The following is a 69,040-nucleotide window of genomic DNA, read 5'->3' as shown; positions in this document are numbered from 1 at the left end:
CCCCCCCCCCCCCCCCGCCAAATCTTAACACAATTCAACCTCATGCAATAAATATGGTCATCACAATATTCAATTTGTTAATATATATGTTTTGATTTAAATTTTATTGAGCGTTCTCCACTTTAATTAAGTCTTTTATTTCTTCTTCTTTCTTATGTTTTTTTTCTACAACAAAGAGCTACCCCCCCCCCCCCCCCGGTGACATGATATTTTTACTAATAGAATGACCGGTAGAGTTATTTACAAAATAATTTTATTGGTAATATTATTGGTGATATTTAATTTATGACTTGGTACTCAACCCTTATCTCCATTTATTGAGCGTTCTCCACTTTAATTAAGTGAGCAAATTTACCATTTTTTTATTTGAAATCAATTTTAAAATGTTGATTTTTTTCATATTTTTTATAGTATATGTATTTTGTTTGGGTGTCTATTTGTTCTATAGTTTTTTCTCATATAAATTTGTTGTACAGATTTATAATTTGTACACATTAGGGTTTGTTTATTTTTTGTATAATATTAGGGTTTATTTTAGATTTTATAAAACTATATTTATTTGTAAATTAATGAAACTTATGTTCATATTTTTTATAGTATATGTATTTTGTTTGGGTGTCTATTTGTTCTATAGTTTTTTCTCATATAAATTTGTTGTACATATTTATAATTTGTACACATTAGGATTTGTTTATTTTTTGTATAATATTAGGGTTTATTTTAGATTTTATAAAACTATATTTATTTGTAAATTAATGAAACTTATGTTGAGTGCGATGTCACAATATCGAGGGGGGTCCCTTCATAACAGGATCCAAATACGAGGCTTAGTAGAACAACGACCTTTTAATATAAGTTTGTTTTGCTTTTACAATGACATGTGTAATAATTTTTGAAAAAATAATATCATTTAACACATGTAATTTTATGTTTACAAATATTGAGGCTGTAAAAACAATAATATCGACTTTTAAATTATCAATAGAAATTATATTATTTTAATATTGCCAGCTAGTTTTCAAACATCCTAAATGGAAATCACATATTAATGCATGGTTTTAAAGGTTCAATGTTAATATTAACTTAAATATTTTTTATGGTAATTTAGACCGTTTATTGAAATTAATGAATTTTTCTTTTATAAATTTTTAATTCAAGGAAAAATTTGAATGGGAGAGAATTGATAATAATGTTGTGAGAAGAGTTTGGGAAAATCATACCACAATTAGGTAAGATCAAATTCAAGATAATTTTTTTATTCCAAATATTAAAATTTTATTTCTCGTTTACTAACAGATAATTAATTTATACCATATAGGTTGCGTGATTTTTGGTAAAGGGGCAAAAAAATCAAAAAAATATGTGAAAGAAAAGGAGCTTCCAAGTTGGAATGACATGGTAGTTTGGAAGAATTTCATATTGTTGTATGTCTTAGAGACTCTTTAGATAGAATACATTTAGCAAGTAATATTTACACGTTTCACTTGACAGTCACAGTCTGGTATGTATAATTGGAACCGATTTGTTCACGGTTTTGTTACCACACACATCGATAATTTTATTTTGTTTGTTTCACATTCAAAACGAATGGTATGATTTTTTTTATTACATGTATTTTTTTATTAGTTGTTTTTTATAAAGATATTTAACTAACAATAATTTTTTGCTAGAAGTTATGGTTCTTAGATGCGAGCCAAACCCGATTAACCTTTTTATTGAAATGGATGTGCGGAGTGATGATCGTTAAAAAAAAGTGCATCAGTTCATTAATAGTTAAGCTTAGTATTTTGTGGTATGTTGATTTTCAATCATTTTTTTTAAGTTATTATTTCCTTGAATTTGATGATTTTTTTTTCTAGATATATATAAATGCTAGTTGAAGAAGAGATAGAGAAACAATTTTTCTACCCATCCAAACATGTGGTTGGAGGCAAGATCGTCTGATGGACCCAATAGAAATTAGGTGTACAAATTCTCTAACACTACAATAGAGAACTTGTAGATGGTCTATAGTACTTCGATCGTTAGATGCTCGCAATTGATTTTGAGCATTGCTACTATTAATGCATCAAAAAAATTATAAATAATATTTTATTGATGATATGTTATATTTACCGATAATATACTGAAATTTACAAATAACCTCACTAACAATTTACAAATTATTGACTAAAGGTTTTTTTTGACGAAGTTATTATTCGTGAATCTATCAATAACATATATATCTACAAACTATTAGTTTAGGTTAAATACTGACATAAATTTCCACCAATAAAACTTTCAATCTGATCATTCCTACCTCAAATTTCCATAATTGCTTACCCAACCCTCTTTTTACATGAGAAATTAGTTGGGAAAGGCCCTTTAATTACAACGCACAATGCACGCATCTTGGCATGATCTCCTCGATCGGCTCCGACGAACGCTGTAAATATTAGAATTATATACATTCACACCGGGAGGATTCAAATGTCTTGTCGATAATATTCTCTAGAGACCAGCCAAGAAGCACGCAGGCAAGACTGTCAGATGCACTGTTCAAATCAGACAACCAATTAAATTAACTATCGCTGTGGCAGGTCAGGGATGTGCTCGAAAAATTACGTAAAAATCAGATATTTCTTACCGTCACCATATATATATATATTGTTTGCTTACAGTAAACTAATACTATAATATTACTTACGGTAACGATTTGAACCTGGCATAATAGATTAAAAGGGTGGACGTAAAGAAAATATATTGGATATTCATATTTAATACGCTTGCAGCACTTATATTTGACCATATCAGAAAACAGAGGTAATTAATAATTTCTGATTCAGAAAAACAATATGAATCTTGAATTAGAAAGGACCAAAGGCTTGATAATTTCTACTGAAGAACAGCACCATCGGCCCAGCAGGGGGAGGGGGGCGGCTTCAGTACAAAAATCCATCAATAACACCTCCATTTTGAGTATTATTAATACATGGGCCACACAAACTTCTGCATCCACCAGCTACTCCAAGGAGAAAGCTAGAAGTGCTCAGGGCCACAAGCACCTTTGTATTCGTCGCCCATGTGTCCTCCTAGGGGATAATGTTGGCTCGTATCAATTAACCCGCGAATAATCGTTATCACCAGCTATCTGTTGCCAGCACTTCAACGCGAGCTGGATTTTAAAATGTACAGGTGTTTGCAATATACACTAAGAAAAAATATTAATAGCAAAATGAAAATCTTATGTGTATTTTTAATTAAATAAATTAAAAATTATATATGCTAATAAATTTCAATTTTCTTAGCAATTGTATTTATTATATCTTCATTATATTTTACAAACATACAATACACAATTTTTAAGACTACATACATTGTATAATTTAACAAACTCAACCATTGAAGGGTGTTTTAAGTCCAAAATTGGACTTTTTTTTTTTGTAGGTATCCATCTTTCATTACATGTTCTAATTTATATTTTAATTCAAATTTTATTGAGAATTCTCCAATGTAAGTAAGTAGATTTATCATTTTTTATTTGAAATTAATTTTAAAATGTTGATTTTTTTGTATTTTTTTGTAGTATATGTATTTTATTTGGATATTTACTTGTTTTATAGTTTTTTTCATACAAATTTGTTGTATAGATTTATAATTTATGCTTACTAGGGTTTGTTTATTTTTTTATATAATATTATGATTTATTTTAGATTTTATAAAATTATATTTGTTTATAAATTGATGAAACTTATGTTGAGTGCGATGCCGTAATATCAAAGGAGGTCCCTTCATAATGGGATCCAATTACGAGGCTTGGTGAAAAAATGACATTTCAATGTAAGTTTGTTTTGCTTTTACAATGACATGTTTAATAATTTTTGAAAAAATAATATCATTTAACATATGTAATTTCATATTTACAAATATTAGGGCTACAAGAGTAATAACATTGAATTTTAAATCATCAATAGAAATTTTATTATTTTAATAGAGTCAGGTTTTCAAACATCCTGAATGAAAATTATATGTCAATGCATGATTTTCAAGGTTCAAGGTTAGTATTAATTTAAATATATTTTTATGATAATTTTGATTGTTTATTGAAATTAACGAACTTTTTCTTTATAAATTTTTACTTCAAGGAAAAATTTAAATGGGAGAGAACTAATAATAATATTATGAGGAGGTTTTGGGAGAATTATGCCACAATTAGATAAGTTCAAATTCAGATAATTTTTTATTCCAAATATTAAAATTTTATTTCTCATTTACTAACAGATAATTAATTTGTACCATATAGGTTGCATGATTTTTGATATGGAACGCAAAAAAAAAAACATGTGAAAAAAAAAAAAGATTTTCCAGACTGGAATGACATGGTAGTTTGAAAGAATTTTAGATCATTACATGTCTCAGAGGCTGTAAGGACATAATACATTTAATAAGTAATATTTACGCGTTTTATTCGACAGTCATATTTGAGTTTTGTTTGTGGTTTCATTACCACGTACACTGGTATCTCTATTCTGTTTGTTTCACATTCGAAACGAATGGTAGGATTCTTTTTTACTATATCTATTTTTTTATTAGTTGGTTTTTTATAAGTAGATTTAACTGGCAATTTTTTTTTATTACAAACTATGATTCTTGGATACGAGTCAAACCCGATAAAGTTTTTTGATGAAACACATGTACGGAGTGATGACCCTTAAAAAATGGTGCCACAGTTTATTGATAATTAAGCTTAACACTTTATGGTATGTTGATTTTCAATCATTTTTTTCTTAAGCTATTATTTTCTTGAATTTGATGATTTTTCTTTTCAGGATACATGTAACAGCCAGTTGAAGGAGAGATATATAGATGATCTTTCGACTCAACCAAATTTGTGGTTGGAGGCAGGATCGTTCGGTGGACCCAATAGGAATCGAGTGTACGAACTCTTTAACGCTATAACTGAGAACTTGCAAATGACCTGTAGCGCTTCGACCGTTAGATGCTCGCAATTAATTTCAAGCATTCAAATTCCAGAGCTCACAACGATGTTAGAGCAACGAGCATATAATTAGATGTACCATCTTAATGATAAATATGAACGACTCACTGCTGATTATGAAGAACATCACCAATTGATAATAGAGATATGATCACATATGAATACTTCATATGCACCCCCCCTAATTGGCTCCATGATCATAGCAATGACTAGCTTCCTAGTCTTTTTTTAGTGTCATCTCTATTTTAGATTTATTATATTTGGACATACAAGTATTTAAATTTGTAATAAATATTTGATTTTTATACTGATTTATTTTATTTGAATTATTTTTTAACTTTTTGTTTAATATATTTTTTTAAATATATTTTTAAAATATTATTGACAGGGCTCCGATGACACGAATTCATCATTTTATTTAAGAGAGTTAAAAAAAAATATTATAAATATCACTATTAATAATAGAGTTACCATTAAAATTGTACTCTCAACATATTTCAAAGAGTTGAAAAAAAATTTTATAAATATTAGTGCCACTGTTAATACACCAATAAAATTATAAACGATGATTTTATAAATAATATATTATATTTATCAATAATATATCAGTATAATAAAACGGGTAAATTTACAGACAGTCTCCACTACCGTTTTATTATATTGTCACACACACACACTACTTTAAATACTGACAGAGATTTCCACCTGTAAAACTTTCAAATCTCATATAATTGCTTGGCCTAACCTCTATTTACATGACAGTTTGCAAGAGAAATTAGTGGGGAAAGGGGCCTTTCATCAGAATGCACAACGCACGCATCTTGGCATGATCTCCTCGATCGGCTCCGACGAACGCTGTAAATATTAGAATTATATACATTCACACCGGGAGGATTCAAATGTCTTGCCGATAATATTCTCTAGAGACCAGCCAAGAAGCACGCAGGCAAGACTGTCAGATGCACTGTTCAAATCAGACAACCAATTAAATTAACTATCGCTGTGGCAGGTCAGGGATGTGCTCGAAAAATTACATAAAAATCAGACATTTCTTACCGTCATCATATATATATATATATATATATATATATATATTCTATTGTTTGGACAGCCAATTAATTAACTATCGCTGTGGCAGGGTAGGGATGTGCTCGAAAAATTACATAAAAATCAGATATTTCTTACCGTCACCGTATATATATATATATATATATATTGTTTGCTTACAGTAAATTAATACTGTAATATTACTGACGGTAACGATTTGAACCTGGCATAAATGATCAAAAACAGAGGGTAATTGATAAAATTTCTGATTCAGAAAAACAATATGAATCTTGAATTAGAAAGGACCGAAGGCTTGATAATTTCTATTCAAGAACAGCACCATCGGCCCAGCAGGGGGGAGGGGGGCTTCGGTACAAATATCCAGTATTATTAATACATGGGCTACACAAACTTCTGCATCCACCAACTACTCCAAGGAGAAAGCTAGTAGCGCTCTGGGCCACAAGCACCTTTGTATTCGTCGCCCATGTGTCCTCCTAGGGGATAATGTTGGCTCGTATCAATTAACCCGCGAATAATCGTTATCACCAGCTATATGATGCCAGCGCTTCAACGCGAGCTGGATTTTTAAATGTACAGGTATTTGCAATATGTTTTTTTTTTTACTCTAAGAAAAAATCTTAATAGCAAAATGAAAATCTTATGTGTATTTTTAATTAAATAAATTAAAAATTATATATGCTAATAAATTATTAAAAAATAATAACTAAAGATTAAATTAAAAATAAAATAAAGACTAAATTATAAAAAACAACAATGAAAATAAAGTTATGAACCAATATTAAATTTTTGAAATGATAAGGAGCCAAAAGTTTATCATTTGAAAACTATGAGAACCATGGTAAATTTTTTTACCCGATCTTAAAATAGCCACTTTTTTTTTTGTCATTTTGATCCTCTTGAATTCAATCTTGCTCGCCTTCGGTAAATTTAAAAATTTAAAGTAATGTATCTTTAATTTGGCCACAAAAAAAATCATTCAAAATAAAAATTGAATGATCAAAATAAAAATAAAATTTATATAATGGGTCAACGATAAATATGAGGGGCAACACAATGTTTAACTACCATATTTTTTCTATGCTATTTAGATTTTTTTATAACTATAATTATTATCATCGCAACTAGAACAATATGCGAAAACAATTTAATCTTGTCACCACACATGCTCATATTTTACTATTCATTGTATATTTTTATCATTTTTATACTTTGATCCTTATAGTTTGCAGAATTATAAGAAAGTTAGGCTAAGAATGACTGTTGGTCCCTATACTTTGTCGATTTAATCAGATTAAAAACCTTCACTAATGATTTGGTCACACTTTGTCTTGTACTTCCATTATTTCATCATTTGGGACCTTCCATTTGTTTTTCTTGTTTGTTGACCCAGAACCGTCAATTGAAAATCTTGGGAAGTTTAATGGCATGCTGACATGTGTTTTTTTATGCAATTTGTTTTTTCATGGAAGAGAGATTCTTTGTTTCTCTAATTTGATTGGAAGGTGGAGTTATGCAAGTGGCGAGCACATTGTTTTGCTTCTGGGATTTGGGATGTTTTATTTGAAAAGTTAATGTTGAAATAAGGTATGATTTCTTTGTTCTTTAATGGTTTGGTATGTGATTTGTTTATCTAACTTTTGGCAAATGAAATACTGAATTAAGGTATTTTTTTTAAAGTATTTTTATGTTTTTTTCTATTTTTCTATTTTTAATTTATTTTCTTGAATTTCGAAGTTTTAGGTTGCTTTGGTGTCCCCTATATCAACATGTAAATGAATGGTTTTAAATGGCAACAAAAAGGAAATACAAGGTCCTATGTGATTTAATTTATAAAGTATAGGGACCAATAGTTGTTTTTAGCCTTAAATTGATCCATTCAGCATTGGTGAACACTAGCCACGTGTCTGCACGTTCCATCTTCTTTTATTTGAAAGAAGAACGACCCTCCCCACTCTCTCCTACAGAAAACAAAAAAAATCTAATCGTCCTCTCTTCTTCCCGTTTCATCTTCTTATTTCACTTGGAAATACAACAATCCTCTCCATTCACAGTCTATTCTATATTATCTATTTTAGATTATATTATTTTTATAATTTTATTTTTAGTAATATAAGCTCACTTTTAAATTTAATATTGAAAAACATGTATAATAAATCAGCGATCAACACCATTTATAAAACTACATTTATTTTAAATATGAGATATCTCAATCTTGAGATATTCTAGGCTTTGATATTAAATATAATAGCCTATCTCAATTTATTATATATTATCATATATAATAATATATAACAAGTTATGAATTTTAATTTTTAAAATATATTTATTTTTAATTGTAGTATATTAAAAAATATATATTTATAAATTAATTTTAAACAAAAAAAAATTGAATAAATTTTGATCGATCGCTGCAAAACAACGGGCAGGGATGACGGATGGGCAGTGGAAAGGCAGGAACAATTAGGCAGGAACATGTTGTGAGCAACCTTACTCCGCTGTCAGGAAGAATATGAAAACAAAAGGATAATGTTATTAATAATGAGAAACACACACCCAAACAATGCAGAGATATACATAGTTGTAAAACAGGACAAGGTTAGGAAATTAGTTTTTAAAAAAATGATGTATAAAATCAATCGACCTGGTTTTGATTTGTGTTCATGTTCAAGATCTTTTTAAAGGCCTGGTTTAATTAGAAGAGGATGTCGGAAATAAACTAAGTGGTGAGTTTAGTTGATAGAACATGGCCTCTACTAAAAATCAAGTCTCGATGGGATTTGATTTTTTGGTTTATTTGATTGTCCTTTACAATTCTGGACTTTATTCGTTTGTTTACAATTATTAATTTAAATATAGGACGTAAGTACTCTATTTCCTTTTTATGGGTGTATGTTTAACAAAAATTCTAAAACACTTGGGGAAAATATATTTTACTATTTATTTTTATACTATAATTGTTTTTTTTTTTCACTTGGAAGAAGAAAATAAAAAGGCTTTTGAGTCAGGCTTTTATGTGCCTTTTCTTTATTTTTAGAAACAATAAAATGGTTTTATTACCATCAAGTAAAAAAATAATTAATGTTGTTGACCACATGTATTTAAGTCTTTTTCAGTTTTTTTAATTACAATAAAAAAATCTTTACCCTTCAAATTAAGAAAAACATAAGTGTTTGCACCGAGTGGCAAGTCTAGCGGTGGAAGGGGCTTGTCTCTTTCCATTGCACATGAGTTCGAGTCCTGGCGTGCACGCCTGTCACCCTCGCGGTGCCTTACATGCCTACTGGATTTGCAGGGTATTCAGTGGGTCGTGGGAATTAGTCGTGGTGCGCGCAAGCTGGCCCGGACACCCCACGTAAATAAATAAAAAAAAAACATAAGTGTTTGGTCCATAGGCTTTTTAGTTTTTTCATCCAAGTTTTCTTTATTATTTCCATAATCATTTAATTTTTTTAGATTGATTAACCAATATTTAAATTCAAAAAAATGTTAAAGCATTTGTTATAATCACAAATGCATGAAAGACACCTACACCTTTTGTGCAGTAGGTATTGCACCTCCCAATTGTAAAAAATACATTTACGCCGTGTTGTTAGAAGAGTCGTCGTATTCTTCTTCTCTTTATATGACACATGATGATGGAGGTTAGTGGGTTTATTATGACTAGACCTTTCTTCTTTTGTTTTTCTCCTTTAAAATTATAAATTGGTTCTATTTTTCTTGATCTTTCAATTATAGTTTTTATTTTTTTTATTTTTAATTAGTTTTTTTGTAAAAATTCTATTTATTCTTAGTTTAGTTCTTTAATTTCAATTTATCATATATATTTTTTTAATTTGATTCTTATTATTTTGAGTTCTAATTTTCTCTTTTTTTATAAAAATTTTATTAGTTTTTAATTATATCCTTCAATTCAAGTTTATGGTGTATTATTTTTTTAGTTTGATCCTTATTTCTTTTATTTTTTTTAAAAAAAATTATTTTTCTTTTCAATTTAACTCTTTAATATAAAATTTGTGGTTACCCTCTAATTTATTGTTTATTTCAATTTTCACCCTTATTCTTTTAATTATTTATTTTTAGATCCTTTTGTGTAATCAATTATTTTTCTTCAATTTTATTCTTTAATGATTGATTTGTTAGGGAATGAGGTTCGTAATCTTTACATGCATGGTGCTTCTAGTCTCGTGATTTGGATCACAAGTTTAAAAGGTTAACATAAATTGATATTTTTTTAATTTTTTTAATTCATTGTTCAATATTAATTTATTTAAAAAAAATAAAAATAAAAATTTCATTGTTCGGCGTTACTTTTTTTTCTTTATTTTTTGTTTGTTTTTTTATCTTCTTTTGATTTCATGATTGAAGAATTAAATTATAAGTGTTTATTATATTTAATAAAACTTGTATTTTTTTTGTTTGTTATTTATTCATAGTATTTTAATCTTTTTTTTTAAATTTTTTTGACAATTTAAAAACTTAAATTTTGAGGTGGATGATTTTTTTTAATTTAATACATTTTATGTTTTATTTATTTATTTGAATTAGATTTTAAACACAAGCGATTGTGCGTGGATTATTCAAATTCTATTAAACATTATTATAGTAATGGCTCTATATTCAAAATATTAAATATACATTCCCGATTATATAACATCCACAATTTAAAATATCTTAAAAAATTAAATATTCAAACTATTTTATTTCTAATATCTAAATAATATTATAAAAAAAGATAAAAGTCTTTTTTTAGTCATAGAAGGATTCTCGAGCAATGTAGTCGTGTTTTTGTTTTTTGTTGATCAATGAATTGCCTATAAAAAATAAAAGTAAAAGGAAAAGTTCTTGCTGTCTAAAAAAATTATATTGAATTTATTATATAGGATATAGGAGACTGAAACAAATTAAAAAAAGGTGAAAATAAAAAAGCTAAATAGGAAACAGGTATTCAAAACGTAAACATTTGCACCCCCATAGTTTTTCATGAAGTCATTGGCCTTAACATGTAAACGGAATTGTTTTTGATAATATTATTAAAGTAAATTAACCTTGAGATAATATGATGAAGCATTAACTTGTTCTCTAAATTGAGCAAGATTTCTAAGTAAACTAGATGAGATTTAATCTAGAGTTATTTAGTTGATTTGGTGAACTTATTTGATTGAAACTTGGTTCGATATTTTTTCAAAAAAATCAATATTAATTATATTTTTTTATAGAAAATTACAATAATAATATTTTTGACTCATCTTGATTAAACAGTTTAATTTGTTATCTAGGTTATCACCCTAAAAGAGTTTAATAATCTTGTTTTTTAAAATTTATTTTTACTTAATTATAAAATTATAAAAATAAAGTATGCAATAAAGACTAAAAAATAAAATTATCAAGAAGAAATATTTTTTTTTATTAATGCAACTCTTTATTGTTTGAACAAAAGCATATTTTATTTATTGTAAGCAATGTTTTTTCAATAAAAATCTAACATGATCTAAGAAATAAGTTCTTTTAAAAAAATATTAAGAATAAGATAATATCTCAATATTTTGTATGCAATTTATTAAACAAATATTTTAAACTCATCTTAATTAAATAGCTTAATTTATTATCTAGGTTATGACGTTAAAAGAGTTTAATAATCTTGTTTTTTAAAATTTATTTTTATTTAATTACAAAATTATAAAAATAAAGTTTGCAATAAAGACAAAAAATAAAATTATCAAGAAGAAATATTTTTTTTTATTAATGCAACTCTTTATTGTTTGAACAAAAGCATATTTTATTTATTGTAAGCAATGTTTTTTAAATAAAAATCTAACATGATCTAAGAAATAAGTTTTTTTTAAAAAAATATTAAGAATAAGATAATATGTCAATATTTTGTATGCAATTAATTAAATAAAAAAATATGATAAAAAAATCTAAAAAATCCATAAAAATTAGATAAAATAAATTTTATTTTCTTGAATATATATTCATGAGCAATCTTTTATTTCTTAATTTTGCATATCAGTACATAGCAATGGAAGAAAAATTGATCACATTTCTATTTTAAAAAATATAATATTATTTAATAATCATGGAAAATTGAATAGTAATTTAAATAATATGTTAAGCTTTTTTTATAATACATTTCAATGAAAAAAGGGTTAAGGGTGGACTAAAAAATGGGGCTCATGTGCTTGGCCAAAAAAAAAAAATCAATACGTTCGGGTCTATAAGTTAGACTGGTATTCTTCACCTTCAAATTTATTTATTTTTTCTCAAAGGAGAATGACATGTTGTACGCTATTTTATTTGTTTCTAAATAAAATATATAATGCGTCATTTAATTATTTAGATTCTTTGGAAAAAAAATCATTTTTTATTTTAGATTTATTTTAAAAAATTTAATAAACACTCATAGAACATTTGTAAACTAATTTATCAACATGAAATACCTCTAAATTAGTTTAAAATTAAAAAATTAAATTGAAAAAAAATTCTTAACTTTGATCTATTTTTTTAATAATACAAAAGTTTAAACATTCCTCAATAATACTCATAAAATTTAGCTTCCTTTTCTTTTCATTTTATTTCACTCCTTTATCATTTTTAAAAGACTCCTTTTTTTAAATTTAAAAATTAAAATGTAAATAAAATAAAATTTCAAACCCATAATATAAAGTTTTAAACTAAATGCACCAGAAATAAAATCTAAAAAATTCTTCGGGTTTCATTGTAATTGTAATCGTAATGTAATGTTTGTACATGTTATTTGACATAATTCTTGCCAGATTAATGTATTAATGTTATTTAAACTTTTTTTTTCGAACATTTAAATTTTAGGTGAATGGTTCTCAAATGAGTCTCTCTCTGTGATGTGCTCTTGAATGCCTCCCATGCCACCATGGCCATAAAGAGGCCGACATGATTTGATCCTCTTACTAGAAAGAGAACATGGACAGCTTAATCATGTATGATGTTTCTTGAGATCCGAGCAAGGGTTGTTTCTAGCAAGACATTAATGGAGGCATGTCATGTCTAGTGGAAATCAGCATTATGATTAACTTCTTAGCTTGCAACAATATCATTAATTACTAGTCTTATAATTAGACTCTTAATACATTACAGCACGTTTTCTCGGACATCTCAAAGCTAAGGATGGCAATGGGTAGAGTTGAATTTCTTAATATTTATATATTATTTCTTGTTTATCAATAAAAGAATTTAAAATTATTTATCATATTTTAAGTATTTACATGAGTATCTATTATCTATCATTATTTATTATTTAATAAAAAATAAAATAATTACTATATATATGTATATGTATGTATTTAAAGTGTGTGTATCAAATGATGAAATGACAAATACTATACGTATACATTGTTCTGTCAATATTGAGATAGGTATATATTAAGTGTGAGTTTCAAATCAATTTTAATAATATTTATAATTCTATTCATAATTTATTATTGAATAAAATAAATATTTAAAAAAACACTAATTTATCTGGATCAGGTAGAATTGGATGAAATTATCATCCTTAATCAAAGCCATGAGATGCCACTCAGCTAGAGTCAAATCAGATACAGCCTGTTAATGCTCCAATTATTTTTCAGATCAACGTCTATAAAAATCTCCCCGTTTGTTGCGGAGTGAAGGAGGAAAAAGAACAAGCATGCAGCTGCATCAGCTTGAAGACAAGTTACTCCGCTTTTCAATCTGTAATTGACACTTGGCAATAACCCATGTAAATAGATGGCACATTTAGTGTTTCCAGACATGCCATGTCTTGCTGCCTAGAATCAGCTTCTGCCATAGTGAAGCCAGCTTTGGAGTTGGACCTCGGGGGAGGGGATCCTTTGGTTTGTTCTTGCATTCCTTAAATTTATTGGTTGCATTGCTTTTTATTACATTCTTGTGCTAATCTTGACATTACTGTCTATGCATAATAAAAAATACTTAATGATGATAATGTTTGAAAATACAATATATTCAGAAATAAGAATTATTTAAGTGTTCGAATAGATAACAGTTACTTGTTCATGTTAATGTTTTGGTATCTAAAGTTCAAAAAGATGATGGTTGATGATAAAAGACTCAATATTTGTAAAAAAATTTATTTTTTATGGGATTTAAGAATTTTTTAATAATAAAATCAATAATTTGATATAAGAAATTGTTTTTAAGAACAAGAATTTTTGTTCTTAATTATAAATGATAAATGCTATACAAAATAAAAGTACAAATAAAGAATAGAAAAAATATGAACCCTTTATTTGAATATTTCAAATGATATTTATAGTTTTCGAATTTTATTATGTTGTTTGAATGAAATTTCTCTTAATAAAAACAATAAAGAATAGATATTCATCATACAAAATTAATAAAGAATAAATATTTGTATTTTAATTTAATACATAACTGAACTTAAAGCATTTGAGTTTGTCGTATTGTTAAATTTATATACATTTAAATTCAGTATTCAACTAAACCCAAGACAATTGAATCTAATATTTTATTAAACTCATATATATTTAAGCTTAACATATAATTAAATCTAATAATTTCAAACCTAAAAATAATATTAGGTGCATGTCTCTAAGGTTAGGCATCTTATCAAGGATATAACTAAACTTAAAGCATTTGAGTTTGTCGTTTTGTCAGATTTATATACATTTAAATTCAGCATTTAACTAAATTCAAAACAATTAAATCTAATATTTTATTAAACGCATGTATATTTAAGTTTAACACGTAATTAAATCTAATAATTTTAAACCTAAAAATAATATTAGGTGCGTGTCTCTAAGGTTAGGCATCTTATCAAGGTTAGTTAAGTTATTATCCCACCTTCAATCTTTTTGACCATGTACCTTTAAAAAAAATATATCAAACACACATGTACCCATCACTTAGCATTAAGTGTTTGGCTAGTAGTGAGACTCCTCTGTGTGTAATTTATCTGCATATAATTGAACCTTTCCACCCCTTATTAATGACCATATTTCATGGTTTTACCTTGTGGTTAATAGTCAATTGAAAATCAGATCACAATAATACAACTGTAAAAAATAGTATCGTGCAATACATAAACCATGTGTTTTCCAAGGTATTAAGTTTTAAATGCATGGTGTTTGGTAAAATTCCCCTGAGAGACTGGAGTGGTTGCGGGTAGGTTGATTTGTTCACCCTTTTTCTTTGACCTCTTGAGCCTCATAATTCGATGGCCTATACCATAAGGTCCCTTTAATGCCACTTGCTTGACTTACATCTCGACTCACATCACCTGGCAGGCATTAATGCACAGCAAGTAGTGATGGTTCAACAATGATTAGGGCTTGGGGTATGATAACTGTAGCGCCATTTCTTTTGTGGACAGGATGAGTTCCATTGCCATCACCGCATAAAAGGTTGCATGAATGTTCCCAGAAGAGCTTGTTGTTAAATATTTGGTTTTACGCAAGCAAGGATTTCATTTCAGCATAGTCATGGGGTCAATTCTTTCTAGAAGCTTTCCCTTTAACTTGCAGGTCACTACTACTAGAGGTCGTCTTAGAAACTCTTTTAAAAAACCAGAACTTGTCTGGTTGGCATCGTCTGATCCTGACATCTTAATACCTTAACCAGAAGCCTTCGGCATGAAAATCCTTGTCTATCTAGAAACATAGAATTAGAAATCAGATATTATATAGCATCCCGTTATTTATTTTTTCTCATTTGGGATTCCTCAAAACATGACACCTCTTCGTTGTCCGGTCTTGCGCCAGTGGCTAGAATAATAAGTAAAATTTGTTTACTTGGATCAGTTTGCAGCTTCAACATTTTGTTAAGGAAACAGGATTTATGCCTGCGCATTTTCTTTTAATTGTTTATATTTAAGCTGCCAGCCAGGGGATGGATGTGGACCTTGCACCATCAAGGGCTGTGGGAAGGGAAGATACAAATACATGGATGCATGGACCATGGAAGAAAAGGAGCTTGGAAAGGGCAGTTGTTTGTTTTCTCTTTTTCTATTGATGTTGTACAAAGTCAAGAGGCAGCCAGGTCATGTCTCTCTCTCTAACTAACTTGAAGACAAGACTTGATATTTTAATCATCAAATCATGAAAGAGGTATAAATAATAGTTGCAATAATCACAGAATACACAAGGCTATAGCTCCATCTATTTTGAGAGTAGTAGGTGAGTGAACAAAATATAAGGCCGGCCATCAATAAAGATTTTTCACATCAGAAAACTCCATATCCATCTCATCTTTTCTCCTTCTTTTTTCATTTAGTGCGTAAAATTTCAGGTTTCCTATGTTCAGGACCAATCATTTCTTCATATTTTTTATTCTGTAAAAGACTATCCGAAGCCTGATTGATCCATATTGTCGATACAAGATGACCATGAAGAAGGTTACACTAAAATCCATCATCTTGAGTTGTTGTAGCAGCCCCTTGCCAGAATCCACAAATCGGATCTCAAAACAAGGTTCTTTTCAGAGGCTCTCTCTCTCAGATGTGAGCGATCCCAGTTTACCATTCTGCATAGAAGATATCTCAAATTCTTTCACTGGTTCAAAACTGCACATATTTACATTTTCAGAGCTAAGAGTTATAACACATAATTTCTCGCGAAGCAATCTTCTTGGTGAAGGCGGGTTCGGACCGGTCTATAAGGGGTTTGTGGATGATAAGGTTAGGCCAGGATTGGATGCCCAGCCTGTAGCTGTGAAGTCACTGGACTTAGATGGTTTGCAAGGACACAAGGAGTGGATGGTTAGTTTTATGCATTCAAGTTATATGAGAGGTTTTTGTTTAGAATAATTTTGAGACATTTTACTATTTCAGAGTACCACTTCGAAGTTCTGGCACCGGCTCTTCATTATACTCAGCTCTCATCTAAAACATTATGGTGTTTTTCTTGCAGGCAGAAATAATCTTTCTTGGACAACTGAGGCATTCTCATCTAGTCAAGCTGATTGGATATTGCTGCGAGGAGGACCAGAGACTCCTAGTATACGAGTATATGCCAAGAGGCAGCTTAGAGAATCAGCTATTCAGAAGTATGTTGCTTGGCCTCCTCTTTTTTCATCATAAATCAAGATTGCAGCCAAACATTGATCAGATTTGTAGAAATTTCTGTCACCTATATAAAATGAAGCACAGTTGAACAAATTTTAGAATCAGTCTCTGCTTAGGAAAATTGTGTTCTGTTGATTTCCGTTCAACAAAATTAGGTGACACCTAATTTGACATTGCTGTTAGTAATTTTTTCTTCCTTCTTTTTGGTTGATATGCAGGATATTCCGCTGCATTACCGTGGTCAACCAGGATGAAAATTGCTCTGGGAGCAGCCAAGGGCCTAGCTTTTCTCCATGAATCAGACAAACCAGTGATATACCGGGATTTTAAATCTTCAAATATCTTGTTGGACTCGGTAATCCCCCTCTTTTGAGCTTTATTTCCCACCAAACAGCTGGCTTGCAACAATATAAATATTCATGTTAAATTGATCCTAAAGACTATTTCTCCCTAATGCTCCTCCTTGTAGGATTACACTGCTAAACTCTCAGACTTCGGACTTGCAAAGGATGGTCCTGAAGGAGAAGAGACACATGTGACAACACGTGTAATGGGCACACAAGGTTATGCTGCGCCTGAGTATATCATGACTGGTAATTGATGTTACTGAAATTTTGTTCCATCCTTCCCTATTTGAATTTCTTCAATTCTCTGTTCTGGAAGCCTATCTATTAAGCTTTTATTAGTTTTTAGTTCACATAAATTCTACTACCAGCGACACTTCTCCAAATAGAAGCTGCCAGCACCTATTTTAGAAATGTTATTATCAGGTGGTTACTATTCCATTCGGAAGTCGAGAAACCTAATCCATTTTGATATCCTGATTCCAGGCCACCTGACAACCATGAGTGATGTGTACAGCTTTGGAGTAGTTCTGTTGGAGTTGCTTACAGGTAAACGTTCTATGGATAACACCCGCCCTGGTCGAGAGCAAAGCCTTGTGGAATGGGCAAGGCCACTTTTGAAGGACGCCAGCAAACTTGACAGGATCATGGACCCTAGACTTGAAGGGCAATACTCCACCAAGGGAGCTCAAAAGGCTGCTGCATTAGCTTATAAATGCCTGAGTCATCATCCAAAACCTAGGCCCATGATGAGTTACGTGGTTGAGGTCTTGGAGTCTCTTCAGGATTTTGATGAAACATTTATTCAACCATTCGTGTACATAGTGCCAACTGAAAATGGAAGCAGCGAGTCCTTAAGCAGGGAAGCAGGAGTGAAAAGTGAAGGAGAAAAGGATGCAACTAATGAAAATGGATGCCACAATCACAGGCACAGGCACCATCAACGTTGTGGTTGGAGACATAGGATCAAACTGCCTTTTTCTCCAGTATCTTATTCGGATCCTGTCCTCTATGAGAATTATGGAAATGGTTTAAACTCTCCTAATAGAAAAGAGGTCTAGATGAAAGAAACCTATTTAAAAAAGCATACCCCCCCCCCCCCCCCCCCCCCCAAATTCCTCTAGAAATGCTAATCACAACACAGCAATCAACTTTACCCAATGATGATAATGATTGAGTGAACAGTTAATTCAGAACAAATTATTTCCATTGGTATGGAAGCAAAATTCTGAACAATTTCAAATTTAATGCCAAGTAAATCTAATTATTACAATTGTTTATCTCACCTTTATAGTAACATAAATCAAAACGGGAAGAAATTCATCAGCTCCAGGAGGATTCTCATTTGAAGCCATTGAGGCATTGAACAGTAAATTATTTATGACTTTGCAACAATTGAGGATACACACAAGCTTGTCTCTCGGTGCTCTGTATAAGTTGACCTTTTGCAGCTCTTTTTGGGCAAGCTGACAGCATAAACATAAAGAAATGAATAAGGCAAAGCTGAAGATAATTGAGATATGATCCAGGAATATAGCTGGTTACTACCACCCAATGGAACCCCCCCCCCCCCCCCCCCCCACTTGAGATTTAATGTTTAGTTCATGAATAGGTTCGTATAGTCCGATACATGTAGTGTAATCACAACAGAATGGATGCAAGAAATATTGCTCAGAGTTGTAGCTAAAATACTTTCATGATCCTGTAAGAGTTTGGATTGTTGAGAAGGAATGCATGTTTGTAAAATACAAGCCAGGGCGCTTTACTTAGTTTGGTGAAAATCTTCTTTTACTGTTGAATAAAGTATATAGCAGAGGAATAGCACTGCTCTGGTGCTGGGATGATGAACAAGGGTAATAGACAGCATGCAATTGCCATTGTCTCTCCTTTCCTCGCTTCTGCATGAGAGGTTGAATCTCTCTCCTTGCATAATCAACGAATTCTGTTACCATGCATTTGAATTCTAGAACTCAAGAATAGACAGGCACCTAACGTAAACCGTGAGGACACATCCACTCAATGAATCGTATCTCCTCGTTATTTATTACATTGAGATAGACAAGCACCTAACATCCATCATAATCAAGCACAGAATTCCAGTACGGTTAGAACCAAATAAAATTAGCAATCTGATTATTTCGGTATGGGAATATCTCAATTTCAACAACCACTCACCTGCTCTAATTGAAAGTATCTCAAACAAGCAGCCCCCCTACTGATAAAATGGACTGAAACCTAGAAGGAAAAGCTGACTCTGTGGTTCATGGGGGGTAAGCCGGCCTTGAAACTTTTTTAATGGGTTGGTAAGCAAGCTTCTCTTTTTTTTTTTCCCCTAGTTGAGTAGTTGGTAAGAATTCCTGGTTGAATCATTGGCTATAAATGGTAGTTCCAAAGGAACTATCAGATGCAAGCTTCATCAATTAGGTCAGCAACTAGGACAGAGCAAGAGACTACCTGGGCGTTTTTCGGATTAGTTAAAAAGATGATAGTGTTTTTAGCGTCATGAGTCAGGCGCCATGCTCGGTCATAATATTGTTTAATTGTATAAGAACATTCAGGGCTGACGAAATTATCCTTCGAAGTTGCCTTGGTGCCATTATGATCTAATTGAGTTTGTTATTATTTCTAGAGACGCAGATCAAAAAAAACTAGTCCCCATCCTTTGAGCCTCCAATGGAGAACGTGTTTTTAGTTGACCATTAATGGTATACTGAAGAAGTTGAAACTAAGTTTCTTTTCATCAATGATTTTAATGAAGCTAGCTTTATTTTATTTATTTTAATTTTAATTTTAATGTTATATTTAATATTTAATTTATTAAAAATTAAATTTTATAAATTTTTTTATTTTTTTTTATAGAATTATTATGGTTGAACCGTAAATTTTACAAGTAGAATTTTGTTAAATATTTTTTATTATTTATTTAATTTAATTATTTAATATTAATTTAATTAAAAATCAAATTTTATAATTTATTTTAATATTTTATCATTAAAATATATTAATTTAATATATTTTAAACTATTAATTATTTTTATTCGTGTTGTTTGCATAATGATACACCGTTTTAGCTAATAAAATCTTAAAGCCTTTTTTATTTTAAGTTTTAAAAATATCTTTTAAAAAATTAATTTTTTTTTATTTTTTCATTCTAAATTATTATTTCTTTTAGTAATTTTAGATCATTTTAATATAATAATATTAAAAAAATAAAAAATTATTTTAATATATTTTTAAATAAAAATAAAAATAACTCCAAAAAAAATTTAATAATTTATCTTATTGGATTTAAAAAAAATTAATAATTTATCTTCTTTTTACCTTAATCGCGAAACACATTATTGGATTTTAAAAAAATTAATAATTTATCTTCTTTTTAATGCATTTTTTTTTATCATTTGAATTACTCTTTAATATTTCATAGTAATTGTAATGTATTGATGTAAGAAATTAAAAAATAATCTCCAAAAAATACTTAAAAAGAATTCTCCAGCACGATCACAAACAGGCAATTAACAGTCAATCAAGAATTACGGATTTTTCGAGATTTTCAGATGACTGTAATCATTGCAAACAGAAACCAGTTTTACAATCCAGAAAAACAAGAAGACAATTCTTGATTTAACTGGGCCGACAACACTTCCTTTTAACTCACATCTTCAATTGAAATTAAAATCCTTAAATCACCCAACAAAACACAGCTGAAAATAGAAAAAAAGAACACTCACAACATTACTGCAATCAAGAGTGGAAACTTTCTTCCTCTTCTTTAACAAAATATACAGCTATTTTTCTTTTCTTGTCTAAGCACAAGCACAGGGATTATCAAGAAGCATCGAATTCTCATCTTCACTTCTGAATAACAAGTACCCAATTGCAAACCCCAAGACAACAGCCAAAAACACCCCTCCGTTAAACGACATGACGACTAACATCAACAGATACCCAATCCCTGAATTTATCCCAAAAAGCACAGCTCCTCCCACTCTCGCGGCAGACCACCTCACTTTTCCTCCACCACCCATCGTTTGAAGCAGCGGCTCATCGATCGTGGCCGATGGTGATGGTTTCGCTTTCACAGATCCGGAGGAGATGAGTTTGAGTCGCATGCGGTGGTTCTCCAGGTACTGGTAGAAGATGGAAGCGAGGAGACAAGCAAGTAGAGAGAGAGAGTAACCGAGCCATGTCTTTGTGTGCCATGAGTTAACCAGGATCGTCACCTCCCGGCCCCAATAGAAAGTCATGTGCATCATGATTCCTGACTCAGTGAGTTTTTGATAGGGAAAAAAGCACCGAGTTCTAGAGAGAGATAGAAGGGGAGGAGTTAGAGAATTGTGGGCGTGCCAGTTTGGACTTTGGAGAGGAGGGGAGGAGCATGAAAGGAAGAAAACTGTAGTAAATGGTGTAGTACACGAAGAGCGAGTACGCTTTGTCTATTCGTACGGTAATTTTGGATTACGTATTTGCCCTTGGAAGAATGAAGTTATTACGCTTTTGAAGTGGTGTAGGTGAGATTGGCCATCGTTATTGTTTCCTTGATGAGTCGCGGATTGGTTGTGTTTGTTTACAGGTGTGTCACACGGTGCCTTTTGTGAACAAATGGGTCCCACGTAAGCGTTTGTTAATATAGTATATCATATTTTTTAATATTGTTTTTCAATAAAAAAATATTAAAAATATATATTTTTATATTTTTATTTTTAATATTACATTAAAATCATTAAAAAATTATTAATTTAATGATTTTTCACACAAAAATCAATTTAATAAGCATGTTAAAAACAAGTTAAACCATATTATCAAACATGCATTAAATCTAACCTAACCTAGTGAATTTAACCCAGTGAATTGACTTAATAACATGTTAATTTAAAAGCCTAGCCTAAACCAGGTTTGTTTTGAGTCAAATAAAAATGACACAATTCATCAATCCATAATTTTGTTAAAAAATATTTAACTTAGAGTTGACCTTGACCGATTAAATTTTTATTAATATGGTCAAATTATGTGAGACTTAAATAAACTAATTTTAAGATTATTTTTTTTCAAAACATTACTTTTATTTTTTATTAATAAAGATTGTTTCTTTTATTAATAAAGATTGTTGTTTTGATATAGATACAGGTTAATTCACCAATCAATGGAGTTGAGTCTAGTGATTATTGGGCAGCGTTTTCTAAAAAATTAGAGTTTTTTTTTATCATATTTATATTAATATTAAAAAAAAAATTTTAAAACTAAAACAAATATTATTTTAATATATTTTTAAATTAAAAAATAATTTAAAATTATTATGGCCTTAATTGCTCGGCTAGGGACTAGATGGTGGCAGTATATAATTGAAATGATGATTAATTTTATTGATTGTCTTAAACATAAAATGATTAGGTATGAGCCATGGCTGGAATTCGAAGCTACTCATTCCGTCAAGCATCATCTTATCTTTAAGATTGCGAGAAGGAGCTTTTCAAGACTGTTTATAAACCCATGCACTCAAATCCAAGTTTGATTTTATATGATTTAATAATACCAAAAAAAACCAAAGTAAAATTTAAGATTCGTTTGTCTAAGGGGATGATAAAATTCTAAAAAAGCTGTTTGGAACGTCCGATGTTTCAAAAAATTCAAAAAACAAATATTAAAAATATTTTTTATTATTAATTATTTTGAGATGTTGATTTTAAAACTAATTTTTAAAAACCAAAAAATATTATTTTAATATCAAAAATATTTTAAAAAAACAATCAAAACTATCCTTCAAGAGCGGCTGCCACAATGATACTAAATTTAAATGTGGGTGGATTCCTTTTTCATACAAAACAAAAAAACAAAACAAGAACATCAAAGGGGTATTAGAGTTTGATCCATCATATCTGAGATTGTCCCCTTCCAATCAAATTTTTGAGTACATCATCGAGACATTGCTGGGGGTAGTTGTAATAGTTGCTGTGAATTTAAATAATTATATTTTATCAATTATTATCATCCTTGTTCACAACATAACAACAAACAAAAACAACGCTGAAGAACATTTAAAAATAGAATTTGCAGTCATTCCATGCTTTAAATATTTAATTTTTTTGTATTAAATTATTTTTTATTTTTAAAAATAATTTTGATATTCTAATATTAAAAATAAATTTGAAAAAATCATTTCAATATCCACAATATAACACATTGCCTTCATGTGGATCACATTTTTACATCAAAGCTTTGACTTGCCATCTATCTCAACTTGCAAGCAGCCAGTCAATTATATATATATATATATATATATGCATTTCCCGGTTTTTATTACCCACCCATCTCTCACCTGAAAGATATGCACGGAATAATTGTTAATAAACAAGCAACATCTTAGTATTCAAGGCAAACAATTATTTAAAGAGTTTAGTTACTTGACTTTGCATGTCCATGTGTGTTTGGTAATGTAGTATAAAATATTTTTTAATTAAAAATATTATAAAATATTTTTTTTATTTTTAATATGAACATATTAAAATAATTAAAAATATATTTAAAAATCTTAATTTAATGTTTTTTTAAATGAGAATAATAGTTTAGAATACACTTGTAAAAAACAGATGAACCATCACGACAAACACTACCCCCATAGTAATATTAAATTCCATGTCAATTCAGTATGATTGGTTGATAAATAACATATTATACTCACAGGAGGTGAAATGCAGTCCAAGGGAGCGTGCTGTGATAGTACACAGCTCGCCCCATCTGCCATCACTGCTGACTTGGCACAGCACTGCATGTGTATAATAATAACATACGCAGACAAAATAGTGCAATTATTAGATATTGGAGTTACGTGCTAGATGTGGCATCCACGTGTTTTTCACTTATTATAATGCTTAAAATATTAAGGCTCACGCTTCCGTATGCTTTTGTTTTTATTTTTCATATTTAGGTAATGAAAAATGCTTAACAATCAAAGAAAAAATAAAACATCACGCAAACAATGAGAAATAACATGATTATCAAGAAAAATAATATGATTTTTTTATTAATATAGATGTTTGGTTAATTTGTATATATCTAGATGAATTTTATGGATTTTAAAATTTATAATCATGTAAATCTCTAATAAATCTAAAATTTATGAATTTTGAATTGATAATTTCTAAAAAACAATTTAAAATATGACTAGTTAACTATACTTTTCATGGTTAAAATAACATAATTATTTAGTTAATTTTAAAATTCTAAGTCAACTGGTAAAGTTTTATATTTATTTTTTTAAAATTATCAATTTAAATATTACTGAAAGTTTATCTTATGATTAACTTCAAATTCTTTAAAAACTAATAAACTTATATGCAAACTACCTGGAAATTTATATCTATAAAAAGAATAACGTGATTATATAAAAAAGAATCTAAAAACAAAATGCTCAACACGAAGTCAAACCAAAGCTAAGATTAAATTGAATGGGTTCCTCAGAAATAAAAGAAATTGGCAACCCACACCTTACCTGAATTTGGCAAGCAATGCCAACCACTTTCGAAGGTACCGCTGCCCATGCCCGTGAAAATCTTGCATAGCTTCATCATTGCCCATGTTGTCTCCTGCGCGGAGTCATTACATAAGCCAAGGACCCTTCATATACCTCGGACCACTTGCACAGTAAACAACATGATACAACATAAGTTAATGAACATTAAAACTTGGAATAGTTGTAATGTATAGAGGGATTTATTTAAACGTGTAAAACTTTACACAAATTCTTAATCTTTATTTGGATTCCTTTCGATTACCATGCTAAACCACAATTTTGTTTTTACTTGTACTGTTTGTTCATGGAAAGTTGTTTATAAAAAAATTAATTTTTGAATTTCTTTATATTTATTTATTATTATAAAATTTAATAAATAAAAAATATTTTATGATCAAAGAAAAAATTAGTTTGGAAATTATTTTTTTTATTTTAAGTGGAATACAGTTTTTAAAAGTTGCAAAAAACTCAAAAGTATTATATTATTTATTGAAGATATTAAATTTGATCATCAATTTTCTACTTGCTATAATTTTTTTTTGATTTTTTGATTTTTTTTAATTAGAATTCGATATAATTTTATTTTTATATTAGTTTTAGTCCCATTCTTCTTATTTTTATTTTTTTCTCTTATCTTTTTTTAATTAAGATTTTTATCATCAATTATATTCAATGTTTTTTATTACTATTTATTTTATTTGAAATAGTTTATGATATTAATTATTATTTTTAATTTTATTATTTTTCAATTTTTTTAATATGTCAGCTTTGATGTCCATTATTCTAATTACTATTTATTTTATTTTATTTAAAATAATTTATAAAAAAATTTCCACTTCATCCTCTTTTAAACTTTTCATGTGTTAATTTAATCTTCGTTCTTTTAATAAACTTAAAAAAAATTAAAACATTAATAAATTATTTTTCTAACTTGTTTTTTATAATATAACCAAATACTGAAAAGTATTTTTCAACTCATTTTTTATAACATTGTCAAATATTAAAAAATAATTTATTATCCAAAAATTTGCTTTTTAAAAAAATATTTTTCAGTAAATAAAGAAATTTGCTTTTTTAAAAAATATTTTTCAATAAATAAATGAGGCTTAAAGGTGAATATATTAATATATCCTTGTATATTACACTATTTATTAATCATATCATTCTATAAAAAAATTATTTTTAGATTGTTAATATTTGTACTCTTTTATCAACTATTTTTATAAATTTTAATAATTATATTATACTTTAAAAAGTGTGGGAAAAACACTGCGTATATATTATGAATATAGACTCATTATATTGTAGATCATACTATACACGTAGAATGTTTGCACTGTAAATGACATTGTAGAGCCAAGCCCAAGGTTATTGTAAGTCGATTTTGAAAGGGTGCTGATGATATAAGAAAAAAAAGAAAAGAAAAGAAACGTTGGGTCTTGTTGCTAGTAGAACCTAATAGTATTGAGTCTTGCTTCATCCTTCATATAGTTAGCGAGCTACCGTGTTGTGAGGGCTTTTGCACGTTAAGTGTAGCTTCTGTTATAGCGCTAGGAATTGATGCCGTTCGTATAAGTTAAAAAAGAAGCAGCCTTCCCCGGTCTCTTTAAGATATTTCTTCTGTGTTTGGTGTCTCTTTCTTCATTGTAGGGCTTCATTAGTTAACTGCTTACTTGATGAAATGCCTAATGCTCCAACCTTTAATTATACTTATTAAGAATCTTTGGATGATCATCACTACTTTATTTTCATCCTAGGATGCAGGAACACAATTCAATTTCTTACTCTTTAGTGAAGAAAGTTGGAAAGTCAGGTGAGATTTTGCTAGAGAAAGGATTGAAAGATGACTTTTAAAGAGCACTAGTGATAGAAAAGAATGAAGAAGTGTTTGGTTTGGCTGCCCAGCTAAATCAAATAACTTTTAGACTTTTTGGTTGTCAAATCCAATGCTATTGGGTTTAGCTTTGCTACTAGATATAAAGATATTAATTTTGACTTGATCGCTAGACTCAATGTTATTAAATTTATATTTGTTATCAGACTCGGGACATTTAATATATTTTCTATATTCTTTATATTTGTTTTTTATATTTTAAAAAAATTATTATTAACCCACTGCAAAGCATGGGCAATATATTAGTCACATTTATATCACATGAAAATTCTATATAAATAAATAAAAATATTCATTCAAGTTAATAAAAAATACTTCCTTAAATTATAAAACAAAATAAATTTCCCATGTGATATATGTTATAAATTTAAGTTCAAATCACCACACTAACATTTTTTATTTTGTTTACTTGAGTCGATATTTTTATCAATTATAATTAAAATTATTTTCATGTAATGCAAATGATCGTCAATTTTAATAAAATTAATTTTACAAAGAGGTATATTTGAGAACAAGAATAAACCAACGATATAATTAATTACTTTTTTTAATTAAAAAATATGATTGATAAATGGTGTAATATATAAAACTATCCATAAAGTTTTCTCCTAATTTACATTTTTTTCTTAATCATGCTACCATATTAGGTCTCCTTTGTAACTAGTTTATTGCGCTGCACTATAGTACAAGTAAAAAAAAAAATAGAGACTTGTTGAAGCATTTGATATAATTATTAAATTTGTTTCAATAAGTTAATGTTGAAATTTTCTACCTAAACTTCTTTATTTAGTATAAATTTTAAATTAGATTATATAAAAATTACTAACACGATCCATTTAACTTGATAAGTCTAAAAATAATTGATCTATAAAACATATAGTTTAATTTATTAAGATATGTTTTTTAATATTAAGATAACAATATCTTAAATAGACTTTAGTTTTGTAGTTTAACCAATCAAATTTACAATTCGAGTGATAAGTTCTACTAAATTTAAAAACACTGTTTTTTTTAACTATTTTTTACTTTATTATATGATAAAAATATTTATAAATTTGAGTATAAACTAAATATTAAGACTTCAAAACTATGATAACTTTATAAAAATAAATTAAAATAATTTATAAAAATAAATTTAAAATTAAATAAATATTAACCAATAAAATTAAAAAAAAAATAAGAAAGAGAAGAAGTTGAGTTGACAACCCAAATCTTTTAGATGTAGCTGATCATGTCACAGTAATTTACTCATATGCTAGTGCATTCCTTTTTTAGGTTACCCTTAAACATCTTTTTCCTTCTAAATGGTACCTTAATCGTATAGTTGCCGGATCGGATCTAACTTGAAAATAGGTTTTTAAATTAAAATTTAATTATGAATCAATTTAAATTTATTATGTTTATTTAAAATAATATTATTTCAATCTTGCTTTAAAAAAATTGACAACCCCGAATCTTTTAGATGTGGCAGGAAATATCAGAGTAATTTACTCCTATGTCAGTGCATTCCCTTTTCTAGTTTACCCTAAACATCTTCTTCCTTTGAATGTTACCTTTATCGAATAGTTAACAGATTGGATTTAACTTGATAATAGATTTTTGGATTAAAATTTCATTGATGAATCAATTTAAATTTATTATTTTTATTTAAAATAATATTGTTTCAATTTTGTTTTAAAAAAATTGTTTCATTTTGACTCTATTAAATTTAATCAATTTACGAATCTATTACTAATTCATTTAAATTTTACTAGATTAATATCAAAATCAATTCAAATTAAAATATCTCAAATCAAGTTTCAAGTTATAAGTTTAGTAAATTTATCTGTAATTTTGCCACTTATGTTTATCACATAAAAATGCTGATCTAAATTTTGTTACATAATATTTTTTCTTCAAAAAGAATATTGAAATACAAGCAAACAATCCTATTCATACTGGTATTATAATTATTTTGAAGATAAAAATAAATAATTACAGAGTTATTATAAGGTTACTAAACTAAATGAAAACAATAAAAAGTATCCCTCACAATATTAAATATCTTAAATTAAATAGATAAAAATAAAAACATCATTTAAAAAATATCTTTCTGTTTTAATATCTGAATTCAGATCCTGAAATGGATGGAACAAGATTTAGGAATCTGGGAGATCGTACTCCAATGGCGTGTTTCGAGACCCGTGATCATACCTCCTGTTGGTGTGATAAGCTATGGCAAAACATCAGACAAGGATCTTTCGAAACAAGAGGATGGATTGTTGTCTTCGAGTATTTATAATGCCTGCTGGTTTTTCTCATTTTATTTACGACACCGTGTTTTATCTTCAGATCATAACAATTTTATTGACAAATACAGGTAAGGCGACGACAGGGACACCAAGCTGCATGGGCCCTTCGGCTCCTATCTACCACAGCCTCGCTGCCGATACTTTCGATATTTCATAGGATCCCGATCCACTGGTTTCTGTCAGAGCAAGGAGAGCAGCAACAGAGCACACAGCTTTTCCAACCCTCCTTCTCTTTACCGGCGTCTTCACGAAACTGTTACCTAGAAATGGTATACGCTTTCCGCTGCTGCAAATTCTTCAGGAAAAACCAGTTTGCCTCATTTCCTGTTTGATATTTGATTTTTCCTGTCAAAAGCTGATTCCCTTGACAGTAACTACTGCTTATGAAAAAAATCATACCACTGTATGGTGCCCGATAAATGCCACTCCATTGTTACACCATTCGATGCATGTTTATATTATCCAGCGAGAGCGTACTCACACAATACAAATTTGCTTGGCAAGTTTTATGAAGATAATACATGGCATTGGATCTTAACATCGCTCGATCATAGTTTGATTTGTTTCGTTAAATACTATCGGAGTTTAGTCTTCCTAACACAAAGAAGGAAAAAGAGGTCCTCGTAACTGAAAAATAAGAAGAAGAACATAACCAAATTCAATTCGATTGAAGTTCATGAAGGGAAATTCCTTCAACTTTGATCCATTCAATCTAATGTCATTAGCAGAACCATTACACTAAAACCATCCCTCTAGCCACCAAGAACATATTAGAAAAACATTGGAGTTACTAAGAACATGAGCCTTAATTAACTAATCCCAGGCTGCCTTACCTTCTTGGTCAATGACTTAACCATTCATGGTCATTGTTGAATCCTCTTCAAATCCTTCAACTCTCAATCGAAAGCGATGAGCCTTTTGATGGGAAAACGGAACATTTCTTCTTCCTAGGAGAATCCAAACCTCGTCGAAGCAGCTGTTTTATGGCCGAAATCAATTCCTCGGAAGGATTCCTTGGAGGTGTAGAAGATCTAAATTGTTGACAAAACTTCGTGTGCTGTTTCAATGCCTCATCAGTACTAATATCAGTTTTGGCCCTACAAGTCTCGTCTTTAACAGCCTCTGCGCACAATCCACAAATCCAACGACCACCATACCTCTCTCGCACCCGAGAAATATAAGCTGGCGTGCACTCTTCTGAAAAGCCGCAACAGTCACATTTTGCAAACTCAAGTTCAGAGGCTGAAGAGATTGGTTTTGCTTCCTTAATCACTGCCGCAGCCATTCTGTCAAAAAAATAAGACAGCGTGAGGACAAACTGATACTGAAATACAACAGGAGCTAGCTTGTCTGGAATTCAAAATTTTAAATCTTTTCTTCGTGTAACAGAATTACCGTTTCCCTTAAATCACTCTTAAAAATCTTTCAATGCTTCCAGCTTTATGGGCAATAAAAGAGTCTGAAAGCAAAAAAAAAGAAAAAAATAGAAAAAAGAAAAAACCCTTTACGCACTAAAGAGAATTGATACTAAATCTGAAATTTTCCTGGCCTGAGCTAATATCTATCTCTCTTTCTCCCACTTCGTCTCTTCAACTTTATGATCTCCTTGAACAACCGGAATTCCAAACATTAGATGCATCTCAGAACTACCGCGATATTCTGTCTAAAACCCGGTAGTATTTCATCTGAAAAACAATGTTTTCAGTTTGGAGATTGTATTGTGTATCTGCCGAAATTAAGCAACAAAGAGAGAGATTTGAGCGTGTGCATTTTTATATTATTAAAGGCACTGCCCAATCATTGGCGTTTTGGAGGTGAAAGCCATTGCTTGTACGACAGTTGCTACTCTTCTTCTCTCTCTCTCTGTGTTTTTTTTTCAATGCTACGCTGTCCTACAAAAATTATATGTTCCCCAGCAATCAAGATCCTCGTCATATTCTTATCACGACAGTCCTTTTTTTTATTTTACGGAGACTATTTTGGCCCGTCTAGTTTTCAAAATGCTTGACATTGTTCCTTTTTGTTTAATATTTTCCAATTTCAATCCTTTAATTGTTGAATTGCTAATGCCAGCTAATAGAATATCTACCTTCTCAATTATTATTTTTAGAATTTTGTTTTTATATTTGTTTAGCACATACAAATATGTGGGATTAGAAGCGAATTTACAAATATTGTAGTATCTATGAGATAACATGAAGTTTTTATATGACAGTAATCATTCTATATTAATTTTATTGTCCTAGCTATTTTTGTACAATATATATATTTTTTTTTAATTTTTTAGAAAAAAATCAAGCATGCTTACATGTTTATGTGTTTATAGGGGCAGAGACGGAGGGTGGTTTGCAAGGAACCCGAACCTACAATTTTTTATCTCAATATTCCTTGAATGATTATAATTTTTAATACTAAAATTAGTAAATTTTAACTTTCAAAAGTGTTTTTTTCTAATTCCTCACTAAATCTAACATTCTAGCTTCGCGGCTAAGTGTTTACTATACAACTTGAAAGAAACATTAAGAAAAAAATCATTAAGAATTTGTAGCTGCTGGATTAATGGTGGGAATCATAGGTGATTTCTAATAGATTTCACGGATGAACTTTATTTTCTGTTAAGATGAACATGTCTTGCAAAACTTGTCATTGTGCCTCTTCTTGAATTATTCTTTATGTTTTCCTTCCATGTATAACGTAATGCATTGTCATGGCACGACAATCACGCGCGTATATCTTGCATGTGCTCTAGCAAGAAATTTGCCCGCGCCTAGAATTTATTTTATGAGCAATAAAAGTTGCATTTATTAAGATAGTTAACCGCGTAATTTAACTCCATTAAATTTAAAGAAGAAATCCATTTACAACTTTAAGGGTGATTAAATAATTATATTATTAACAAAAGATATGGAAATATCAGTTATTCGTTTCCTTTTTTATATTAAATTATATTATAAAATAGTACTTCACAGTGAAATATAAGTATGTGCACTGTAAATATCTAAGCTTTTTTAGTTTTTTTAATAATAATATTTATAATATCATATATTTGAGATTTGAAACTAAAATTGCCAATAAAATTATTTGTTTATATTTTAAAATCCAAAATTTATTTTATTGACAAAAGCTAGCCCATAGGTGTGACTATTAAAATTAAATTGAATTCATAATTATTTAATTTAAATTTAAAAAATAATATTTTTCTTAACAATCAAATTATTTCAAAATATTGTTTCAATTCTTATAAATTAAGTATTTTATTACACGAAACATAACCTTTTCTTTCTTGTCTTTTCTATTCATTTTAAAATGGAGTTTAGGGGCTTGATTGTATTAAAAAAATGTTATTACTATGTGATGCAAATAAAGACCTTAAAGAAGATTTTTCTTTAAAAAAAAACAAACAAAGAAAGAAAGGATAAGTAACTTTTTAATATGGGGCATGCATTGGAAAAAAAATCATTTTAGGATAAGAATGAATATTTATAAACAATAGGACCAAATTGGAATTTAGGGAGACGTGAGGAATCGCTTAGCTAACTTAAGTTATGATGAGGGTTAAGTGCATTGATGCACTTGATTTTGGCTCTTTCATGGGAGGAGAAGATGAGGATGACAATGCCAGCTGTGATGAAAGAAACACTTCTAAGACAAGCGTGTTCTTTTGATTTCCACGTGATTTCTTAAGCGCGTGATTGGGCTTTGTTTTGTTAAGAGGTGCCCAAATTGAAAAGCTGCTGGGCCCTTTTATGAACCCGTCTCTGTTAGCTGAACATGCGTGCTTGGCTGGTTTCTATTAAATCATTGTATTTTTTGCCACGTGGAGTTATTTATGGACCCTATTTTATTTACCTGTACATCCTTCCCCATCTCCATCGCTAAAGGACCTCTCTAACCTATGCACTCTTAGTTGTTATTTTATTTTATTTTATTTTAATTTTGATATTTTATTTTAATAATAAATAATGAAATATAAAAAAAATCCTTTTATTCTTAAAAGATTTTAAGGATATATATATAATTTTAAACATAGTTTTTTTTAATTTCTTTTATTATTAGTTTGCTAAATATTAAAATTTATATTTTATTAATTTTATTTATATAAAATTATTTCAGTCTCATATTTTATATTTTTTTTAATTTTATTTATATTAAATTATTTCAGTCTCATGATCCAGATTGCTAATTTTAAAAGTTAGTAATGTTGACTTGAGCCTATGTTTTATGATTTTAATTATTTTTTTTTAACATCATCATTTAACTTAAGGTTAATTGAAAATTAAAATTCATAATTATTTTTTAAATTATTTTTCATGAAGTTATCATAGCCTTATTGTTTAGATTACAAGTTTTATAAGTTAGTTAGGTCCGACTTGTTTCTTTTAATTGAATTTTTTTTTAATATTGGGTTAATTGAAAATTTAAATTTATAATTTTTTGCTATTTGCTTTCTATAGAGCTATCTTAGTCTCTTGACATGATTTTAATAAGTTAACTCATATTGGCTTGGGTTAAGTTTTAATCTTTTTTATTTTATTTCTTTTTAATTTAATCCTTGGATTAATTGAAAATCAGGCTTCATGTTTTTTTTTCCTATGAAATTATTATAGTCTTATAACTCAAGTCTCAAGTTAGATTGGTTGACTCTTTTTTATTTTATTTTATTTTAAATTCTACACTTCAATATTGAGGTTATTAGAAAATAGAATTCATAATTTATTTTGATTTATGTTCTATAAAATTATCTCGATATCATAAACTAAGTCACAAATTTGATCGGTTAATTAGGTGGTTTTTTGTGTCTTTTTCTAATAGAATTTTTTATTTATTTCATCATTCAACGTCGAGTTGATTAAGAATTGAGCTTCATAATTTTTTTAATTTATTTTTTATAGGATTATCCTGATCTCATGTCCTAGGTTTAGTAGGTTAAACTACCTTGACTCGGCTCATTTTTTAGTTGAAGTTTTTTTCAATTTTATTTTTTAACATTGAGTTCATTGAAAAGTAAATTTAATATTTTTTTGCATTTGCTTTTTAAAGAGTTATTAAGATCTTATAACTCAATGAACTGATTTAATAGATTAAATCGAGTTAATCTGAGTTGATCTAATATATTATCATTTTAATATTTTTTAAAAAAATATTGTCTTTATTCATTTTAGTTAAATTATATTTTTATCAGTCATTTGAGTTATATTTAGATTTGTCAAGTCGATCATATCACATTGAATTAATTCTTATATAGTTAAAAAAATTTATTAAAACATACATAAATGTTTTTTATGCCTAAAAAAAATTAATCTAACTCACAACATACCACAAGCAATTATCTTTTTTATTTATCTAAAATAATTTGAATTCTTGTTATCCATTTTCATTAAAGATAACCCAAAAATGCAAATTCACATGATTTATATTATTTTACATTAAATAAATAAATGTTCCATTAAAAAATAAAATATGTTTCATGCATCTAACAAAGTCAGTCAAACTACATAAATTAAAAAATGTTTTGCTGATATTTAAAAAAAATGCTCAATTAGTCCATAAATTATTTTTTTTAATAAAAGTTTTGATAATTATTTTAATGAATTTTGATAATTAAATTATTTATATATAAATTTAGTAATGGAGGGTCATAAAAATATCTTATCTATTTCCGGCTCTGATTAAATTGAGTATTTTTATTCACATTCACAAGGATATAAGCTTTTAACATCCCCTTCAATTCATCTAAATACGGACAAATATCTATGTAAACTATTAGCTTTGTATTAGCTATTTAACCTGAAATTTATTGTGAATTAGATAATTTTATTTTTATTTAAAAATAATAAATATATAGGCTTTTTCAATATATTTTTATCAGGAAAAAATCCTAATAAAAAAATTAAGAAGCTTATGAATATATCTAATTAAATAAATTGAAAATTATTCATGCCAATAATGTAAAAAAAATATTATTAATGATAAGTAAAAACAAAATTGAAACTTTTAAGAGATAGATGTAGATTAAAATATTTGATCTCATAAATTATAATGTAAAAAAATATTATTAATGATAAGTAAAAACAAAATTGAAAATTTTAAGAGATAGATATAGATTAAAATATTTGATCTCATAAATTAAATTAAAAAAATTAAAAAATAGATATAGATCGAAATATTTGATATCACAACATTAACGACATAGCCAATTGTATTTAATAATTTTGATTCTTTAAATAAATTTTTTATTTAATTAAATAGTTATTTGTGCTAATAAAACTATATTCACCTAATGATTTTTTTTATTTTTTAATTATTATAAAGGGAATATTTCATACTTATATTTAATTGATTTAATTTAATTTAATTTGAAAAAAAATAAAAAACAATAAATAAAAAAATTAAAATAACCTGAATTATTTTAAAAATAAGTGAAGAATGCTATTATATGAAATTATTGGTAGAAGGACAAATCTAGACACTAATCACTTTGTAGTCAAAAATGATTTTTGATATGGGTGCCCTTTTTTTTCTCTCTTTATTATTTTTTTTATCCTATCTTTTAATTTCTTACTCCTTTTTTTCTTTTTTTTTTCTTAAATATTTTTCTTTTAATTGACTTTTTCTCTCTTAATATCATTTTTTTAATATTGAATTAACTATTATATCAGTAGTGAAGGAGATGACCCTTTTTTTAATTTACCTAAAAAAACAATTTCCATCTTATAGTTTTTTTTTTAATTGAATATGTGTGTATTCCTTTCTATTTTACCTTTTAATATTTTATTACTTTTAAATTAATTATCATATATAATTTATTTAAATTTATTTTTATGAGGTTATTATTATGTGAAACAAACTTGTCCATGTTTACTTAATACTCAAATTTGCAAATGCTACTATATTTCTGTTATCATATCATCAAATAAAAAATAAATAAAAAATAATTTTTAAATTTAATGAAGTCCATGATCCTGGTTGCAGATTTGATGAGATAAGCCGTAAAACCCGAGTCAATTCAATATATCATTGTCTCAATATTAGAAAAATATTATTTTAATTTTTTTTAATTTTAATTATATTTTTACTAATCATCCGAGTTATTTTTAAACTCGTCAAGTTGACTGAGTCATGTAGATAAAACTCTCATATAAGTTAATTTTAAGCTTGGGCTAGACAGGGAGTTAGGTCAAGAGGTTTCATGGTTGACTTGTTATGTAGAGTTTATTAATAACGTCAAATAATTTTTTTTAATTTCATCTTATATTTTTATATCTTTTGATTGAATGACTTTTTCAAATTTATCATTTAACATTTGATTGATTTTAAATTGGTCTCTATGATTTGTTTCAGTTTGCTTTTTATGAGGTTATTGTAAGATCAAATAAGCATTTCGATATTTGGTTCATACTTAATTTTACTAGCGTCTATTTTTATTATAAGATCAAATAAACATTTTGATATTTGGTTGATACTTAATTTTACTAGCGTCTATTTTTATTATCATATCATTAAAAAAAAATAGTTGAAAACAAAATTGTTAAACCAAGTGCAGTCCATGGTCTGGGTTTAGCAAATTAAGCTGTAAAGCTGAGTTAATTTAATATATTATCATCTTAATATTAAAATAAAAATATTATTTATAAAAATTTTAAAAGTTAAACAACGTTTTTTACTACTCGTTTAGGTTATTTTTAAACCTTTTAAGTTATTCAGGTCATGTTAGAAAACAATTATTATACAAGTTAATTTGAAATTTAAGTTAAATGAATAGTCAAGGAGAATTCAAGATTGACATGCTGGATTGTTAAGTTATTCCAAACAATTATTATACAAGTTAATTTTAAATTTGAGTTAAATGAATAGTCAAGGAAGGAGAATTCAAGATTGACATGCTGGATAGGTTTAATATCAAATAGTTTCTTATAACTTAAATATTTTTTTATATTTAGAATTTTTCTAATTTAATTTACATGGTGCAAGCCAAGAAACTAGTACCATATTTATATGTTAGGTAGATGGAATAGTAGAAATGCATGTAGATGCTTGAATGGACCGTGTTTTTAGGTTATTCTCTTTTTGAGATTTTCTAAGAACTGCAATGGCTAACCAAAAATTTGGTTGTGTGTACCACTTAATCTTAAAGAAACTCTGTTGGTTGTAACCTAATAGCAACACTGTAAATTTATTGTCTCTATCTGTTTATTTAATTCTTTTATGATTCTCATATATTATTTTGCATTTTCTAAGGAATTCCTTCTTGCAATATCACTGAAACTCAACTGAAGTTCTGCATTTTATGAGCAAAGAAATTTTCATATTTGTCAGTGTACCTTCCATCAGTCTAGCTTGGACAAGAAAACAATGGACGTTTCATAATCAGTCATATATTAAGCTTTGCTAGAGGAAACCAATAGCATTAAGCTGTAATAGCGTTCTTGGTGATGATATATTAACTGATCATTAATCAGTACTGTTTTGATATAAATTCTCAGAAGTTATCCTCCTCTGTTCTTCTTAACCTAATTGCATGAGTCATTGCTGCTGCAAGATGGATGATCGTGTCTGTATCTACCTCAATTTCTGTACTTTGGAGCATTTTCCTTTGGTTAAAACTTATGATTTCCGAGTTAAATCATGTATAAATTCCTCAAGTATGGAAAGAGAGATATCGGAGACAACAAGCAGAGCTGCACCATATTGCTTGGCAATAGATTGTAGCATGAAAAACGATTGATATTAAGAAATACCTATATTTATTTAGTACTATTTCTCAACTTTATGAAGATATCTTAATCAGGAAAAAATTAATCTACTATTCGGTTGGCAACTCGAAGCGACATAGCGGGCACACATTACTAATCTCAAGCCAAAGAACAAGGCAAGGATTATGGAACTTGTGCCTGTGGGAGCATGGCATGCAAGCGACTGGAGAACCAATTTCCATGTTTTCCAAACAGATTGTGCAGAATGTTGTAGACTCAATACCATCGAAGATCACCTCCTCTAATGATTGGATCGATGATTTAGTGGCCGGAGTTAGCTTGCATCCTTCTTGTTCTGCATATTGTCTAAAGGCAAGATCAATCAATGACTCGTACGAATTAAATCCAAGTTTTTCACCCCTATCTCTCAATGGCTGATGAATAGTATTCTGCCAAATACTAGGCAAGAAAGGCCTCCCTAAGCAAGCTTGCTGCTGGTTCATGAAAGAAACCATTCTAGTTGCATCACATGCTTCTCTTAGAACACTTCTTGCATAATACATTCTCTCATATACATGGCGTGGCAGAATTATTTTCCTGTCGATCATCAAAAACAAGGTGAACTCATTGTCATAAGAATGAGTAATTATATCCAATATGCACCGAAATAGATCATCCTTGTTCTTTAGCCGCGTCCAGTCTTCTCTTGGATTTCCTTTCCAATGAATCCTATCCAGCGAGAAGCCGATGGTGGCTTCAGATATCACCCCTGAGATAATGTCTCTGGTCAAAGAGTGACATGATTCAAAGGTGAAAGATTTTTGTGGACCATGATCTCTTATCGTCTGTGGCACAGGCGACCTGGACTTGGTGAATGATTCCAATAAATTGTGTTTCATAGGCATATAGACAGTAACATCCGATACATAGCTTGTCATGACTTGAAGATTAATACTGAACATGGAGCAGTTAGTTGAGACAGATGCACTGCTGTTTCTAGGATTAATGGAGTAGATCGCAGAGACATAAACATTATAGTTTTGTGACTCCATGGTTGAAATAATGAAGGGAAGAAGAAAGAAGAAAAAAAAATTCTGAAGAATTAGTCGTACGTAGAGGTGCAAATTTAACGCAGAGATCTATTGATACCGAAGCAGATAAAATCTCTGCACTTTATATATATATATAAAAGCCAAAGCTTTTCATCGACGCCCTAAGCAAGGATTTTTCTTCTCCTTCTAGTATTGGGATTTATTTATTTTCTAGTCCTATTTTATTATTAGGTCTAGAAACAAAGCTGACATATTGAATTCAAAGACAGAGATACCTAATAGAAGCAAACAATATCGTCTCTTAATTCGCTGGTTGCACCTTCTTACATGCGAGACACGGCCCAAAGATTTCCTAATTATACAAATTATTATTATTACTACTACAGAAAAAAACTAAAACCCATAGGTTTTTTTTTATGTAGACAGGGGCCACAGATCTCCTCCTTTTTTCCTTTTCTCCTTTTTAGATCTGGAAGATGTGGTTTAATGGCAACCACTCTTTTACAGAGACAAATCAATTTGTTTTCCCTTTTACTCTCCTCTCTCCCCCCTTCTTTCTCCTCACTCATTCTCCCCTGCCACGGAGACATAGCAATCATGATTGCTGTCAGAAATCAAAAACCCAGACCAAAAGAAGCTCTCAACTGCAAATAGCAAGTGCAAGGATGACAAGAGAGAAAGGTTGTGTTTCTGGTAGGGGGAGGGAGGGAAGGAAAGAGGAAGCAAAGAAAAATTCAATTGTGAAATTGATTTTTTTTTCTTATTCTTGCATGCAATGTTGATTGCCTGATTTGAATGCAAAAAAGAGATGCAAAGGATATTTAGATCGGATCTGTGATGCATGTGGTTGTTGTTTTTTAAAATATATTGAAAAAATATGCTTTTATTTTTTAAAATCTGTTTTTAATATTAATATATTAAAATAATCTAAAAATATAAAATATAATTATTATTTTAAAAAAAAAATAGTCATGGTTGGATTTGACATTAATTAAAGTTGATAAAGCTAAATTCTATGGCTGTTGGTTTAAATTTGCATGCAGAGAAGCATTAAACATTGTGCACACATAGTCGTATCCCTCTCTTATATTTTAATGTGAATTATCTGTTTTTATTTTAGTTCTTAAATTTTATTTTCGTACACTTGTATCTTTTTTTAGCTAAATTAAAAAAAAATTGAATTTGTTGATTAGGAATTTTTCTTTTTTTACTAGCATAGAATCAAAGTAAAACCTACATCATGAATATTGGTGATGATTTCAAAAACTCCATAAAAAATTTACTTTAATTCTCTAACTTTACTAATTACACTTATTGGCCCCTTAATATTTTTAATATAAAAATTTATTTTTATTAGTTTTTAGTTTCTAGTATAAGAAAATAGAAAAAATATAAGATTCTAATAATAGAGAAAAAAATTATTGTGAACACCATTTTTTACCATTAAAATAGTAGATTTTAGAATCAATAAGTTCCAGTTAAATTACATTTTTCTACCTTTAACATTATTAGAAACCCAAATCTAAGAATGAAAAAACTTTTTATTTCAGTTTGATTTCAAGTTTTTATGGATTATTTTAATTTTTTAATATCATTTATCAGTTTGATAATGTATTTAGATTTTTTTCTAAGTATTTTAAATTAAAAAATAAGTTGATAAATTAATTTTTGAATAAAAAACATAAATCATGTTTTTCTGATCAACATAATGATCAAATTTTTTTTAAAAAAAAAACAACATGTCCTTGGCCTTTACTAAACAAGTCCAATGCTAACCTGAATTCTTTTCTTGTGTTTTTATTTAACTTTACTTTTTTTAAAAAAAAACACATGTTTTTAATATGTTTTTAAAAAATAATTTTTTATTTTTTTTAAATTAATATCTTTTCTCTTTGATTTTCTTAATTTAGTATTTTTTTTAAATAATGATTTTTAATTATTTTTTTATATTTAATTTTTGAATAGATTATTCTCATTCATTTATAATTTTTTATGTTTTATATAATTAAGATTTGTTTTTAAAAATAAAAAAATATTTATTTTTTAATAATATTTCTGATAAGTGAAAAGATAAAAGATAAAAGTATTAATTTTATTCGATCAATTTTATATATGTGTCTATTTTTATTATTATTTGATTAAATAAATTTTTTTGCAAACAAAGTTATTAAACACAATCCGATAAATGGCCTCTCGACTTTTTCATACACATATTTAGTTGTTGTTAATAATTTATTTTTTAATTATTGACATAAATGATTTTCAATTTATTTAACTAAATACATACATAAACTTTTAAATTTACACTTTTATATCAAAAAAGCATGTTTAATTTTTTTATTGGAAAAAAATATTTAGCCTATTATAAAACATGGGTCAAATAGTTAGTGCAAAACTTTGCTTGGGGAAATGATATTCCTTTATGCACTATAAACCCTTTCACAATTCATTATGGATTTTTATAATAACTTTTTTTGTTCCAAAACTTTTTTTAAATTTCACTGTTAAATTAACAAATTGGATATCAATTTAGATGAATTTGTTATAAAAAGAAAATTAAAAAATAAGGGATCAAAGTTAGAAAAAAAAACTGATAGAATTGGTGGTTTAAAATGTTTCTTGCAATCCCTGAAATTTTCTAATTATAAATACTTTGTTCTTTCAATTATCCAAATGTAAGAAAAAAATTAATTTTGGTACCAATTTTTTTTTTGTCCCTTGTTTGAGAGATGAAAGAGAAAATAGCTGAATTTTAACAATAAAAAAAGAAAATCTTTCTTTACACGAACTTCAACTGTAGAAAATGATGATTTTGGTGCTAATTGAATTCTTTTAATGAAAATAATCTATCCTAAGTGTTTTTTTCCTTGAACTTTTCTTATACATTAAATTTAAGCCTAAAAATAACTCTGATTTCTAGTTGATTGTTGGTTTCTTTATCATTTTTTAGCTTGTTTTAGGTCATGAATATGTTTTGCAATATGTTTAGGGTATTTTGTTTTTTTATTTTTAAAGGTTAAACTATGGTTGAAAATGAATTTTTTAACTTGAAACATCATATTATGACTTTTCAATTAACAAAAAAAATTGAAATTTAGACAAGGCAAGCAAAGCCTCGCTTGTCTTAATGAGGCAAGAGATGCATTGCTTGCTTCTTCTTTTTTTCAAAAGATTAAAGGATTAATGATAAGTAATTTGTTTATAGAGATTATTTTTAAGAAATAATAATAAGATTTAGACATATGAGCTATTCTAAATTTCATATGAGCTTTTTTCCAGGTTTATATGTTTTGGGTTAACCAGACTTAATGTTTAGGCCTTTTTTCTCCATTATTTTACATTCCTCCAAATTCTACCTATCACAATTGATCTTCATTGGTTTTTTTTTTGTTTTATCATTCAATATTTTGTTTATTATTAATTGGGCAATGTAATTTGTTTTAGTTTGATATTTTTTCTTTTAATTATCCTAATCAATTGATTTTTAATTTTATAGTTATTCATTTTAGATAAAAAAATCATTTTATAAAAATTATTTATCCTAATTAATTCTCTATTGTGAGGTATAAAAGGTTAGCTACCTAGAGAGATAATGCATAGTCCTTTATATTATTATTTTTTTAATAACTTAGTTGGATAACATGTCAGTTACCTAAGTTTTTTCTTAGAAAAAGAAAGTGTGTTTGAATTTTAAATTCTAGAAATACCTAACATTTAAAAAAAAGCTTAGGCATCATGCTTTTTTCTTTTTGACTCTATATATATATATATTTTAAATAGAATTATTAAAATGATATATAAAAAATATTATATTTTTAAAAGGTGTTGATCTTTTTTTTAATATATGAAAATCACTTTATTAAAAAAAAACAAGTGTGTATGGCTCATAACACCTAACTTATTTTTTTTTATAAAAAAACTAGACATTACTGGGCTTTGTTTTTAACCCAGACAAATTTTTTATTTGTTTAATTTTTATTTGTTTATATTTTTTTGCTTTATAAAATAGTTCTCTTTAAATAAAATTATTAAAATGATATATGAAAATCATTTTATTATGCTACGCTCTTCAAAGAAGATTTCAATTTCTTATGTTAATATTAACAATTGCTAAGTGAATAATTATATATAAACATGACACGCAGAAATTAAAAAAAAATACATATAACTATTCAATGAAAATAAAATATTTATTTTATTATTTTATTGATAATTCTTATATGGTTTTTTCATATTATTTATTCCTTTAACTTATCATATGACTGGGTGAAAATTATAAAGGTATGTTGTTTTTTTATTGAAGCTTGCTTTGTGGATTATGGTTAGTTTTGATTTTAAAAACTATTCTTTAGATAAAAAACATCAATAAGAGGTGTGATCTTTTCTTAAACAAATACATTTTTATTCTCTTTAATACAAACTATAGGGTTCTTACTAATATTTATTTAAACTACTCTAAGTTTTTATTAAAAAAGCTAAAAAAGTAATTTAATCAAATGAAAAAAAAGGAGCATGAGGATAATAGAGTGGAATCTTGACAAATTTTTTTTTTTTTCCCCCTCCGAGTTAATTTCTTATGAACTTTAATATAAGTTACCACAATATTAAATAAAGAATAATTCTATAAAGTGGCCTGACTTTCGGGCCTTATGAGTCAGATGGCGGCTCTACATTTCTTTTGTTGTTATGTGGAGTTTGGCCTGTATATGATTATTTTTTCTTCGTATTAAAATTAAATATTTAAATTTTAGTAGTATATTTTGTATATTCGCCCTTCCTTTTATATTATTATTATTATTATTTTTGCTATTCGCTTGATATTTAGTTACCATGCTTTAAAATGTGAATTTTCTCCGCCACATGCGTAGGAAAAATCTCCAGTTCATTCTTTTATTTGTTTTTAAATTATTGAGCATCCAAAGGGCAATCTGGATATTAAAAAGTTATAGCATGGGCTTAATAGTAAACCTCTAGCTGTAGATTTTTCTTGTAAGGAGATTAACACATCAGTGAATGATTATATTTTGTAGTAAAAATATATTAATTTAAAATAAATTATGTTTTATATTAACATATCAAAATAATTTAAAATTATGTTTTATATTAACACATCAAAATAATTTAAAATTATTAAAAATATATTAATTTGAAATAAATAAAAAAATAATTTTTTTAAATTTTTTAAAAATACTTTGAAACACAAAAACAAATAGGTTAATATCTCTTTTTTCAATTAAGTACAATAATATTCTTTTTATAATTTATTCTCATATGTGGTAAGAGCAACTATTTACATGTTTTATTTTTGTATGAGTTTAAGGGGTTGAATTTTATTTGAAAATCAACCATTAAGTATTTTCCAAGGAGAAGAAGAGGAGACAAAATAAATATTAGAAGGGAATAAATATGGAGTAAAACGCTACCATTTCTTGTTTGGAAAAGGAATATTTGAAAAAAAATGAAGAGTGGTTCACCTTTTCTTCTTGTTTCTATCCAAATTAAATGGAGGGGTGACATATAGATTTTCTAATTTAAATCCATGGAATTATATACCAAGAATTACTACATGATTCTGATATTTTTTCTATTACACTATAAAAGCACGATCCATTATTAACAAAAAAAAAAAAACTAAAAGCTTTCAATAAAACACTCTCAGTGTATTATTTTCTGGAAAAAAGAAGAAGTTATATGAATTAAATAATAGCTAACATTTTGAAGCTTCAAATATTAATTAACCCCTTTAATTATATTGCCATCAAGTTGAGAGAAAAGGAAGGTAGGATGGGTAGCTTGACAAAAAAGGGTTAAGTGACCTAACTTTTCCCAATCCCAGCTAATGATTTAATCAATAAATTATATAAAAAAGAAAAAAAAATTAGCACTAATAATCAAAGGGTCAAAGTCAATAACTCCATGGAGAGATGGAAAGGTCAAATCGAGTGACGAAGGGCTTCTGTAATTATTTATGTGGTTGTGGTGCCTGCTTTCTTTGATACTGTTAGCATATACCCAAAAGCCATCCCATCTCATAATAAATAATATAATATAATAATAATAATAATATAGAGAGAAAATAAAAATAATTGAGAGAGAGGGGGAAGCTGAAAGATAATCTTTTGCATATATACTATTATACTTACTAGGAGAAGGATAGAACAAGGGGAGAGAGAATAAAAAAAAGAAGAAAAACTTCAAAGCTCGAAGCCCGTGACGGACCAAATTCTTTGACTAGTGTAATTAATTCTCCTATCATCATCATCATCATCGGATCTTATCATCTGTTTTGCTATGGATCCATTTGATTTGGTTCGCAAAGGTATAGGATTTTCTTTGTTTCTGTTCTGTCTTTGACTTTTATAGATCTTTCGTTGTTTCTTGTCAATTTTGAGTTTTTTTTAAAGCGTTGTTTTTTGGTTAGTTCAATATTGTGTTTTTGAGATCTTTAAGGATTGACTGTGTGGAAAATGTAAGAATCTGGTGCTCGATTTGTGTTTTTTTTTTAAAAAAATTATTTTGTAACGGTTGCTTTTATTTAATTTTGTGAAATCTTTTTGCCAGGGTTTTGATTTAATGAGCTCCGTTTTTAATTATTCCATGTGGGTTTTTTTTCGGGTTTTAACTTTTGATTTAAATGGATGTAATTTGTCTTTTTTTTTTAGCTATAGCTTACTAATTAGTCAATTTTGGGGTTTGAAGCGTTGTTTTGTGCAATTGGGTCCTGTTTAATGCAATTGATTCGATGTTTCACTTAAAAGATTTAATTTTTATTGGCATGTTATGCATTCTGTGCTGACGGTCATAGTTCACAGTATTCAATTAACTTTCACCTGGTTTTGTTCAACCAGGTTTTGGGGGAGAAAATGATTTGATATAGCGGTGAAGTTCCGGTTCCATGTATACTGTATTTAGCGTGTTTTAAAAGCTGGGTTTGGAAATGGGTATGCCAAAGTTGTTTCTTTTAGGATGATTTCAATTTAGATAAGCCAGTTGCAAATATCAGTGTCTTTTTAGGTAAGGGTTGTTGAGGTCATTCCGGCCAAGACTGGATTTTATGATGGTGGGGCTGTCATGGATTATGTAGTTCTTTTTGCATGTTTGACTGATGAGTAAATGAAAATGTTTGCAGGTTTTGGATAAAGCCTACTGCAAGTCAGGGGTGTTCTTTGTGTCAGTCTCTTTTTATGCATTTTGAGTTTCTTTTTCTTTCCATTTTAGTAAAGAAATGAGCTTATCCAAGAAAGGTTCTTTAACCAACGATACAAAGCTTAATCTTCCAAGCAAAGCAACAACTTTGAACCCAAATGCAGCAGAGTTTGTTCCCTTTTCCCTCAGATCATCTTCTTCGCCATCTGGAAGTGCCTCAAACACTGCAGATGCTGCAACAAAATTCACTACTTCTGGAACCGTAGGAAAAGCAGTGCTTGATCGATCAGAATCATCTATTTCTAATGCTTCTGATGATGAGGCCCATCAATTCTGGCGCCACCAGCTGCCAGATGACATCACCCCTGATTTTAAGGTTATGAGTGATGATGAGTCTCAGGGACTAGGAGGGCTCTCTTTAGCAGGCTTGTCTCTACATGACAGTGAAGTGCCAAGGTTCCATGCCTCCTCCAGAAGTGGATATGTATTGACTGAGCAGCAGGAACCATCTCCACGTCATATGAATGGTAGCAGCTTTGGTGAAAAGATGAGGTATCCGTCTGCTTCTTATGGAGAAGATCCTAGTTCAGCAAGTTTTCTGAATTTGCCAACTAAGCCGTGGGACAAGCAAATTGCAAATGGTGATCGCCTTCTTGGCAATGGTAGGGAGGTACATCCCTACAATGGAAATTCTAGACATGGGTTCAGGAGTGAAATATTGGGTGAGCATGGAATAGTGGATGATACTGAAATAAACCCTTTGGGGTTTTTGGCTTCACAATTCCCTGGGTTTGCTACTGAAAGCCTTGCAGAAGTTTATTTTGCAAATGGTTGTGACTTAAATCTCACTGTTGAGATGCTCACTCAGTTAGAGGTAACTCCTTTGTTTCTTGCCTCCAATCACGTTTATTTTGTCTGTATCTCATTTTGCAGATGCTTTTAAAATGATGTATTATGTTAATGCAATGTCAAAAGGTGTGCCTGCGCTTTGCTAAATGCAAAATATGTTTTACTTGTTTTTGTATTTCTCTCAAGTCTTCTGAAATTCTGAATCCAATTTGTCTGTGTTTCCCACAACTTTGCATTGGAATTAATACAGTGGAGACAGCCCTTTTGCTACACATCCTATAATTTTGTAGAGATGCAGGGCCTCTGCTATTTGGTTGGATGCTAACTGTGACTAGCAATGCTTCTCATGCCTTATTTTGGCAGGGAAGAGCTTGCTTCTGAAGATTTTGATGACTCAGTCGGACTATGGTCTTATGTGTAACCTCAAGTTCTTAAGACACTGTTCTTGGTAACAGGGGGTTAGTTATATTGTTTTGGTTCTTTCCTCCTATTGATGTTCTGCCCTTTCTTTTGTTAATTTGTAATATCTGTTGCAATATTTGTGTAAATGTGATTTGGTGGAAGCACCAGTGCTTGACATGAAGATTAACATGTTTTCTTATATTTCCTGAAGTGGCTAAAATCTGTCATCCCATCTGTGAATGATTCTGCTTATCATAGTTACATTTTTCTCTGTATGCAGTCTATTGTGCTTCGTATACAGAGCATTTATGTTAGATATTGTCTTAAATTTGTAGCTTCAAGTTGATGGCAGTTTCAATCAGAATACAAACTCAAAGACTTTGTCAGCTTCCAATCTCAGTGCACTGGACTTTCCTGCACTTACAGTGTTAGATAATCAGAATGGTTCTTCAAAATATAATGGGGATGATCTTCAGCAAGCTAGCGTTCCTTATCGATCTTCTAACAAAGACAACATGCTTTTATTTAAACCCGGCGGTTCCTTTTCATCTAGAGGTGCAGTGGATTTTGCATCAGCTGTCAGGAAATTGGCATCTCAAGATTCTAGTATGTGGAAGCATGACAGAAATGGTTCAGCTGATTCCACAGTTGGCTCAAGCAGAAGTTCCCATGTTTTGCCTAGTGCTTATGGTGGTGGTCATGGGAGAGGCATTTATGCAGACAGGCTGCAAAGTCGCGGGTCAGGTCGACAAGCTCCTGTCTGGCTTGAAACTGGAGAAGCAGTGGGTAATATTCCTCGGTCAACAAAGTTAATTGAGTTTATGCACCTTTTAAATGCGGGCAAATACCTTCCATGTATATATTTCCTTTAACATTGTTGAGATGGCAGCAAACATGTATTCTGAGATGCGGGAAGAAGCTCGTGATCATGCGCGTTTAAGGAATGCATACTTTGAACAGGTATATCCTTTTTATTTTTTTTGCTGTCCCTGTTTAAACTTTTCTTATTTTGATCCTCAAGGTGTTCTGTGATCAAAACAACCTTAAAATTGGCTTGAAAAAGATGCACGAGTCATCATAAGGAGGTATATGTTATCCGAATACAGTAACTGATGATGGCCCTTTATAGTGCAGAAATCAAGAATTATAATTTATATAAGCCACCTAGATGAACCCCATATCTAGCATGTTCTTTTCCTAAATAGGATTGAAATAGGACTCTACTAAAGTCTGAGTTGACCAGTAAATCTACTGGCTGATCCTAAGGTGCAAGTTAAACAGAATCTAGAACAAACTACAGCTGTACATGCTCACCTAGAATCTAGAACAAGCTGAGTTGCATGAGCAAGCAGGCACACTATCAGCCTGGAACATGCTGGGTGAGCATGTGTTACTGATAGGTTTGCTTTTACAAACGTGATGCTAGTGTGCCACTGCAGTGGACATTGTACTAGATTATCATGCAGCACATTTGATGCTTGCTGACCGCTGAGCCAAATAATTTGTGAGTCTGCTCCAATCTTTATTCACGATTTGATTTTTTTTTTCACACGTCAGCACAATCAAAATAATCAATCATAAGGTCTAATGGTTTTTATATCTCACAACAGGCACGTCAAGCATACCTCATTGGGAATAAGGCTCTGGCAAAGGAATTGAGTGTCAAAGGACAGCTGCACAATATGCATATGAAGGAAGCTCATGGAAAAGCTCAAGAATCTATTTATCACCAGAGGTTTGTCAATTCTTTTTGCTCACAGTTTGTTTCAGCCATGACAAGTTGATGTTTTTGGATTAATAGGTAATAGGTTTTCCCTCTCTCCCCTCTCTCCCTCTTCCAACCATCTGTTTTAGCGTTAGCTGTGACATGCTGATGTTTTGTGTTTGACTATTGCTTTTATCCATTTTATTTTTCTTCCTTTTTTCCTAGAAGCAAATGAGATTGTGTCATGTCTCGTTAAATCATTTCGCCCAGGCATTTTCAATTTCTTCTACTGACTACATTCTTTGTTGTGTGGGCCTGTTTCTCAAGTGTCAACAATGCCTGCTGTGCAGAGCCATAAGTGGACATTCTGTTCATTAATTCCCTAGACCCAAGGAGGTTTTAATTTTTGTAAGCTAATAGTTGGGTTTGTTCTTACTCTCCTCCTGTACTTTTTTCCAGGAATCCAGTCAGTCTAGAGATGCAGGGAACTGGAAGAGGACATGAACAAATGATAGACCTTCATGGTCTGCATGTAAGTGAAGCCATTCATGTGCTAAAGCACGAATTGAGTGTTCTGAGGAGCACAGCCCGGGCAGCAGATCAGCGTTTGCAGGTCTATATATGTGTTGGAACAGGTCATCACACCAGAGGTTCACGCACTCCTGCAAGACTTCCCGTCGCTGTACAACGATACCTGCTTGAAGAAGAGGGCCTTGACTACACAGAACCACATCCAGGGCTGCTTCGAGTAGTGATATATTGAACCAGTTTCACAACAGCACAAGGCATAGGAGTTTTTTGATACGATGCAAAATCCAAGTCATAGTCATCAAATCGGTTCTTGTATCTGTACATGGAAGATATCGAAGAGAAAGTAGTTGAAAGCCTTATAAAAGAAAATATGAAAGAAAAAAAGGAGGAAAAAAAAAGGTGAGGTTAGGGAAAAGGTGAAAAGTGGAGCAGAATTGTACACCATTAAGGTGTTAACAGGTTGACAGCAGGATTACATTTTGGTAGTGATCAGGGAACCTACATAAGCCGAAACTTTTGCTGCTTGTTAATTTTGTACCATAAATTTTTTTCTTGTAACATTCCTTTATCTTTTCTTTTTTATTCTCAGATGTAACTGATAGAATTGAATTACATGATAGTACAATTCATCAAGCATGACTAAGATGCCCCGATGGCTATGAAATCTTGAAATATCATCTCCGATAGATGAGTGCTGGTTGTTGTGTAACATGGGTGAAGTTGTGCTGACCTTTTTGAGACTGTCTTGTCCGCTGGTGAAGGAGTCACCGCATTAGCCAGCTTTTGACGCGCTTGAGCCTATTTTGGTGGAGGTTACGTATGGGAGTGTTCTTGTGGATGAACACACGCACTCGTTATATTCACAGGTTAGAACCCAGAGACTTGAGCCGGAGCATGATGCCTGTAAGTTCGTTCATGCTGGGAGGCAAAGTGGGCTGGAGAAAAGTCGCCGTGCGCAATCTTAAGTGAACACAAAGCATTAGTACCAATCCAGGAGTGACCTTCCGAATATTTCCTGCGTCTATATTCACCATGAATGATTTTCAGAAGCTACCGTAGTCCTCTCACATTCGTTTGAAAGATTTGTAGCAGCCAATTTCAATACAAATCAGGCATGAGAGAGAATCTTATGCTGAAAGGCCGAACTACGTTATAGGATGGCTTCCCATATTGCCATCTCAACTAGTTTATAAGAGAAGCTTACGGAAATACTTAGATTGATCAAATTTTATAAAAATATGTATTTAAATGGAAAAGAATCAGTATAAGCACAAAAATAAAAAGAAAAAAAAATCATGAAATGATTTAATTTCTCAATATCTTTGATTTAATTTTTATAATTAATTTAATTATTGTTTATCTCTCTAAAATATAATATCTTCTAAATTTTAAAAATTATAAGTTTATCTTAAATCTAGTGGATGATTTTTTATTTATATGTTGAAGTCAAACGAGTCTCTTTTATTGGTTTGATGAGCCATTTCAATGTTTTATACAATATGGAGTTGCCAAATGGATACAAGATTATATTTTGAGTTTGAAATAACATCTTGATGTTATATAGTGAATGTCAAATAATCTTTTCAATTTAAAATCGTAAATGTCAAATAATCTTTTCAATTTAAAATCTTAAAATATAATATGTAGTTTCAAGATATGATTTATATTATTAAATAACGCATTCTTCTAATTGAAATGTCTTTATGCTTAACCGTTTGACCATCAAAACTATAATACTATATAAAAAAATTATTTTAACTTAAAAGTTTAACCTCTTAGGTGATATTTTAAGATATGATTTATATTATTTTCTAGCAATGAAATGAATACAAGAGAGAGGACATGTAACCTTAACTATTATAATGTGGTCATATGAATTGATGGACAATATCATAGGTGGCTTGTCTTTAGCTTTAGCTTTACCTTTAACCCACCAAGCTAACCATATAAAAATATGTTATATTAGATTAGATTAGTGAGTAATGATATTTAGTTTATTATAATAAGAGCATACATAATATAAAATATTATTCTAGGTAAGCCTAGAGCGTATTTAATTTTAAATCCATAAACATAAAATAAAATTTGAGACAAACATGCTTTCAACATAAAATACAATAAAAAAGAATATTAGCATGCATACTAATTATATATTCAAACTTGCAATATATATAAGATCAAATTCGTACCATGCATACAAATAATAAAAATAACAATGTTTAAATTAAAACGAATAAAAATACTTACTTGTTGAAGCACTTTAAAGAACTAAAAATTTAGTTGTTGTTAATGATGAATTCTTTGTTTTTAAGGTTTTATTACTCATCACTTGTACACCTAGATTGTTTGCAATATATCTTCTAAAATTTCAACTATACCATATATGTTTAGATGTATTTCTAAATAAGATATTTGAACTAAAATAAAAGAACTTAAATATCTCTCAACAAATTATGAACCTAAGATCTAGATTTGAGAGAAAAAACCAAAGTTTAAAAGAAAATTAAAACACTAAAAATAAGGTGAGAAAGTGTGAAAAATATAAAAAAATTAAAGCTAAAAACTCTTTTTTCACCCTCCTTTTTTATTGTGAATTTTAGAAATTAAAAGATTGAAATTAATAGGAATTAGTTTCCACCATTATCAGTCTTTGATTAGCTACCATAAACCAATAATTAAGTTTAGGAAAACCATGGGTTCTTTAAGGATTAATTTTTTATTCACACATAATTTGTTAAAATCATGTTTATTAAATAAATTTCCAACATTCCCCCATATAAATTAAAATTATTTTGTCGGTTTAAAAATGACTTAAAGATTTGTTAGGAGATACTAATTTGATAAATTACTATATCAAAATAGGTAGCTTTTGATTTTAAACCCTTTTTAGTGAGATATTATCAAATTTACTCAGATAAATAGTGAATTCAATGTCTTGAACTATTCAGCTTTAGTTCTCTATTTAGAGATTTTATTTAGTTCTCACTATTGTGTTCTTTTTGGCATTGAATAATTTTTGGATTCATGAGTGTTTTCAAGAATTTAGCCTCTATCAAAATTCTCAAAGAAACATCTATATTTCTCACTCATATAAATAATCTTTCATTAAAAGTATTATGCTATTCTTTATTTGGTGTACCAAAATATAAAATTATTAAGAGCTCAGCTCACCTTTTATCATGTTGTAATTGTTTAATGATGAGTTAGTTTTCTAGCATTGTCAAAAATATTATATAACTTAGTTTTTATAATTTAATTTTGGAATATTCAATCAACTAGATATAGTTACTATCATTACACTTTTTCATATTTAAAAAGCTTTAAACTCATTCTCCTTGATGAATCATATATAAACTTTCTCAATAAACCTTTAGTTAGTGGATTTGTAATATTTTGTTTTGATTTTATATAGTTAATATAAATAATTCTATTCAAGAATAATTGTTTAATGATATCATGTCTACGATGTATATATTTAAACTTATCATTATACATATCACTTTATGATCTTTCAATTGTTGACTGATTATTGTAATGCATAAAAATAAATGACATTGGTTTTGGCTAACATGAAATACAATCTTTCTATTTTCCAATCTTTTTAATAAGAGGAGGATCCAAGTATTTTAACTCCAAAAATTAAAATTTCTATCTATTTTCACTTAAAAATACCTTAAAATATTTTAAAACCTTTATAAATCCATTTTTTACTTTGAAACAAAATGGAATCACCTTTAAAAAAAAATCAAACTGAATCCATAAAAACTTAACTAGTTTTGATCCAATTTTTTTTTATATATAGATTTATAAAGAAAAACCGTCTTCATTTAACTCTTCTTTTTAAAATGAATCTATTCATACAAATATTAGTATTTTTTATGGTCATGATCGATCGAACTCTTTCTTATTTATCTTTCTAGAATACATAGAATATCTCACTGAACTCACTTTTTTGCAGTTATTGAGTCAGTTACCATGAAGAAAGGAGGACCTCGTAGTGCTCTTTACGATCTTTGTAAGAAAGTTCAGTGGCCAATGCCTACATTTGATACGACAGAAACGAAATCCAGGTTTGCCAATACTACTAGATCTCTCTCCTGCCTTTTTTTCCCTCCAAACTTCCAGTTATATGCAAAGATCAAATATTTCCTTTCACCGTTATTAATTGCACAGGGTATTTTGTTTTCCATGCTACATTTTTTCTGCAAATTTTTCTCTCTTTCTTCTAATCAACTTCTTTCCACAGAAATGCAATTGAATTCGGTGAAGGCCCCCAAAAGAGAAAGGGGTTTGACAGTCACGTATCAAAAATCATCTTGAAAATGCTGTCTTTTGGCGTTGTTGAATGCGAGGGAGAGGCTAGGGCTGATAAGAAGACTTCATATGACTCTGCAGGACTTGTCATGCTTCAAAAATGGGGACAGGTCATCATTGGAGGATCAATCTTGGAAGCATGATGGTGAATTTTTGTTTAATAATCTGCCATCTCTTGATTCAAAACACAGAGCAACCAGGAAAGTAGTGAGTGACGCCTAGCCCTAGGTGCTGTTGTAATCTTAGATTATAGTAAATTGTGAACTATTCCCCCATTTCCTGTATGATGTTTCTGCCAATGAACCTTGTAACCAGAAGGGTTTATGTGTATGATGTGACTATTAACACAGGAAACAAAAAATGGTAGCATTATGTTATGACTTGCAGTTCAGTGGTGCCCTCTTGCAAACCTGAAAGGTTTCACTGGTCAATCCTTCTAGTATCAAAAAAAGAAAAAAAAGCATGGCTTGCAAGTTGTTTTCTCATCCCATGTCGGCTTCTAATTTTCATAAATCTCATCTAACATTTTTAAAAAGAGAAAGAGAAAAGAAAATAAAAGCAAGAAAGCATCTTATCTAGCGGATGCCTGTCCGATGGACTTCGATGACATTGACATTTGGATCAGTGTTGTGTGTTAAAAATTAGCGATATAAAAAATGGGCTGAATAATAATTGAAAGGGCTAAAAATCGTAATAAAAGCCTTGAATCAAAATTTCTGACAACATTAATCGTACTTCTGTGTTAATCCTCATTAAAGGTGAATTATTTATTATTTATATTCTTTTTATTTTTCAGTAGATCATTTCTAAATAAATTATGAAATTGTCATACAAATTGAAATATTTCTTCAAAATAATTAAGAATGGCCATTTGGTATATTGAGTTCAATGGATCTAGTCTACTGTGTTAAGGTCTGAGTTAAACATGTTTTTATGAGCATTAGGTTTTATATAGTTCTTGATCAAATAGCGAAAAAAAATACTACAAAAGATATTGGTATGTTAGCTTTGTAAAGCCACAGGATCAAAACCCATCTCAGAGAAGGGTGCACTCAGCACTCCTCCAGCTAATCGTACGAGGATGCACGTGTTTCTCGTTGTACTGAAGTTGGATCATGATGAGCCCATGAAGCTGAGAAGCAAGTGGCTTCTAAAGTTATTGGTGACGAAATTAGCAAACCAACTTCAGCAAGTTGGCTGCATATTCTTTTCCTGGCTTTGATAATGTCAAGGAAGATAAAACCTGCACAATCTGCAATGCCTAGCTGGTGCAAATATTCCTGTAAACATAGGCAATGACAATTCATTGACAACTCACTTTCTGTCAAATGGCAACTTGAATAATAACACACGAAGCAGAACAAATCCACTCGCCCTTTTTGGTTTGACATTCGCATTAAGAGAGTTATTTTGGGTTGATCAAAAGACCTCATCTATGCAATGAGTTAAATTTACATGGTATGTATGGTGTCAAAGCGCACCCACTGAAGAGATCTGTATAGATAAAAGGTGTTGTTAGGAAAAACAACAAAATTTGTTGGGATTTTCACTCATCTATTGTTCCTTATTCACACCAAATGCAAGTATATATGTATATGCAAAGAGAGGGTAATTGTGTGATGCAAAGTAGAAACCGTCTTTCATTCTCAGAAAACTGGTGGTGGAAACAGCAAACTCCCACAGCATTGAGCTTTCTCAGTTTTCACACATCACCATTGGCCAGTGACTATAAAGCAGCGTGTATGCCAGCTTGATACGGTGACATCATGCTCTAATCATAAGCTCATATACATTGCTGTTGTTATCCCCGCTAACACGCTTCAGCATCTCAAAACTCTTACGGCTCCCTAAGAAATCAATCCGTTTAAAAATCACATAACCATGCACTGATGTTTCTTTGCTGGAGTACGCCGATCGAAGCCTGTCAGCATGTCTGGAATCAGTATGAATAGCAGCTCCTATTTCTTGCCATGACATATCCTCCTGGAAGAGAATATAACACGCATCAGCATTGATTCCATGAGCCGTCAGGATTGATCACAAGAGTTGATCAAAACATCCATATTTATGATCTCAGGAAGTGACGTACCAGCCAAGGGAAGGGAAAGTATTTTCAAAACTTACCTGATAAAATGCATATATATGATCTAAAACCTCCAAACATGTAAAACCATTTTCACTGAAAAAGGTTCTTGAAGATGGCCCCATTTCAGAAAATCGGTCAACGGGAAAAAGTATAGTCAGAAAGTGATTCTTAAATATCAATTCGGTTTTCTCACTGCAAGACACAAAGAGAATGCAGTGAGACACTCATAAGCATTGAGGATAATTTTGGAAGGCATCCCAGTTGAGAAAAACAATAACCTCTCCGTCAGTGGCCGAGTTAAGTTTGTGAATGAAGCTTCTGAGTCCTTGATGTCTCCTTTTGCATCAAAAAATACAGATGTATGCTGTTCACTAACATCTTCGCTACTAAAAGAGTCCGTGTAAATAGAAGCTGTTGAAGTTGGCTCAGATATTGACCAGCAGATTGAATCCAGAAGGCTGCTAGGGGTTATTGGTCGTATTGGGGTTTGACAGGTCTGTAAAATTCCACAGAACAAAAGATATGTTTCACATCAACACAAGGCAGTTTTCAATACAGGACCAGATGAACCTACCCACATGCAGAAAAACGCACTCGAAAGGAAGAGAAAACATGAAGTAACATACAAGACATCACCACAGCATGTCATTCATTTGAAAAATATGCAGAGGCACAAGGAGTCAAGGATCACCAAGAAACTGACAAACAATGACTTTCAGGTGAAAAAATTACTAGCAAATTATCATTGTTTATAGGATTCTGTAAAAGCACTCTGCAGCATTTTGCATGGTGATCAAATGTCAACAGCCCAAGATTTTTACCATCGCACCAGGGATGGCCCCTCAGTAATCAGGCCCAAGCCTTTCAAGTTATGACTTATTTTCATGGGACAATAGTTGTAATGGCCCAAATTTGAGAAAAGACCCCAATTCTATATGTTCAAGTAAATACATCTTGATGGTGTTTGTCAAAAGAGTCATCTCAACTTAAAAGCTTAAGCTTTAGATAAGGTTCCAAAACATAGTTTATTCTATTCATTAGCACACCTCATGAATACACTTTGGCTTAAAACTTGAACACGCTCACCACTACTTTGTGTCGAGATTTTTAATTTAATTAGAAAAATGGGGGGATGGGGCTGCTAGGAATCGAACTTGTGGCCATTTAGTAATATACAAGACTTCACCACCAGCATGTCATTCATTTGAAAAATATGCAGAAGAGCGAGGGGTTAAGGACCACCAAGAAACTGACAAATGATGACTTTCAGGTGAAAAATTTACTAGCAAATTATCATATTCATAGGATTTTGGAAAAGCAGTTGTCGGCATTTTGCATGTTGATCAAATGTCAACAGCCCAAGATTTTCACCATCACACTAAGGATGGTCTCTTGGTGCTCAGGCCCAAGTCTTTCAAGTTATGACTTATTTTCATGGGACAATAGCTGTAAGGGCCCAAATATGAGAAAAGACCCCAATTCTATATGTTCATGTAAATAAATCTCTAGTTGATGGTGTATGTCAAAGAACTATCTCAACTCAAAAATTTAAGCTTTAGGTGAGGTTCCAAAATGTGTTTTATTCTATTCACCAACACACCTCGTGAAAACACTTTGGTTTAAAACTTGAACAGATCCACCACTACTTTGTGTCAAAATTTTAAAATTAGTTAGAAGAACAGGGAATGAGGATGCTAGGAATTGAACTTGTGGCTATTTAGTCATTGAGGCTTTGATATCATGTCAAAAGAAATGTGGTCCAATCCACGCAAATGGTTTCATTATATTCACTAACAGTTTATATGTCTATTACACATTAAGCAAAACCGAGTCTCTCTAACACTGAAGCCAAAAATAGAGAACAGAAAGACAGAAGGCATTGCAATGCGAGAATAGCTAAACATGAAAAACACAAGCATGCAAGTGAAGATCTGATAAAACATGAATATTATTAACCCCTAACCTGCATACGATGACTGCGACGATTTCTAACCCCATTCTTAGCAATATTCACAATCTGTAGCCTTTCTTCGTGATTTGCTGTACCTCTCAAACTCTGTGGATCTTGAGGAACATTTCTTCCATCCATTTCCTAGAACAAAATCAATTTTAAAGATGCAAAGTACAGGGAAACAAAAAACAAACATCTAGGAAAACATTAATTAAAAAGTGTTATCATTAAATAAGCATTTGAACAACATCAAAAGTACCTCTTCTGTAATGTGATTTTGAAAATTTTCCAGCATCACGCCAACATGTCTGGCCAAATCAGCAGACATGTGAACAAGCCTCTGCATGTGCTTCTCCTTCACGGTTTTCAGAATCCATGGTGGCTGAAATACATTACATGCGCAAAGAATTTAAATGAAATAAACTAATGAAGTAGAGTGCTAGTCAATATTAAGAGTAAAAGGATTTTCAAGTTGTAGATCATGTCATCAGTTAGATCATACAAAATATATGCAACTACAATACGCAAACAGTTAAAAAAAACTGATTTGGAAAATTCAAACAGTTTAAGCATCAAAAAGCAACTCTGTAGAGGAGCAGCATTTCAGAAGAAAATTAGAACACAGAGTACTCATTCTAGTGTGGAATCAGCAATGCAGAACTCACAGTAACAAGGTTACTAGAATGGCCAAGGTATTTTTGGATAGAAGCCCCTTCACACACCACATAACTTGCACTGCAACCAACAAACCATCGATCTAAAACCTTGGCACCTTCTCTTGTAGCTGCCTCATAAACCTATCAAGCATATTAAATGACTCATGGAGTTAATCAAAGACATTGTAATGCAGTAAACATAGATGAAACATGGAGTCCCACTCATTTATCTAACATCAGCATGTACATTAGAAGAAAAGAAAACTCACTGCTATCTAATACCAACATTTCAACTCACCTTACTTCGCAGATCATCTGAAATGTCTGAATCAACATACATGGAATTGCCAGACAGGTTCAAGCCAATACTTTTGATAGGACTTCTTCCAGAAGATAGTTGATGCAGCCCTTCACTCTTGTTGAATTGCTTGGCATCATTAATACCAACAGGAAGACAAGCATTTTCAGCACCAGTAAAACCGACAAGCCGATTCATTTCATCTAAGCGTGCACCATTTTCCCCAACACTCTTGACACTATAGAGTGATTCACTCAACCTCACTGCAACGGATGAAAAAACAAATGGATTTTCTAAAAATATATCACTTTAATTCTCTTGTTTCCTTGTTGCGTTCTTGTCTGAGAAAAACAATCAAGATACATTTTCACATAAAAATCCTAGCAAACAGAAGCCTCGCTAAAAAACTCAGGCAATTAGCCCACCATAAACCATATGGAAAACCCATAGAACCCTCTTTAAACAGAATAAAGGCAAGCACAAAAAAATATCAGTATAGCACTTGAAAAGGCACCATAGCTCTGAGAGAGATCAAATCTCCTAATGCATATGTGAGGTTACAAATAAGACTGAATTTGTGACAGAAAATTGCACAAAACCAGCTCTTGGTAGAGAGAACCTTTGATTAGCAACTAAATGTATATAACTGATTAGTACAAAACCAGAATTAGTCAACTCTTACCATTCCTCCTGACACTGTCCACAAACCATCCCAGCTTTACAACAAAGAGACCAATTTTAGATCCATGCTTCAAAGCATGCTCTAATTTACGTCCACCAAAGCTGTAACTGGTGTTAAGGTTCCACAGAGTCATGGCATCAATAGCGAAAGATATTTAATGTATTCTGGGACTAAAAGACAATGAGAAATGCCTTATAATACAGTCAACCCAACCAAAGAATTAAGATGATTGCAAAATTTCACTCGCATGCATATCCAATGCACAAGCCCATTTTACAACGAAGCATCTCCACCAAACTGCCATTTCATGTCAAAAAATGATATAATCTACGTTATAAAAGAGTAAAAGGATATCTGAACCACCAAATGAGTACACTGAGGATGCAAATTAGGGCTGTATTGACCACCTAATCTCTCTGTTGCTTCCATGACTTGTTTCCTAGCTTCTGCATAAGAAGAATTTCAAACCTGAACAACTACTTACTTAGATAATTAAACGAGAAAATTGAATTGTTTTACCTGTTAAAAAAGAATATAAATGTAACATATCAAATAATTAGAAGAGAGAATCAAAAAGATGAAACAACACATCATACTCAAGATAGCCATAATTCTACCTTAGATAGCATCATATTTTTCTTTTAAAGGAGAGAAAATTACATAAAACAGATAGCTCAAATATGTACCTAATACCTAACAATTCAAAGAAAAAAAATGTTGCTGTTATCATAACAATAACACAAACAACTGCAACTGTATAGTTATTGTTCATACAAATTAAAAAAAACGTTACTTTTATATGATGAACACAAATCTACAATATAATACAAATTTCAAAACTCAAAATCACAATCTTTCATGCCTTCTTTATGTTTTTCTTGCTAAATAAATCAACAATTCAGCATCTTAAGAATTAAAATCAAGCAAAAATATTACTCAGTACCGCGAAGTAAATACCTTTGGATAGACCGGTAACACAAATAACAAGACCAGCAAATGGACCATGTGATCTAACCACGACAGGCTCAGACCCAATAGAGGAAGTAACAGGAGACATTGGCTCAAAAGATTGCAACCCTCTAAAAGAAGGCAATGAAGCTGACATCCCCACAAACAACCTTGAACACCCTTTACTATCAACTACTTGAACTCTACCACTACCACCATCACCAGCACCGCCCATAAGCCCCCACCACACTTAAAAATCTATTTTTAATTCTTGATTCACACCATAATTAACCATAGAAAATTAAATCAATAAAGCACCAGTCTTTCAAACAAAACAATAAAGATTCCATTGCATGAAACAAAAAAAGATTAATGAGCGGGAAAGAGAAAAAGAAAGAAGACAATGCTAATTAGAGGTAATGATGGTGTTTCTGAAATGACTAGAAATAAACCGAAGAAGAAATTTTGACAAGAAACAAAAAGTGGGTTGATGTTAAAAAGAACAAAAACAAAACCTCAACCACTAAAACGAAACAGTATAGGACTTTGGAAGAAAAGGGTGTTTGAAGAAGAGAACAAAACAGTAAAGGAATGTGAATTTTGATTCAAGGAGAGTGTTAAAAGTAGTAGGAGTAGCAGAGGTTGATGAGACAAATCACAAATAGAGAATATCTTGAAGAGATCCCTCTAAAAAGTTAGAAAAATTTTGAATGTCGTGCTTTGTTTCCTCTCTGGCTCTGAATCTGCAATGTAAAAATCACTGCTTTGGCTTTTGTTTTTTGCTTTATTGGTTTCAAAAAAAAGGGGAATCGCACCATTTCATTATCCAAAGCCAAAGCAACGAGCGTTAGAAGTTTTCACTTTTCTCTGTATTTCACATTCAAAAGCTGGATTTATTCTACCCAAAATAGACATGTTATTTTTGCGCAATTACATGGCTGACATTGTACAAATACAAGTGGCTTTGCTGTAGAGTTGAAAAGCCTATGTGGTGGTTGCGTATTGGAGTTAACTGTAACTTACTACCTATGTTTTATTAAGGTATATTAATTAATTCCTATAATATATAAAAAAAAATTACATAATCATTTAATCAATGTTGACCGTGCTTAATTTACAAGTATTTTGTTCCAGAAAATAAAAGGCTTTATTTCTCATCAATCTCTCCGTCTTATCCTTTTCTTTTCTTTTTTAAAAAAAAATCTCAAAACAAAAAATAAAACTAATTAAATATACAAAAATAATTAAATATTAAATATATGATTTTTGAAATCATGAGGACTAGTTAATTAGTTTTGATAAACTATAAGAACTAATTTATAATTAAGAGAAATCATGGTGTGTATCATTAAATTATAACAAAGAAAAAAGGAACTCCCAAGATTTCTAACCAGTAACCACAGCCATCAGTTTCAAGACTTCAGTGAATATGACAGAAGACAAGTTACATCCTGCAATTAATTTAATAATTATGATATGAACTCCTTGATGTTAGAAGAGATGGTGATTGAAGTTGTTGTTGAGGAGCATAAAAACATGTTTCACCTTTTCTCCTTTCTTCTCACTTGTTTGATCGTGAGAAAGGCAGGTAGACTAGGCATTGAGTTGTTTGATTAATTTCTTGCTCGGTGAATTTTAATAAACTTAGAGAGATCATGAGAGATTAGTGGCCCGGTTTACATGGTGAACTAGTCAATCTCCTCATCCTCATGGCCATGATATTTCTGCCCGCATTGACGGAATCTAAAGCCACGTTAAGGCGCGTTTCGCCACGGTTGTCAGGAAGCGGATGGATCCAGTCTTGGCTCGGAATGCTACCTGACGTACAAGCTTCTTCCGACTTCAGTGTTAGAAGCATGGTGTAACTATGCCCGCCCACACCTGGTACTCGAAACTTGATTCTGATCGAGTTTTACCCGTAATAGATCTAAATTAACTTAATACATTAACCCGCGATTCGATACCTGCATCATCGTCATTTACGATAACAATATGGTTTTACCACCTGCTATACTCATTTCTCTACATGCTATCTGTTTTCATTGAGCTTTTTCATGTTTGAGTCATTATGCTTTAATTATTTTGCTGGGTTTTTACCCTACACTACATCAAATTGCTCTATAATGTCGTCTTATGTTAATGAGATTTCATTGTTGTTTTAAGAAAAGGGTAATTAAATAGTTAGGTAGATAAGCTTAGAATTGATTCACTCACGGGTAGTTGTCATTTTCCACGAAACTCCTTTAGGTCACCTAAAGTTGGCCTGAATTCTTTAATGGCTTGTAGTATAAAGGTAGCATAAGCAGTGACATTGCCAGCAACGCACTACAGAAATGTTTATACAGTTGACATGATTGATGTTATGAAAAGCAGAAAGAAACTAGTGACTACGAACAATTTTAAGCTTGAAATTAGGAGGGCAGGGTCTTTCTTGTATTTACAATGATGCAAGAGTGCCTCAATAGTATGATTAAATTCTTGATTTTACCGCATATGCATCGGAAGGCTCCTCAAATCCTCATCTGCGATATTTGGCTGTTTCAATTTTGGATGCCATTGCTCACTGGACTGGATTTGAGCACGAGATTTTCAATTATGGCAGCAGCTAGCGATGGTTTCTGCATCTACAGGTTCAACAGGTATACTGGAAAGCAAGTCAACGCTGTGTATCCAAGGAAGATTTGTGAAATCAGAAACGATCAGAGCCCGGCGAGGAAATCAGACTGAAAACGGTGGCAGTGGAAATGAAAGAGAATGTATAATTTGACCTATCGACATGAAATATTCTGCAACTACATGATGACAAATCAGGATTCTAGTCCACGATAAAATGATAACACTGTCCAATTAAGTGGTAGGCCATGTCCACTCCTGAAGCTCCACAGCCATCTGTTATAATTCATTATATGTATAGAAGATCACTATTTGTCCCATGCCTGCTCCTTGGAAATTCACATGGTAAGGGGGAAAAGGAGCCAACTGCCGTGAAGCCTCAAGTACAGTTTCTCGTTGCTTTTGAAATTGTACTTGGTGTGATTTAAAAAAATATGTTTAGCGTTAAAATATATTAAATTGATATTATTTTAGTTATTTTTAATAATTTTATAGTTAAAATATTAATTAGATTAAAAATTTTAATTTATTAAGTAAGATTTCAAGGTATAATTATATTATTTTTAATATATATTTTTAAATAAAAATAATTTAAATTTAAAATTTACACATACTCAATACTTGATTTTTATTAAACAAATAAAAATATTGAATTCAAACTCGTAATCATTCAACCATTAAAATTTTAATATCATATTAAAAAATTATTTTAATTGAAAAATTTAAGTTGTTAAATAAAATTTAAAATATATTTATATTATATTTTAATTTTAATGTGATGAAGTTAAAAATAAAAATAAAATATTTAATATATTTTAAAAAAATAAAAATGATCGAACTGCCGATCTAGACTCACAACCCAAGTTATGGGCAGTGAACTCTAGATTTGATCTCATCCTATACTGTTCATCTTAGCTGCAGCAGTTAACAAGATACATAACTTTTGTTTAGGCAGAGTGGGACAGGGGCACTTTCCGAGCTATATAGTAAGGAAGCACACAAGTTCATGTTATCACAGCACTCATGCTATAAATTAATGTTGTCAAAATGTTTTATTAATTAAGTAAATAATGATGTGACAGATCATAGTAAGATTAAGTAGCTCACCATGGAAAGTGCCGATCTAACAGCATTAGACTAATTAATTAATTTTTGATGAGTGAGGGCAACTGGCTAGAGCGTTCTTGAATATCGCATCGGTCTCCCATCAACCGCGTACCAAACCTTTCGCAGCAAGCTTCTATGTGTTACAACATGCGTAGCCATAGAAATATACGAGTCAATGGTCAAGGCACTTTTTTTTAAAATTAAATAAATTGAATTAAATTAAATCAAGTAAAGAGGGGGGAGGAAAGAGGAGGATGCGGTCAACTTCCTAAAATGTACATCAGGAAGCCAAAAAGAGAGAGAGATGCTTTCACTTTGCATGGTATTTACTTCTTCGAAGTATCAAGAAATAGTATGACGTTAAATTAAAAATCAATTGTGAGAAATATAATTTTAGGCTATAGTTAAAAAAAATCAAGAAAACAAAAACAATGATTCAAATAAAAAAAATAAAAAACTTCAGTTTAGTTCTTAGAGTTTAGTTCATGCATTATTTGATCTAGATGTTTTAGAATTTTATGTTATAATCTTAAACTTCATTATTTTTACAATGTTGAGAGAAAAGGGAGAAAATCATTTAAAAATAAAAGAAAGGAGAAAGAAGTTAGCTGGCATATTGTGGTGATGAAAAACACTAATCATTGTGTTAATGGGTTCATTTTGCAAAGAAAAGTTTCATGGATATAGTTTGAAATCCTCATATTACTAAGAAAAACATGTTGGGATTCGAGAGAATTTTTGTGATTTGATTTAATTTTGAGTTTTTAAAAAGATTTAAAAATGTTTTAGGAAATAAATGAGTTTGGAGAGGCCTTTATGATGTTTTGTAGGAATTTATATGTGAAAACAAGTTGAATCCAAACCTTGACTTTTCAACCATCATAAATGGTTGGATTATGTAGTCTCCATTGTAAAATAGTGAATTGTATGTTTTTTGAAAAAACAAATAAATTACATGAAGGTAGTTTGAATAATTTTTATCTTGTCAGAAAAAAATAGATTGGAGCTTGAAGTTTTTTTTTTTTTTGTGACATGGTTTAGTTTTGAATTTTTAAAAAAGAATAGATGTTTTGAAGGATAAAAACAGGTTTAACAAAGTCTTGTGATGTTTAATAGTTATTTACAAATAAAAATAAGTTAAAAATAAGTTTTTAGAATTCCAAAACTTGGATATTGTCTTTCAATCATCATAAATAATTGGAATATACACCAAAAAACAATTAATGTACAACGCATTATTCATTCTATTAAAAAAAATTAGGACAGATGATGGGTGTGCATGCCTCATCTTTTTATTTCAGGTCATACATTTATAGACTATTTGTTGGCAATCCCAAGTCTTTTTTTTTTAAAAAAAAATAGAACAAAAATTTCTTTAAATAATTTTATTAAAAATGTTATCTAGACAATTCTCCAACCATGCCTTAGATTTTTATAACACTAAAGCTTGTGATATTTACAGTTACTTTACTATCAGTTACATATTAAATTAATATGCATATTTTTTTTTAAAAAAAATCTTATCGATATTTGATAAGAATAGAATATCTATCTTACTATTTTTATTATATATTTCTTATAAAATATTACAGGACTTATTATTCTTAGATTAGTTCATAATAGTGTCTAGAAATGCTGCATCCATTATTTTTGTTTTGTTCTTATTTAAACTTGTTCTCATGATCACAATAAGTTTTTTATTTAAAAAACAAAACTTTTAATAAAAGAAACACATGAATAAAGAAAGTGAGTATTTTATTAAAAAGATACATTTTTCTCTCTAATTTAAGTCATTAAAATTTATATAAATATTTTTTAATTGCCAATTGTTTTTTTTTCAATAAACCTTGTTGCTAATAAACAGACACGTTATTTTCAAAATCCAAAATGACATGAACGGGAGAAGATAATTTTAATTAAAAATATATATTTTCCTTTAAAATCTTTATTAATTAACTTCTTTACAAATATTTATTTTATTTTTTATATTATCAAATAAAAAATAAATTTTGAAAAATGCTTAGAAACAACACTTGTGCACTATGCTGGTCAAGATTGTGTATTTTTTTTTTTTCTATATGAACCAGTACAATTAAAAAAAAGTCAGATGGTGGCTCACACTGGTAGAAACCTCCGTTCAAAGTTAAGAGATAAAAAAATTAAAAAGAAATGGAAAATATTAAGAGTAACTATCGCAACCCACCGTAGATTGTGTTTTTTTTTTTTTCTATATTGTATTTCTATTTTTTTTTTGTTTTTCTTCCTTCTCTCACTATCTCATATGTTTACGATTCCAAATACTGTTTCATGGTTTATTAGGGATGAATATGTAAAACTAAACTACAATTGTTAAAAGAGAAGCAAAAAAATGCGGATGTGAAAATAGTTTGAAAGACTCAATCAAAAGAAAAAAAAAAAGATGCAAATGAGGAAAGAAAAAAAAACACTGTTGAGGCGGCTCACAATTCTTATGAAGTTTCCACCCTATGTTTTTTAATTGTACTGGTTCATTGGCTGTGCTACACTACAGATTAGATTCTTTTTTAGTGCAAAAACAATATTTATGCATTGAAATTGTGTTTTCTAAGAAGAAAAAAAATAATTATGAATATTGTAACGTTTGACTTGTATTGGATGATATCTTTTTTCAATGCTGGGGAAGTGATTTTTTTCTTTTAAATATTGATATAATAATATGTGAAATTGATTTAGGTTGATTCGGATTAATCAATTAAACTCACACTTAAATTATGAAATTGTCACAACCTTGTGAAAAAAATAAAAACAAATAATTATATACAATTCTAAAATAATTTAATGTTGAAAAATAAAATTAAAAAAAATTAATTAAAAAAGGTTAAAAACTAAATTCAAGTAAATTTGAGTTAACTTATTAAATTTGTAATTTAGGTCATACATTTCACTGAATTTAATATCTTTTATTTCTTAAGTTATCTTTTATTTAATTACATAAAAACTAGATAAAGTGACTTTTTTTTAATTAAATAAAAAACAATTTGAAAAATAAAAAAACATAAGAGACACAAGAGATTGAAAAAACAAAAAAAATACCTAGTTTTTTAAGTTAAATAACAAAAAGATGTTTTAAAGTCAAATAAGAAAAAGAGCCATTTAAACAATAAAAAAATGATTTTTTTCTTTTAATTTTAAAGGGCTGAAAATGCATTAAATAAATTTTTTTTTTTTAAAAAATTAACAATAAGACCAAACTCATGCACCTACTGATAATCCTTACCTATGAAGAGAAATTACAAATAAAAATATTTAATTAAGAAAAGGTTAAAAAACTTGAGTGGAATCATATCAATTTATTAAACTAATGATTTAGATCATATATTTTATTAAATTTAATAACTTTTTATTTTATAAATTAATTTTTATTTAAAGGTGGGTGAGACTTTTTTTTTGTGCCAAGTAATTTAAAAATAACAAGAAGGATAGGAGTATGGGACTGCAAAAACAAAAAATCTATTTTTTAAGTTAAAAAATATTTTTTAAAATCAAATAAAATGGAGATATTTTGTTAATTTTTGTTTGTTTTAGCTTTAAAAAGCTAAAAACACATTAAATAATTTTTTTAAACAACAATCATGCAGGATCATAGATCAAACCACATGCCTAAACTATAAAAAAAATCAAAATAAAAAAAGGTTCAAGAAAAAAAATCAAAATAAAAAAAAAATTCAAGAAAGACATGAGTGAAATTAGGACATTCTATATATTAAACTCATGATACATGGTGTTTCTAATAACTTTTTATTTTTAAAATTATTTTTTATTTAATTACACAATAATCATGCATGTGGGGTTTGTGTTTTATCAAATACAAAAATTAAAAAAAAAAGGACATGCAAGGGAAACTTGAAAAAAAAAACAACAACATATTTTTTAGAGTTGAATAAAAAAAGATTTTTTTTAGTCAAATGAAAAATAAAACCTTTGAATAAGAAAGGATTTTTTATTATTATTTTGAATTTTGAGAGGTTGAAAATGCAGTGATTAAAGAAACGTTAAAAAAAAAAAAAAACAATCAGGGCAGTGACTTCCATGCTAGGCCTTTTTTATTTATTGTTTTTTTAAAATATTATAGGCTAAATGATTTTTTTATTTTTTTTCAAAAAAATCATAAACAACTTGTTGCCTGTAGCTCTAAATTCTAGTGATTAAAGGGTCGTTAAAAAGTTAGAGCAACGATTTTTTTTGTCAAAAGAATTATTTTTCAACTAATTTTAATTTAAAAATATTTAGAAAAGATTCTAAATACCTTGATAAACTTGTTTATATCTATAAATAAAATATAAAGAGATCCAAAAAAAATAAATTTATAAATGTTTTCAAAGTCAAAATTTACTCTTTGACAGCGAGAAGGGAAAAGAACACCCTATTTTTTGTATTTTTTTTTTTTTTACCATGATCCTTTCTTTTTTAATTTAGTTATTGATTAATAAATTAAAAAGAAACTGACAGTTAATTTGACAAGACTCAATCGACAACAAATAAAGTTTAAGGATTAAAATGAAAAAAAACATCACCAGTGGAAATATGAGAGGGAGCATAATAAATCTAGCTATAATATTTTCCTCATAGTTGATAATAATTGACAACGACCGCTCATAACCAAATAGCTTATAAGAGAAAGCCAATGTTGATTCCTGGTTATAATTACATCTTGATGGTCAATCTTATTCTATATCATTTACTCTTCAATTAATCATCCGCAGGAAGACAGTAGTGGCAATATTGCATCCTGGAGTAGAGCAACCTATCAGTGTCGCATTCCTTACATAAACATTCTATGCAATACATTAATTGTGAGATCTTTCTCAGTTAAAAACATAATTATAAGAG

The 69,040-nt window shown here is 29.6% G+C and overlaps 6 protein-coding genes across 10 annotated transcripts; 3 read left to right on the top strand and 3 right to left on the bottom strand.

Moving 5' to 3' along the window:
• Positions 1-16,101: 16,101 nt before the first annotated feature.
• Positions 16,102-41,604, top strand: ARSK1 (root-specific kinase 1). Of its 2 annotated transcripts, none has more exons than XM_011021024.1 (6): positions 16,102-16,796; positions 16,948-17,083; positions 17,321-17,457; positions 17,572-17,695; positions 17,933-18,534; positions 41,585-41,604. In XM_011021024.1, exons 1-5 carry the CDS (start codon positions 16,419-16,421, stop codon positions 18,505-18,507), a joined length of 1,350 nt encoding a protein of 449 aa, XP_011019326.1. In that variant the 5' UTR covers positions 16,102-16,418; the 3' UTR covers positions 18,508-18,534; positions 41,585-41,604. The 2 variants fall into 2 exon arrangements, with proteins under 2 accessions (XP_011019326.1, XP_011019325.1); XM_011021023.1 differs by lacking the exon at positions 41,585-41,604 and adding an exon at positions 19,029-19,249 and having other exon boundaries at positions 17,933-18,540.
• LOC105122106 (copper transporter 5.1-like) lies at positions 21,002-21,862 on the bottom strand. Its single transcript, XM_011021025.1, has one exon. It carries the CDS (start codon positions 21,697-21,699, stop codon positions 21,250-21,252), a length of 450 nt encoding a protein of 149 aa, XP_011019327.1. The 5' UTR covers positions 21,700-21,862; the 3' UTR covers positions 21,002-21,249.
• LOC105122108 (uncharacterized) lies at positions 29,744-30,998 on the bottom strand. Of its 2 annotated transcripts, none has more exons than XM_011021027.1 (2): positions 30,651-30,998; positions 29,744-30,424 (listed from the first exon to the last, which is right to left on the bottom strand). In XM_011021027.1, the coding sequence occupies exon 2, from the start codon at positions 30,421-30,423 to the stop codon at positions 30,028-30,030; it is 396 nt and encodes a 131-aa protein (XP_011019329.1). In that variant the 5' UTR covers position 30,424; positions 30,651-30,998; the 3' UTR covers positions 29,744-30,027. The 2 variants fall into 2 exon arrangements, with proteins under 2 accessions (XP_011019329.1, XP_011019328.1); XM_011021026.1 differs by having other exon boundaries at positions 30,534-30,996.
• A 3,362-nt stretch (positions 41,605-44,966) lies between the features above and the next one.
• On the top strand, positions 44,967-50,198 carry CID7 (CTC-interacting domain 7). 2 transcript variants are annotated; one of them, XM_011021022.1, is made up of 7 exons: positions 44,967-45,202; positions 45,732-45,824; positions 46,013-46,903; positions 47,616-48,066; positions 48,170-48,240; positions 48,891-49,015; positions 49,445-50,198. In XM_011021022.1, the coding sequence occupies exons 3-7, from the start codon at positions 46,109-46,111 to the stop codon at positions 49,746-49,748; spliced, it is 1,746 nt and encodes a 581-aa protein (XP_011019324.1). In that variant the 5' UTR covers positions 44,967-45,202; positions 45,732-45,824; positions 46,013-46,108; the 3' UTR covers positions 49,749-50,198. The 2 variants fall into 2 exon arrangements, with proteins under 2 accessions (XP_011019324.1, XP_011019323.1); XM_011021021.1 differs by lacking the exon at positions 45,732-45,824 and having other exon boundaries at positions 44,968-45,202.
• Positions 50,199-53,448: 3,250 nt separating this feature from the next.
• LOC105122103 (endoribonuclease Dicer homolog 3) lies at positions 53,449-54,202 on the top strand. Of its 2 annotated transcripts, XR_841644.1 has the most exons (3): positions 53,449-53,539; positions 53,577-53,586; positions 53,786-54,202. XR_841644.1 is itself a non-coding variant. In XM_011021020.1 (2 exons), the coding sequence occupies exons 1-2, from the start codon at positions 53,492-53,494 to the stop codon at positions 53,971-53,973; spliced, it is 306 nt and encodes a 101-aa protein (XP_011019322.1). In that variant the 5' UTR covers positions 53,449-53,491; the 3' UTR covers positions 53,974-54,202. The 2 variants fall into 2 exon arrangements, 1 of the variants encoding a protein (XP_011019322.1); XM_011021020.1 differs by having other exon boundaries at positions 53,449-53,586; positions 53,763-54,202.
• Positions 54,203-55,126: 924 nt separating this feature from the next.
• Positions 55,127-61,313, bottom strand: LOC105122102 (BRCT domain DNA repair protein). The gene is made up of 10 exons (XM_011021019.1): positions 60,461-61,313; positions 59,858-59,949; positions 59,504-59,606; positions 58,822-59,084; positions 58,533-58,664; positions 58,127-58,249; positions 57,880-58,008; positions 56,195-56,412; positions 55,955-56,108; positions 55,127-55,813 (listed from the first exon to the last, which is right to left on the bottom strand). Exons 1-10 carry the CDS (start codon positions 60,684-60,686, stop codon positions 55,595-55,597), a joined length of 1,659 nt encoding a protein of 552 aa, XP_011019321.1. The 5' UTR covers positions 60,687-61,313; the 3' UTR covers positions 55,127-55,594.
• Positions 61,314-69,040: the final 7,727 nt, after the last annotated feature.

This window comes from Populus euphratica, unplaced genomic scaffold, assembly GCF_000495115.2.
Source record: "Populus euphratica unplaced genomic scaffold, PopEup_1.0 scaffold19.1, whole genome shotgun sequence".
NCBI lineage: Eukaryota > Viridiplantae > Streptophyta > Magnoliopsida > Malpighiales > Salicaceae > Populus > Populus euphratica.
This window is presented reverse-complemented; position numbering and strand designations above follow the sequence as displayed.

What these genes read in the sequence shown, in the direction of transcription:
- ARSK1 (XM_011021024.1), top strand. Translation starts at nt 16,419, where the DNA reads ATGACCATGAAGAAGGTTACACTAAAATCCATCATCTTGAGTTGTTGT. An exon ending in AGAGAATCAGCTATTCAGAA is followed by an intron (nt 17,084 to 17,320) that starts GTATGTTGCTTG and finishes GTTGATATGCAG; the next exon opens with GATATTCCGCTGCATTACCG. An exon ending in CAAATATCTTGTTGGACTCG is followed by an intron (nt 17,458 to 17,571) that starts GTAATCCCCCTC and finishes TCCTCCTTGTAG; the next exon opens with GATTACACTGCTAAACTCTC.
- LOC105122106 (XM_011021025.1), bottom strand. Translation starts at nt 21,699, where the DNA reads ATGATGCACATGACTTTCTATTGGGGCCGGGAGGTGACGATCCTGGTT.
- LOC105122108 (XM_011021027.1), bottom strand. Translation starts at nt 30,423, where the DNA reads ATGGCTGCGGCAGTGATTAAGGAAGCAAAACCAATCTCTTCAGCCTCT.
- CID7 (XM_011021022.1), top strand. Translation starts at nt 46,109, where the DNA reads ATGAGCTTATCCAAGAAAGGTTCTTTAACCAACGATACAAAGCTTAAT. An exon ending in TGAAACTGGAGAAGCAGTGG is followed by an intron (nt 48,067 to 48,169) that starts GTAATATTCCTC and finishes TTGAGATGGCAG; the next exon opens with CAAACATGTATTCTGAGATG. An exon ending in GAATCTATTTATCACCAGAG is followed by an intron (nt 49,016 to 49,444) that starts GTTTGTCAATTC and finishes ACTTTTTTCCAG; the next exon opens with GAATCCAGTCAGTCTAGAGA.
- LOC105122103 (XM_011021020.1), top strand. Translation starts at nt 53,492, where the DNA reads ATGAAGAAAGGAGGACCTCGTAGTGCTCTTTACGATCTTTGTAAGAAA. An exon ending in ACGACAGAAACGAAATCCAG is followed by an intron (nt 53,587 to 53,762) that starts GTTTGCCAATAC and finishes TTCTTTCCACAG; the next exon opens with AAATGCAATTGAATTCGGTG.
- LOC105122102 (XM_011021019.1), bottom strand. Translation starts at nt 60,686, where the DNA reads ATGGGCGGTGCTGGTGATGGTGGTAGTGGTAGAGTTCAAGTAGTTGAT. An exon ending in GGACAGTGTCAGGAGGAATG is followed by an intron (nt 59,085 to 59,503) that starts GTAAGAGTTGAC and finishes CATCCGTTGCAG; the next exon opens with TGAGGTTGAGTGAATCACTC. An exon ending in AAAATCACATTACAGAAGAG is followed by an intron (nt 58,009 to 58,126) that starts GTACTTTTGATG and finishes ATTTTGTTCTAG; the next exon opens with GAAATGGATGGAAGAAATGT.